The sequence below is a fragment of the Schistocerca americana genome, chromosome 1 (assembly GCF_021461395.2).
Source record: "Schistocerca americana isolate TAMUIC-IGC-003095 chromosome 1, iqSchAmer2.1, whole genome shotgun sequence".
In the NCBI taxonomy this organism is placed as follows: Eukaryota; Metazoa; Arthropoda; class Insecta; order Orthoptera; family Acrididae; genus Schistocerca; species Schistocerca americana.
The window spans coordinates 146,030,381-146,102,469 of NC_060119.1; positions in this window are offsets into that span (position 1 = coordinate 146,030,381).

The following is a 72,089-nucleotide window of genomic DNA, read 5'->3' on the forward strand; positions in this document are numbered from 1 at the left end:
TCGCGCTATCTGAAAAATACACCGGGATTGGCATCCAAAAAAGTACTCTTTCGACAGGATAACGTAACATCGCACACATCAGAGATAACACTGGCGAAAGTGCATAAAGTGGGCCTTGAATTAGTTTCTCATTCGCTGGATATAGCCCAAAGTAGCTTCTTTCTGTTCCTTAACTTGAAACTTTGGCTTGCTGTGAAGCAATTTTCATCAAATGAGGAAGTGATGGTTCCAGTCAACAAGTATTTCGCAAGGTCTGACAGAACCTATTTTCCTGATGGGATGAAAAAGCTGGAGGATCGCTGGACCAAGTGTATAACCTTAAATGGACTATATCGAGAAGTAAGGTGAGTTTTTTTTTTTTTTTTTTGCAGACCTCGGGGAAGATCAGTTTGGATTCCGTAGAAATGTCGGAACACGTGAGGCAATACTGACCCTACGACTTATCTTAGAAAATAGATTAAGGAAAGGCAAACCTACGTTTCTAGCATTTGTAGACTTAGAGAAAGCTTTTGACAATGTTGACTGGAATACTCTCTTTCAAATTCTAAAGGTGACAGGGGTAAAATACAGGGAGCGAAAGGCTATTTACAATTTGTACAGAAACCAGATGGCAGTTATAAGAGTCGAGGGGCATGAAAGGGAAGCAGCGGTTGGAAATTGACTGAGACAGGGTTGTAGCCTCTCCCCGATGTTATTCAATCTGTATATTGAGCAAGCAGTAAAGAAAACAAACGACAATATCGAAGTAGGAATTAAAATCCATGGAGAAGAAATAAAAAGTTTAAGGTTCGCCGATGACATTGTAATTCTGTCGGCGGAGACAGCAAAGGACTTGGAAGAACAGTTGAACGGAATGGACAGTGTCTTGAAAGGAGGATATAAGATGAACATCAACAAAAGCAAAACGAGGATAATGGAATGTAGTCCAATCAAGTCGGGTGATGCTGAGGGAATTAGATTACGAAATGAGACACTTAAAGTAGTAAATGAGTTTTGCTATTTGGGGAGCAAAATAACTGATGATGGTCGAAGTAGAGAGGATATAAAATGTAGACTGGCAATGGCAAGGAAAGCGTTTCTGAAGAAGAGAAATTTATTAACATCGAGTATAGATTTAAGTGTCAGGAAGTCGTTTCTGAAAGTATTTATATGGAGTGTAGCCATGTATGGAAGTGAAACATGGACGATAACTAGTTTGGACAAGAAGAGAATAGAAGCTTTCGAAATGTGGTGCTACAGAAAATGCTGAAGATTAGATGGGTAGATCACATAACAAATGACGAGGTATTGAATAGAATTGGGGAGAAGAGGAGTTTGTGGCACAACTTGACAAGAAGAAGGGACCGTTCGGCAGGACATGTTCTGAAGCATCAAGGGATCACAAATTTAGCATTGGAGGGCAGCGTGGAGGGTAAAAATCGTAGAGGGAGACCAAGAGATGAATACACTAAGCAGATTCAGAAGGATGTAGGTTACAATAAGTACTGGGAGATAAAGAAGCTTGCACAGGATAGAGTAGCATGGAGAGCTGCATCAAACCAGTCTCAGGACTGAAGACCACAACAACAACCAGATTTATCAAACCACCCTTTACCTCAATTGGTAATTACGATAATAAACCTGATTGGTACAGTGACCGCTTGTTTCTGTTAGATAAACGATACCTCCTGTCATTAATATGTCCATGTTTGGTACGGTACCCATATTTTCATGCTTTTTTTGGGCCAGCCCTGTTAAACGTCATTCAATAAGACATTTTCTTCGTGCGACAGTGTCATTTGCTTAAAATTCGAATGATCTTGTGGGAAGCTTCCCTTCTGTGTAGCCGGCCGCGGTGGCCGAGTGGTTCTAGGCGCTTCAGTCCGGAAGCGCGCGACTGCTACGGTGGCAGGTTCGAATCCTGCCTCTGGCATGGATGTGTGTGATATCCTTAGGTTAGTTAGCTTTAAGTAGTTCTAAGTTCTAGGGGAATGATGAGCCCTGATGTTGTCCCATAGTGCTCAGAGCCATTTGAATTAATTTGAACCTTCTGTGTAAGTCACCAGATTCACCAGGTTATAGCTTCTTGGGGGTATGCTAACAGGTGAACTGGCTCCACACATAACGTGCAAAAAGGACTGCGCACCGTTTTAGCCATTTAGTAACATGGATTACAATGCGGGCTGGTTCGCCTTATTCCGTCTCAGTTACACTATGTCGGCGATTGCTGCGCAAACACTTTCTCCACGTACGCGTACACCATAATTCATAATTACTCTACCACACAAACATTGGCGCTACACTCGTCTGGTGTGAGACGTTCCACTGGGGCCCGAACCGCACAATAACCCTGGGTTCGGAGTGGGGCGGCGGTGCGGTGCGTGGACTGCTGTAGCCTGTTGGGGTTGTGAACCGTTGAGGGCTACGGCAGGGACGAAGCCTCTCCATCGTTTCTAGGTCCAAAGTTCCATACAATACAATACAATATAGATTACAAAGTGAGTTCCTCATTCAGAAATTGCATTTGAATTTTTGTTACTTGTGTGTTGGACCTCATGTTAAAAAGAGAAAAGTCCACTATCACGTGTCCGAATCTGACAGTAACAGGACGTTCGTATATCGAGGCTGCCGTTAATTCTTTAGCAATATTGCTGCTCGCCTCGGTCTGTCTCCCAAGACTGTCTTGCTATTGAGCCACACTCAGCGCTATGTCGGATCCCAGCAGCCCCACGCGATTAGCGTCCAATGGAAAAGGCAGTGCTCTTTCGACCGCGCAGTATCTAGCCATATGCTTACGTTTAATTACGAACTGGGAAAGATAAGTATCCATGGAAAACTATGTATCCTCATGATGGCGTCTGGAGCGAATGGAGTTCGGTTATGGGACAATTCCTCTGGAGCAAAAAAGAAGACGAAAAATCCTATTTTGCCATATAAAAGAGAAAGTTATACTATATTTGTGGAGCCCAAGGTAAGCAGTCTTGTAGACCAGTAACCAAATGGGACTGTTCGACCTAATTTCAATAATTACGCAAGTTCTGAAATACGCTTACTATGTTTAGAATGCTGCTGTCTGAATAGGTTATTCAAAACTAATCAAATTCCATTGTAAAATACCAAAAAGTATAATTAATTTACTGTCCAATTTATAGATGTTTAAACAATCTTATTCAAACTGACAGAACAGCTCGTCACCCAGCCAAATATAGAAGAAAATGGTTCTGAAATTCTTATTCGGCGCCACTAAATTTAGTTACCCAAGATATATTTAATGCTGACGCGAGTACAATTTCTCCTTTCCCCCAAGTGCGTTGGTTTGGAAAACACTATGTAAACCTAAATAATTAGCGTAAAACGCATAGACCATATATAACATAGACCGTGCATGTCCCTATCTCTGCCGCGTTAACGCTTGAAACCGATATCTAGGTAACTCGGGGCAGATAGCCGTGTTCCAGTCACTACACGCTGTGTGGAGCTGACAGTTACAGTTTCTCCCATTTATAATTGAAATCAAGCACCGATTTTGAAAATTTAATGAACTGCAGTACTACTCTTACATATGTAGTAATGCAGTTAACCTAGTTTCTCCGAAATTCTTGATTAGAAAGCAGTGGTTATCCTTCTTTACATGTGGTCAGGTTGAAACGTATTGATATTTCTTTTAACAAGCGACAGAATGGCTGGTCTTTAGTGCATAATTGTTCGCTGCTTCCGCAGGAGTGGAAGAAAAAATAACAATTTCGAACGGAGTATTAGTTTTCTGACGATTTCACAAGAATATGTTTGAAATGCTTTAGTAAGCTTTTCTAAGAAAGGAAACTCGTTTATGTGTATAATGTCACGTATTTACACAAAATAAGCACATATGATTTTCGACTTTTGCTTAATCCAGTACAGATTTTCAACGATATCAATATAGGGAGCGTAATGAATTACAAAATCTTGATGATACTGGTATAGTGAGCTAGACATTAACGATATTTCTTCTCAAAATCTTTGTCATTTTCCAAGTTTTACATCCAAGGACCAACTTCCATCTTAATTTTCAACTTACGGAAATTCCTCTGCAAGTATTTTAAAGTAATTCACTTCCACAAATGAGATTTTCGTCACTTTATCTAATCTGTAGGATATCAAAAAAGACTGATCTCTTCGTATGTGAAGGTCTTTACTGCATCTAGTAAAAAGTACATTTGATCTGTAAAAAAAAGTCATAAATTGTGCACTATAAATGTCTAAAGACATACTCGGCTTCATGCCCCGAGTCACGTGACTTAGATGTTGGTTTCAGTAATATGACTCATGCGCTGTCTGTGTTACCTATAGTCTATGGGAAAACGTATACAAAACTGTAAAACAGATGTCTACTGCGCTTGCTGCTGCTCCCAGCCAATGACAACAAGCCACAGATTATTATGTTACTCTAGCGCCCACTCCATATAATGGCGGACAGCAAATTTCACCACTTAAAATTTCGAAATATTTACTACTTGAAAAATTTTAGCCTAGCCGTTTTTGAAATCGGCACCGAATGAATTTCATAAAAATTACCATTGAAATTATGGGAAAGTAAACGAGAGAATAATTTAAGCTTCTCGTGGGTTTTGTTGGTGCAGTACGTAATTTTTTTATCAACAATATTTACTGACTCCATTTTTGATTTATTACAAAAGATATATATATCTTTCATTTTTAAACAGAGACCAATGAATGTACAATTTCCGAGTATGAGAACTTGCTTCCCATGACTGTCTGTCACAGAAGTCCTGTTGATAGTGTAGATGGCTGGCTGTTCTGGAATGAAAAAAAGCGAGGTGTACTGCCTGTCAGCGTTGCCCTGCCATCAGATTAAAATGACCTCACCTGATAGTTTGCATCTCCTTGTAGCTTGGAGAAGCGGACATCTTCTCTTACAGCAGGGAAATCCATTGCCGAATTAAAATAATTGATGATGAAGGGAACAGAGGGAGACCGCAGGCCAACAACAGACAGCTACAGTTAAGCCGGTTGTAAGACGTCGTGGTCTACTGACCTTCATTGCTTACATATTCCGCCCTCACAATCATATTCCGCACACCAAGACGCTTCATTCGAACCCAAACTCGATAAGATAAAGTCAATGTTGTATGAATTCATGTAAACGACATGCAAATAACTAATAAATCGCCAATGCGCACCGAGATTGAAATACGTGAGGCTGGCGTACACACACAAGTTCAAGACACGACAGTCACAGGGGCTTTTAGTTCGGGAGACGCAAACCGCACGCCAGGGGGCCGGTACCTTCAGAGGACGACTCAGCCTATCTATGTCGGCCGGTGACCGCCCATAGAGCAGACAGCGTTTTCCCGAGTGAAAGGAAGAACGACCCCGTGCTTGGCATAAAAGCAAATTCCGCTACATTGTGTGGGAGCGCCAAGCCTACGCATTCTTTACAAAAATAGCACGCAGTTTCAGAGATTTTCACAGGGAGACAGCAAACGCCAAACGCTGATGCCACAGACTTCTGGATTGGTAGCCTTAAACGAAACGTCATTCTCCCGTTTTAGAAGAGCAATGCTGATTGGCAGACAATATTTCTGACGCCTTGAGCTGAAGGAGTAGTGGAAGAGACCGAAAGATATACCCCTTCACGTCTGCCGTGGAGCGAGAACACGTAACGAGAGCTCGTACGTGTACTCAAAGAGCGAGAAACAAGTCTCTCCTCAGTACTTCACTGGGAGTGCACCTCTGCCGAGAGCGAATCGGAATGCGACTCTATATTGAGTCCTTGCGATTAAGCGTTGTTCACTGTGTTGGCCGCCACACCTATTGTGCGGTGTGAACGGACAGAGTTATAGTTACCACCTGCGAGCGAATTTTTGAGTGGTATCGCAGTGGACTGGTTATCTGACCAGTGTACCACGCCAATAGACTAGGGGCGAATAGGAGTCCTTGACTTCATCAAGGCATAGGGAGAGTTTGATTGTCGAAGGTCAATCCAGATAGAACGAGAGTTATCATATTTGTCAGCAGCGAGCAGCACAGACAGCAGTCTTCGCAGCTCACGGTGTTGTGCGCTACAGCTCTTGCAAGCCCCATATTTCCTCCATAACAGTGCACTTCACTGCATTTCACATGCGACAGCCTCGACCGTACCTAGCAACATTCTAAAGGATAATTATTCAAGTTGAGTAGGCGTGGCTCTCAGCCATTCTGCCAAGTCAATAACAATCTTAAACTTTGTATAGAAATTTCATTAGCTAAACCTATCCTTGAGAGGTAACTTCACATTCCGAAAAGAACCGAGAAATAATTTGTTCAGTTCATAACTAAAGGTGCCACTGTGATTTCTCAGAAATTTTGCAAAATAAATAATTTTCGTTAGTTTCATGTTTTTCAGGCATTTCTCTTTAGAACGTTAGGAGCGTCTGTCTGACTTCTGTAGTAGTTTGGGGGTGGAAACTGCATCTTGCAGGAGCCACAGCGTAAAGGGTACATTTCAGATTAATCCGTTGCGCAGAATGACAGAATAGCACCCACACGCTCACATAGTTATATTCTCGATAACACACAGAAATGCAACAGTCCCGTTACGCAAAATGTAGAGAATTACCTAGTCCACAAATTTAGACTACATTGCAGTTCGCAAGCTTGCTGTTGACTGAGACAAAGTAGATGAAAAGAAACGCTTGAGAATAATTACAACTAGTGTAGTTCCTAGAGAGAGTATTGAGCAGGAAATCAGAGATGAATCTCAGCAGTTGAGAATCACGAACGAATGTAATGAGCCATAAGTAGATACGTGATGCGAACACGCCGAAGGTGAGCGCGACAAGGCTTACCATAATGTTGGTTTCTCGAAGGGCAGATCGAGCATTTGCATTTTAATCATAGTTGGGTTTTCTACAAGTGTTATACCGCGAATGGTTGGGTTGTTTTTGGGGAGGAGACCAAACAGCGAGGTCATCGCATTAGGGAAGGACGTGGGAGGAAGTCGGCCGTGCCTTTTCGAAGAAACCATCCCAGTATTTGCGTGGAGCCATTTAGGGAAATGACAGAGAAACTCAATCAGGATGGCCGAATGCGGGATTGAACCGTCGTCCTCCCGAATGCGAGTCCAGTGTGTACCGCGAATGTCTAGACGAAAGCCGAATGCAACAGTGCATGGCTGCTTCTTAGGTGATGAAAACACAAGTGCAATCGCGGAAATGGCAGCAATTACCGCGCTAGCAAGAACCGCAACGGAGTGAGACCTACAGGAGTCCGCAGCTCGTAGTCGTGCGGTAGCGTTCTCGCTTCCCACGTCCGGGTTCCCGGGTTCGATTCCTGGCAGGGTCAGGGATTTTCTCTGCCTTGTGATGACAGGGTGTTGTGTGCTGCCCTTAGGTTATTTAGGTTTAAGTAGTTCTAAGTTCTAGGGGACTGATGACCATCGATGTTAAGTCCCATAGTGCTCAGAGCCATTTGAACCATTTGAGACCTACGGGGCGTCTCTCAGTGGTTTTGTTACCTCAGACGCCGCCCAACTTTATGCTTCTCTCGGTAGAGAACTGTTCCCGTAGCCAGGTAGAAATGTTGATTTTGTTACGGCTTTATGCCGAGGGGCAGTGTGTCAACCCAATCCGCAGGTCGGTGGTTCTGGGGTAGCGCCAGCGCGAGGGGTGTGTCACCAATGTCGTCAGTGCCTTGGCTTGAATTTGTAAATAACGGCCACAGGAATTTCTCCTGATTTATGCTATCTGGTGTATTTTACGAATTAAATGACTATTGATAATGAGAATTGCTCGGCCTCCATATTCAATAGTCCTTTGGTTAGGCAATCTACCTGAGGTTTAAGCTGGCTTCGCAAAATTACTTTTAATGTGTAAAATTTTGTATTCTTGACATCGACCGCTGTGTCATAAGGGGAAAAAACGCCTCATCTGCATGACAAATATTTATTTACGAACCAAACAGTTTAATGGCGTTAGAGCAACATTTCCGGGATACTTAAGTTTTTAAACAAGAACAAAACATACGTAGAAAGCTCAGCACCTGACTTGAACTTGGCTACAGATGCATGTTGCTGATACGAAACCAGTGACTTATTTCGCAGCCACTTCAGTCTCTACCTGCAGATTAACATGAGGCGAATTAGCTGCAACAGCGAGATGATGCGTCATCATCATCATAACCCAAAGACTATGACTTGTCGATTTAGCCACGTCCTTCTCTCCATTGTCATCCTCTTCAATTCTTCATACGATTTTATCCCCATATCTTCATACGATTTTATCCCCATATCTTCTTTGATGTCATTAAAATACGAGGGTTATTCCAAAAGTAAGGTCCGGTTATAAAAAAAAAAATCAAAACTAAAATGTTTTTTCAAAACAATTCTTTTATTTACATTCCTTACATCTTTATCTATTTTTCTACATAACTTCCATACTTATTTAAACATTTGTCACATCGTTCAACAAGCTTTTGAATGCCCATGTTATAGAAATCGGCCGCCTGTGACGATAACCAGTCCTTAACTGCTTCTTTCACTTCATCATCTGTGTCGAAGCGTTTGCCGCCGAGAAACTCCTTTAAGTAACGGAACAGGTGGAAATCACTTGGCGCCAGGTCCGGACTGTAAGGAGGATGGTCCATCTGTTCCCATCCAAATTTCTTGATCAGAGCTTGCGTTTCATTTGCAGTGTGGGGTCTGGCATTGTCATGCAACAACAAGATTCCAGACGACAAAAGACCACGTCGCTTATTCTGGATTGCACGTCGAAGTTTAGTCAGGGTAGCGCAGTAGGCGGCTTTATTAATCGTTGTTCCTCTCTCCATAAAGTCGACTAACAATACTCCACGTCTATCCCAGAACACAGTCGCCATAACCTTACGTGTTGAGATTGTCTGCTTTGCCTTGACCTTGACTGGCGATGACGTGTGACGCCATTGCATTGACTGACGTTTAGACTCTGGAGTGATGTGAGAAACCCATGTATCATCCCCTGTGACAACATTGTCTAAAAGACTGTCACCTTCCTTATGATATCGCTCCAAAAAATCAAGAGCAAAAGCCATTCTTTTCATTCGTTGGGGCTCAGTAAGCAGCCTGGGAACCCAACGGGCACACAATTTGTGAAACTTCAAATGTTCAGACACAATTCTGTACAAAGTTGTTCTACTCACATTCGGAAAATGCATGTCTACGTCTGTAATAGTGAATCGGCGATCTTCACGAATTTTTTTGTCAACCGCATTGACCAAATCGTCTGAAATCACTGATGGTCGGCCACACCGTGGTTCATCGTGCACATTATCCCGTCCTTCATTAAAAGCTCGCACCCACTTGCGCACTTTACTGTCGCTCATTATGTTAGGACCGTACACTTCAGTAATCTGCCGATGGATTTCCGCCGCTGAATTGTTTCTTGCAGACAAAAACCGTATCACTGCCCTTACTTCACAATCGGCGGGCTGATCAATTGTCTTAAACATTGTAAAGTGACACTGTGAACTACACTCAGCAACAGTAACAAAGCGAATGGCGGCGTTTGACGCGCAAGGCTTGCCGGGAGTCGGCGCGCATCCGTGTTTTGTCATTGGCGCCAAATTTCAATAGTTACGGCGAATCGGACCTTACTTTTGGAATAACCCTCGTACATTGCTCTTGGGCTGCCTCTTTGTTTTTTCCCTAAAACTTTTCCTTCAAATACATTCTTTAGGAACTGCTTGTGTCTCATCATATGCCCTATCATTTTTTATTTTCTTCTTCCTATATAATTTAACAGCGTTCTGTTCTCATTCACTTCTCTTAAGACCTGTTCATTAGTTTTTCTCCCTACCCAGCTTGTTTTCGCCATTCTTCTCCATATCAGCATTTCCATTGCTTCCATTCTCTGCCTTTCCCAGAGTCCGCATTTCACATACGTATGATAAGACACTTCAGACAAAAGTTTTGACAAACTTTTTACTATTTTCTAGGCTTATATGATTGTCTGTTAGGAAATACCTTTTCTTTTGGAAAGCTTCCTTTGACAAGGCTATTCTTCTCTTTGTATCTGTGATACATTTATTGTCGTCAGTAATTGTGCTCCCGAAATAACAGATGTTCTCAACCTGCTCTAGAATATCATCTTCTAGTTTAATATTAACTTTACCATTTTCTGTTGTCTTCCCTACTACCATAGTTTTTGTTTTCTTCTTATTTATTTTTAGATTAAATTCTCTTATGATTTTGGTAAATTTTTGCAACATAAGCTGCATTTCCTTTACTGAGTCATCAAGTACAACTATATCGTCTGCAAAACGGATACAGTGTATTCGTTCCCCGTTAATTTCAATTCCTTTGGTTATTCTTTTCCGTTTTTCAATGATTTTTTCAATATATAAGTTGAACAAATATGGTGATAATGGGCAATCTTGCCTTACTCTCCTCCTTATTTTTGCTTTCTTCTTCACACCATTCACTTCTATCTCTGCTTCCTGCCTTTTATACAGATTCCAAATTAATCTTCTATCCATCCAATCAAGATTTATTTCCTTCGTTGTTCGGAATAACAATTTCGAATAAACCATGTCAAATGCTTTTTGTAAATCTATAAAAGTCAAGTAGATTTTCCTGTTAACTCCAATTCGTCTTCCTAATACCATCCTTAGAGTTAGTATTGCATCTCTAGTTCCTTTTCCGGATCTGAAACCAAATTGGTCTTCTCCTATGTTTACCACAATTTTCTTTTTTATTCGATTTTTATTATGTTTAACATTATTTTGGAAGTGTGGGATAGTAAGGAGATAGATGATGCGTAGAGACAGTCAGACGTTTTTACTGAGTTTCAGTAATTTCAAGCTTCATTATGAAGACTTTATGAGTTTATGATCAGTACGCTTCCACTCCAGCCACAGATGCAAACTTATAACCTTCTATAGCGCTATCTGCATCCTTATAATACTAACATTTAGGCAATGGCGAAACGACTTTGCAAATATAATTGTTTTGTACCGATATGTGTTTGTGAGAATCAGGCTCCAGGTCCCTTAATAAGTCTTGCCAGGATATTTGTTTCTGTTTGTCAATGGATTTTTGGATGATTTATCATGCACTTTTAATGTAGCAAACTGAGTTAATTATCATTCTTGTTTAATTTCACTGATAACGAATTCCTTGTTCATTATTTCGGAGGGCAACGATTAACTATGTCAGATTAAGAGGGCCGCTTTGCATACCTCTAGCCACCATCCCAACTCATATACTTTACTGTCAAATGAAATCCTGCAAACCTTTCGAGTGCAACGCTCTATCCATAGGTAGTGCTGAAAGGTGGTAAGCCACTCTCTCACTTTAATTAATCTGTCGGTCAGATTAATATTCATATTTTAGATCATGATTTCCGTGTACGCCAATACTACATTCGGTATGCGTGGCTTATAACTTTTTTACATGAGGAAATTTTGAGTAGAATGTTCTTATACCTGCATGTGTAGCCTGTAGAGAACCATAGTGAAGGCGACGGAGAACAGGGAGAAAGATGGATTGTGGGCCATAAATGTTGTGTCCAGCGATCGGGCTGTGCGATTGATTCGGGGAAGCAGCGCTCTGTGAATTATACCTGCAGAGGGACCTCGGACCGTTGGCACCACTCTTCCCACTTAGGGTCGGAGCAGGAGGGCGCCAGCTCGCAAAACATTTTACCTGGGCCAGACGGAAGTCCGTCGCCAAGGCAGCCAGATGTTGGAAAGTGGGTGGAGGAAAAGATTTGAGAGACTGCTGTAATCTGAGCTTTTGTGCAAACGGCGGGATGTTCATAATACTCATATCAGAGGCTGGGGCGATACGATCAGAGCGGCTGGTGCACGTGTTTAGCGGAGGCAAGAATGTAGCTCCTCTGACGCCAAGAAGTTGTCAGGTTCTTTTAGTGAGCGAAAAGAAACATATATTTTGTTGTGACTTGGCAAGACAGCCAAGCCACTAGGAGCGGAAGCCGAAAGGCACGCATTTAAGCTCACGCAGGCTGGCGTGAGGTCTGGAACAGGTAAAGTAATTATACTAGCAAAAAAGGTACGTAGCTTCTGGAATACTTAACTTTCATCCATAATTGGTGAACATCGGTCTGACGGTACATGCATCACAAGATAAATAGCAAATGATAATGGCGCCTTGCTAGGTCGTAGCAAATGACGTAGCTGAAGGCTATGCTAACTATCGTCTCGGCAAATGAGAGCGTAATTTGTCAGTGAACCATCGCTAGCAAAGTCGGCTGTACAACTGGGGCGAGTGCTAGGAAGTCTCTCTAGACCTGCCGTGTGGCGGCGCTCGGTCTGCAATCACTGACATTGGCGACACGCGGGTCCGACGTATACTAACGGACCGCGGCCGATTTAAAGGCTACCACCTAGCAAGTGTGGTGTCTGGCGTTGACACCACATATTTCGTAGGCACGACTGTCTGGAAAGCTTAACAGCCTTCTTTCAGAAATTGAAAATGGTCGGCCTGGTAGATATCTTCGTAAATGAGGGACTGTGGCCCCGTCTAGGTAGACTTTTTTGCCAAAATACAGCCATGCTTACCCTAGTCTAAAATAATCTTTTTTCAGACAAGAGAGATTCTGATATGCAAAGCAGAGGCTTGCTCTCCCAGTCTGGGAACGCCAGTTTTGTGTCTGGATTGGCTACCAGGACAGCAGAACAGTCAAGACGGGAGATTCAATGAGTGTAGGACAGTTCGATTGGTTTGTACAACGTGGAGGCTGTTTCTTTTTCTGCTCATTCGGCTCCTGTGCGAGGCTTGGTGGAAGGTGTTTCTGATTCTTTGGCTTCTTCGTCTTCTGGACCTCCCCTGGTGGAGAACTTGAGATCTTTCGCTAGTGGGTGAGACTTGTGAAATGCAAATTGTGGTGTACTAAGAGCCAGTGGCAGTTTCCAGCTATACCAACAGTGGAACTGCATATCTCGGACATGGCGTGTGTCACGAAGGTGAACTTATTCGTTCTGAGTCGGCCGTCTGACGTTCGAAAATTCCGGCACGCGGCGTCGTGCCTGTGTCAAACTTGTTGACTAGACCAGAGAACGGGTCCATCTCACACTGAAATATGCCAGGATTACAGGGATCTGATGGGAAAGTTTCCCGCGTTCTAATAATCAGGACGCCAGTTCACGTAGTTTGCAAGTTTTTGTGGACGCGTCAGAACATTACAGCCGCCACCACGTTCTGCCCTCGCCCACAGGCTGCCGTTTTCTGCTGCCACCTGAATCAAGGTAAAAGGGTAAAGTATTGCCACATGAGCGTAGGGTTGTTAAATGATATTCACGGCTCCCTGTTCTCCGTGAACCATAGTTGGCGGTCTACCTGGTCGTAGTTCGTTCCGTTTGAATAGAATTTGGCCTCACAGTGGCTTCACGTAAACGAAATCTGATCGCGTTGTAAAAGGGATTAAATCAGGGTAGAACTTGTATAGTTTCCACGCCAATGAATGCTTTGCCAATCAATCACCATTCCTTTCCTGATTTATGTTTGTAATCTTCTTCCCCTTTTTTTTTTTTTTTTTTTTTTTTTTTTTTTTTTATCACCTCGATTGTAGTTACAAAAGGATGAATAGAAACTAGTCATTATTTTTGTAAACTTAAATACGCCACTGTTCTCATTCATACTCCCACAGCCATTCACTATTTTTATTTCACTGTGGTGATACATGGATACACCAGCAATCCAGAATGGAATCGTACTATTTTAATTAACTTAATGATTAATTTGAGTTCTGAAAGCGACCACAGACTAAGACAAAAAAAGTGCCCGTTAGTAAATTCACTAACTTCATATATAAAAATTAAGGGTGTTGCTCAAGATTTGAAGATTGTTAAGAGGATAATACGCTACTGGCCATTAAAATTGCTACACCAAGAAGAAATGCAGATGATAAACGGGTATTCATTGGACAGGTATACTATATTAGAACTGACATGTGATTACATTTTCACGCAATTTGGGTGCTTAGATCCTGAGAAATCAGTACCCATAACAACCACCTCGGCCGTAATAACGGCCTTGATACGCCTGGGCATTGAATCAGACAGAGCTTGCATGGCGTGTACAGGTACAGCTGCCCATGCAGCTTCAACACGATACCACAGTTCATCAAGAGTAGTGACTGGCGTATTGTAAGGAGCCAGTTGCTCGGTCACCATTGACCAGACGTTTTCAGTTGGTGAGAGATCTGGAGAATGTGCTGGCCAGGGCAGCAGTCGGAAATTTTCTGTATCCAGAAAGGCCCGTACAGGACCTGCAACATGCAGTCGCGCATTATCCTGCTGAAATGTAGGGTTTCGCAGGGATCGAATGAACGGTAGAGCCACGGTTCGTAACACATCTGAAATGTAACGCCCACATATCAAAGGGCCGTCAATGCGAACAAGAGGTGACCGAGACGTGTAACCAATCGCTCCCCATACCATCACGCCGGGTGATACGCCGGTATGGCGATGACGAATACACGCTTCCAATGTGCGTTCACCGAGATGTCGCCAAACACGGATGCGACCATCATGATGCTGTAAACAGAACCTGGATTCATCCGAAAAAATGACGTTTTGCCATTCGTGCACCCAGGTTCGTCGTTGAGTACACCATCAAATGGTTCAAATGGCTCTGAGCACTATGGGACTCAACTGCTGTGGTCATAAGTCCCCTAGAACTTAGAACTACTTAAACCTAACTAACCTAAGGACATCACACACATCCATGCCCGAGGCAGGATTCGAACCTGCGACCGTCGCGGTCGTGCGGTTCCAGACTGTAGCGCCTTTAACCGCTCGGCCACTTGAGTACACCATCGCAGGCGCTCCTGTCTGTGATGCAGCGTCAAGGGTAACCGGAGCCGTGGTTTCCGAGCCGATAGTCCATGCTGCTGCAAACGTCGTCGAACTGTTCGTGCAGATGGTTGTTGTCTTGCAAACGTCCCCATCTGTTGACTCAGGGTTCGAGACGTGGCTGCAGATCCCCGTTACAGGCATGCGGATAAGATGCCCGTCATCTCGACTGCTAGTGATACGAGGCCGTTGGGATCCAGCACGGCGTCCCGTATTACCCACCTGAACCCACCGATTCCATATTCTGCTAACAGTCATTGGATCTCGACCAACGCGAGCAGCAATGTCGCGATACAATAAACCGCAATCGCGGTAGGCTACAATCCGACCTTTATCAAAGTCGGAAATGTGATGGTACGCATTTCTTCCTCCTTACAGAGGCATTGCAACAATGTTCCACCAGGCAACGCCGGTCAAGTGCTGTTTGTGTATGAGAAATCGGTTGGAAACTTTCCTCATGTCAGCACATTGTAGGTGTCGCCACCGGCGCCAACTTTGTGTGAATGCTCTGAAAAGCTAATCATTTGCGTATCACAGCATCTTCTTCATGTCGGTTAAATTTCGCGTCTGTAGCACGTCATATTCGTGTTGTAGCAATTTTAATGGCCAGTAGTGTACTTTTCTATATGTAAAGATAAAACATTTTGCATCACTTGGACATATATTCATTAAAAGCAAGTCACCGCTTCCAGTGCTCGTGGTAACCGTGAGTACGTCTGCAAGCGACGTCAGAGGTGATCCAGTCGGTACAATAGTAGCCACGGTAGCAACACACCGGCACGATGTTATCAGGGTGATGCAAAACTTCCTTTCCTGTATGTAGATGAGGACGTGAAGCAGACACTCGGAGTGAGAGCCCTGGCAGTTAGCGGCGCGCAGCTGGCTCCGGCGTGCTGCCGGCTTTGCCTTTAAGCGGGTCAGCCTTGTAAGGACGCCCGAGACGCAGAGCGGCGCCCGGGATCGCTTCCAGCCGGCGCTGCCGGGCGGCCTCGCCACTTTGCGGTCGGCAGCCGCTCTCCACCACCCGTATCAGGCGCAGCGCATTTGCATACCGGCTGCTACCCCACACACTGTGCCACTGCATTCCCTTACTTGAGGCGCACTCACTGCGAAAGAGACTTCAGCGTTCGAGGTTGATGAAGCTTATGAAAACCCCAGCGTGTTTCAGGCCATGACTTTCGAGGCACAATTACAAGAAAATGGTTCAAATGGCTCTGAGCACTATGGGCACTATGGTCATCAGTCCCCTAGAACTTAGAACTACTTAAACCTAACTAACCTAAGGACATCACACAACACCCAGTCATCACGAGGCAGAGAAAATCTCTGACCCCGCCGGGAATCGCACCCGGGAACCCGGGCGCGGGAAGCGAGAACGCTACCGCACGACCACGAGCTGCGGACAGCACAATTACATCAAAATACAGGGTGACAGTTATCGAAATGTTGTTGTTGTTGTGGTCTTCAGTCCTGAGACTGGTTTGATGCAGCTCTCCATGCTACTCTATCCTGTGCATGCTTCTTCATCTCCCAGTACTTACTGCAACCTACATCCTTCTCAACTGCTTAGTGTATTCATCTCTTGGTCTCCCTCTACGACTTTTACCCTCAACGCTGCCCTCCACTACTAAATTGGTGATCCCTTGATGCCTCAGAACATGTCCTACCAACCGATCCCTTCTTCTAGTCAAGTTGTGCCACAAGTTCCTCTTCTCCCCAATTCTGTTCAATACCTCGTCATTTGTTATCTGATCTACCCATCTAATCTTCAGCATTCTTCTGTAGCACCACATTTCGAAAGCTTCTATTCTCTTCTTGCTAAACTATTTACTGTCCATGTTTCACTTCCATACATGGCTACACTCCATACAAATACTTTCAGAAACTACCTCCTGACACTTAAATCTATACTCGATGTTAACAAATTCTTCTTCTCAGTAACGCTTTCCTTGCCATTGCCAGTCTACATTTTATATCCTCTCTACTTCGACCACCATCAGTTATTTTGCTCCCCAAATAGCAAAACTCCTTTACTACTTTAAGTGTCTCATTTCCTAATCTAACTCCCTCAGCATCACCCGACTTAATTCGACTACATTCCATTATCCTCCTTTTCCTTTTGTTGATGTTCATCTTATATCCTCCTTTCAAGATACTGTCCATAGTGTTCAACTGCTCTTCCAAGTCCTTTGCTGTCTCTGACTGAATTACAATGTCATTGGAGAACTTCAAACTTTTTGTTTCTTCTCCATGGATTTTAATACCTACTCCGAACTTTTCTTTTGTTTCCTTTACAGCTTGCTCAATATACAGATTGAATAACATCGGGGACAGGCTACAACCCTTTCTCACTCCCTTCCCAACCACAGCTTCCCTTTCATACCCCTCGACTCTTATAACTGCCATCTGGTTTCTGTACATATTGTAAATAGCCTTTCGCTCCCTGTATTTTGCCCCTGCAACCTTCAGAATTTGAAAGAGAGTATTCCAATCAACATTGTCAAAAGCTTTCTCTAAGTCTACAAATGCTAGAAACGTAGGTTTACCTTTCCTTAATCTATTTTCTAAGATGAATCGAAGGGTCAGTATTGCCTCACGTGTTCCAACATTTCTACGGAATCCAAACTGATCTTCCCCGAGGTCGACTTCTACTAGTTTTTCCATTCGCGTTAGTATTTTGCAGCCGTGACTTATTAAACTGATAGCTCGGTGATTTTGCACATCTGTCAACGCCTGCTTTCTTTGGGATTGGAATTATTACATTCTTCTTGAAGTCTGAGGGTATTTCGCCTGTCTCATACGTCTTGCTCACCAGATGGTAGAATTTTGTCAGGACTGGCTCTCCCAAGGCTGTCAGTAGTTCTAATGGAATGTTGTCTACTCCCAGGGCCTTGTTTCAACTCAGGTCTTTCAGTGCTCTATCAAACTCTTCACGCAGTATCATATCTCCCATTTCATCTTCATCTACATCCCCTTCCATTTCCATAATATTGTCCTCAAGTACATCGCCCTTGTATAGACTCTCTATATACTCCTACCACCTTTCTGCTTTCCCTTCTTTGCTTAGAACTGGGTTTCCTTCTGAGCTCTTGATATTCATACAAGTGGCTCTCTTCTCTCCAAAGGTCTCTTTGATTTTCCTGTACGCAGTATCTATCTTGCCCCTAGTGAGATAAGCCTCTACATCCTTACATTTATCCTCTAGCCATACCTGATTAGCCATTTTGCACTTCCTGTTGATCTCATTTTTGAGACGTTTGTATTCCCTTTTTGCCTGCATCATTTACTGCATTATTATATTTTCTCCTTTCATCAATTAAATTCAATATCTCTTATGTCACCCAAGGATTTCTACTAGCCCTCGTCTTTTTACGTACTTGATCCTCTGCTGCCTTCACTACTTCATCCCTCAAAGCTACGCCGGCCGGGGTGGCTTAGCGGTTCTAGGCGCTACAGTCTGGAGCCGCGCGAACGCTACTGTCGCAGGTTCGAATCCTGCCTCGGGCATGGATGTGTGTGATGTCCTTAGGTTGGTTAGGTTTAAGTACGAGGCCTGTTCAGAAAGTAAGCTCCGATTGATTGCCAAATTGAAACCACAGTGAACATCAGAAATGTTTTACTTGTAACAATTAGCTACACCTTTCAGCTACTTCTCTACGTAGTCGCCGTTCTGACTTAGACTTTTGTCATAGCGTTGTACCAACTTTTCAATAGCCTCATCATAGAAGGCAGCCGCCAGTGCTTTCCACCAATTCTCCACGCTGGCCTACACCTCGTTGTCTGTGTCAAAATGTTGTCTTCAAAGACAGCGGTTCATGTGACCAGAGATGAAACTCAGGGGGAGACAATTGCGGACTGTATTGTGGGTAATCTAATATTTCCATCTGAAAACGATGCAGGAGCATCTTCATTGCCCCTGCAGAATGCGGCTGAGAATTGTCGTGAAGACGAAACAGCACGACAGTTATGTAATGTTAGCTGCATAGCTTCACTCGAAATTTCTCACCAGGCCCTCGTACTTGGCGGCAGACACTATTTTCTAGACATCTTTACGCACTCACTGCGAGCTCAGAAATGAGAAGAGCGATGTGATGCTAACTGGGGTTATACTAGAGACACTACCCAACACATCTGTGCAAAGCTTTATCGGATTTTCATAGTCGTTTCCATTTCGCGACCGATCGGAGCTTACTTTCTGAACGCCCCTCGTAGTTCTAAGTCTAGGGGACTGATGACCTCAGAAGTTAAGTTCCATAGTGCTCAGAGCCATTTGAACCTCAAAGCTACCCATCCTTCTTCTACTGTATTTCTTTCCCCCATTTGTGACAATTATTCCCTTATGCTCTCCCTGAAACTCTGTACAACCTCTGGTTTAGTCAGTTTATCCAGGTACCATCTCCTTAAATTCCCACCTTTTTGCAGTTTCTTCGGTTTTAATCTACAGTTCATAACCTGTAGATTGTGGTCAGAGTCCACATCTGCCCCTGGAAATGTGTTACAATTTGAAATCTAGTTCCTAAATCTCTGTCTTACCATTATATAATCTATCTGAAACCTGTCAGTATCTGCAGGCTTCTTCCATGTATACAACCTTCTTTTATGATTCTTGAACCAAGTGTTAGCTATGATTAAGTTATGCTCTGTGCAAAATTCTAACAGACGGCTTCCTCTTTCATTTCTTAGCCCCAATCCATACTTAGTTTCCTCCTTTCATTTTTCCTACTACCGAATTCCAGTCACCCATGACTATTAAATTTTCGTCTCCCTTCACTATCTGAATAATTTCTTTTATTTCATCAATTTCTTCGTCATCTGCAGAGCTAGTTGGTATATAAACTTGTATTACTGTAGTAGGCGTGAGCTTTATGTCTATCTTGGCCACAATAATGCGTTCACTATGCTGTTTGTAGTAGCTTACCCGCACTCCTATTTTTTTATGCAGTATTAAGCCTACTTCTGCATTACCCCTATTTGATTTTGCGTTTATAACCCTGTATTCACCTGACCAAAAGTCTTGTTCCTCCTGCCACCGAACTTCACCAATTCCCACTATATCTAACTTTAACCTATCCATTTCCCTTTTTAAATTTTCGAACCTACCCACCCGATAATGGGATCTGACATTCCACGCTCCGATCCGTAGGACGCCAGTTTTCTTTCTCCTGATAACGACGTCCTCCTGAGTAGTCCCCGCCCGGTGATCTGAATGGGGGACTATTTTACTTTTGGAATATTTTACCCAAGAGGACGCCATCATCATTTAGCCATACAGTAAAGCTGCATGCCCTCGGGAAAAATTACGGCTGTAGTTTCCCCTTGCTTTCAGCCGTTCGCAGTACCAGAACAGCAAGGCCATTTTGGTTAGTGTTACAAGGCCAGATCAGCCAATCATCCAGAATGTTACCCCTGCAACTACTGAAAAGGCTGCTGCCCCTCTTCAGGAACCACACGCTTGTCTGGCCTCTCAACAGATACCCCTCTGTTGTGGTTGCATCTACGGTATGGCTATCTGTATCGCTGAGGTACGCAAGCCTCCCCACCAACGGCAAGGTCGATGGTTCATGGGGAGGGTTATCGAAATATATGAAATAAAATCGTCGTAACTTCTGAACGGTATGCATTAGGACGTCCAAACGGCACAGTTTGCCGCGGGGTGTGATGGGAATTAGTATGCGCATATATGGTTTGCTTCAGTTGCGGTTTGTGGCGTCTGTGTGTGTGTGTGTGTGTGTGTGTGTGTGTGTGTGTGTGTGTGTGTGTCTGTGTGTCTGTGTGTGTGTGTGTGTGTGTGTGTGTGTATGCATGACAATAACGGCCAATTTAGTGATTTCTTAGCGGTCAGTAGCTAGCAGAAACCTGCAGTACGCACTTCGAGAGCGAGTTTTTATTGTGAAAGCATACTGAAGACAAACTCGTTGGTTACAACGCAACGGACGTTCCGAAGATATTGCACGTGTGCGATGTTCGAACAAACGTAGCAATTTTATCGATTGTAAATAAGCTGAAGACAAGTGGTGTACTAAATAGTGGTAGTGGTAAACTTAGACCGTCATTGATAATAGTCGAAGACTCTTAGAGAGCTTTCCAAGGAAATCGTTGCGTCGATTGACCCAGGAGACAGGCGTTTCATATGCCACTTGTCGGAGTGCTGTGACGAAATCGGCATTGCGACCATACAGAGTGCACATAACGCAAGCGTTGCAAGAAACAGAACATGACTAAAGGACGTGTTGTTGTCCATGGTTTCAAGTGTTTCACACTTAACGTCCAGACATTTTCTTCATAACTTCGTTTACAGATGAGGTATGGTTCCGTTAGACAATATCATACAAAATAGCAGATACTGTTCTGGTGTAAGTCCCCATACCACCCACGAAACATCACTGCACGATGAAAAGGTTGGAGTGTGGTGTCTGGTGTCAGCTTCCAGAATCGTTGGTCCCACTTTATTTGATACGACAGTTTATACGGCCGTCTTCAACATATTTGTGGGTTCTAATTTACTGAAGGCTATTTCTAAGAGGCTGGAGCAACGGGTCACACGTGTAACGCTTCCGTGCAACTTGTAACCAGTTTCTTTTGGACTGAATAACCTAAAAGAAATCGTGCCCCCTTCCCCGAATCACCTGACAAAATACGCCTTTGTTTTAATGATTGCCACTTCAATCCACGTACCATGTCTGTGGCACTATCGCCCCTATTAATACAAAATGAGCTGCACTTCTTTCTGCGTTTTCGATGTCATCCGTCAGTCCCACCTGATGCGAACCCCACACCGCAAAAAAAATACTTCGGAATAGGGCCGACATACGTGGTATAAGCAATCTCTTTAGTAGACCTGTTGCACATTCTAAGTGTACTGCCAACGAATTGCAGTCTTTGGTTTGCTCTACCCACAATCTATGTGAGCGTTCCAATTTAGGTTATTTGTAATTGTAATCCCTAAGTATCTAGTTGAATTTACAGCCTTCAGATTTGTGTGACTTATCGCGTAATCGAAACTTAGCGTATTTCTTTTAGTACTCATGTGAATAACTTGACACTTTTCTTTATTCAGGGTCAATTGCCACTTTTCGCACCGTACAGATATTTTATCTAAATCATTTTGCAAGTCGTTTTGATCGCCTGTTGACTTTACAAGATGGTAAATCACAGCATCATCTGCAAAAATCTAAGACGGCTATTCAGATTGTCTCCTATGTCGTTAATATAGATCAGGCAGGAACAATAGAGGGAAAGTCGAATATTACTTCCGTTTAACTCGATGACTTTCCGTCTATTACTACGAACTCTGACCTTTCTGACAGGAAATCACGCATCCAGTCGCACAACTGAGGCGACATTCCATAGTCACGCAGTTTGGTTAGAAGACGCTTGTGAGGAACGGTGTCGAAAGCCATCCGGAAATCTTAAAATATGGGATAAATTTGACATCCCCTGTCGATAGCACTTATTACTTCATGAGTATAAAGAGTTAGTTGTGTTTCGCGAGAACGATATTTTCTGAATCCGTGCTGACTATGTGTCAATAAATCGTTTTCTTCGTGCTACTTCATAATGTTTGAATACAGTGACTTCACCGCTGATATCGCGCAGTGAAGGTATTGATTCCATCTTGCCACCGGTGTGCTTTACGAATGACCAGAATCTCTTTGGGTTTTCTAGAAGATTTCGAGACAGTTTCGTTGTGGAAATTATTAAAAGCATCTCTCATTGAAGTACGAGCTATATTTCGAACTTCTGCAGAACTTTGCCGGTCTTGGGAATTGTGCGTTCTTTTAAATTTGGCATGCTTTTTTCGCTGCTTCTGCAACCGCGATCTGACCCGTTTTGTGTAGGATGGAGGATCAGTACCATCACTTATTGACTTATATCTCTCAATTGCTGTCGATACTATCTCTTTGAAATTCCTACTACGCTTAAACTTCCATCAATCCATGTTCCGCTAGCAGGACGTTATCCCGTCGTTGACTATTGTTTTTGTCACGGGCACTTCCCCGTTGACAGTCCCCTCCCGGAGATCCGAGTGGGGGACTAGTCCGGAGTGTTTTAATATTTCGCCAATGGAGAGATCAATTACATGCCACATGTCCTGTGGAGACACATTATGTGTCTTTAATGCAATGGTTGTCATTGTTCAATCTTCCTCCAATTAGGGCCACTTTCCAGGCCTGGAAGCAAGAGAGCGCCCTGAACATCTGTTCGTTCCCCCCTCCTTTTTGACTAGGCGGTCGGCAGAACGAGGGTGACTTCGGTCGCCATTTCTGGTGATTTTTAATCAGAGTTTAGGGAAGGACTGGGTTTGAAGCCTGGACCTCGGATTTTTTTTCATAGTCAGATGACATCCATTGAAGTTCATCGTTGCATCCGTCACTGTTTTTTTATTTCAGAGGGCAGCCAGCCCTATGACAGAACACGGTGAGCGACCGCGCCGGTACCCACTGGACCATGGCTGTCCTCCAGCTACAGAGCATATACTCGGAACGACGAAACTCGCTTGATTGGAATAACAACAAAATCAATATGTTATTAAATATAAAAAATACCCTCAACCTGTCTTCTCCCAATAGAGTCCATAATTCAAAGGCGAACATTGCGGAATTGGAATAATAATACACTACTGGCCATTAAAATTGCTATACCACGAATATGACGTGCTACAGACGTGAAATTTAACCGACAGGAAGAAGATGCTGTGATATGCAAGTGATTAGCTTTTCAGAGCATTCACACGAGGTTGGCGCCGGTGGCGACACCTACAACGTGCTCACATGAGGAAAATTTCCAACCGATTTCTCATACACAAACAGCACTTGACCGGCGTTGCCTGGTGAACCGTTGTTGTGATGCCTCGTGTAAGGAGGAGAAATGATTACCATCACGTTTCCGACTTTGATAAAGGTCGGATTGTAGCCTATCGCGATTGCGGTTTATCGTATCGTGACGTTGCTGCTCACGTTGGTCGAGATCCAAACACTGTTAGTAGAATATGGAATCGATGGGTTCAGGAGGGTAATACGGAACGCCATGCTGGATCCCAAAGACCTCGTATCACTAACAATCGAGATGACAGGCGTCTTATCCGCATGGCTGTAACGGATCGTGCAGCCACGTATCGATCCCTGAGTCAACAGATGGGGACGTTTACAAGACAACAACCATCTGCACGAACAGTTCGACGACGTTTGCGGCAACATGGACTATGAGGTCGGAGACCATGGCTCCGGTTACCCTTGACGCTGCATCACAGACAGGAGCGCCTACGATGGTGTACTCAACGACGAACCTGGGCGCACGAACGGCAAAACGTCATTTTTTCGAATGAATCCAGGTTCTGTTTACAGCATCATGATGGTCGCATCCGTGTTTGGCGACATCACGGTGAACGCACATTGGAAGCGTGTATTCGTCATCGCCATACTGCCATATCACTGGCGTGATGGTATGGGGTGCCATTGGTTAGACGTCTTTGTCACCTCTTGCTCGCATTGACGGCACTTTGAACAGTGGACGTTACATTTCAGATGTGTTACGACCTGTGGCTGTGCCCTTCATTCGATCCATGCGAAACCCTACATTTCAGCAGGATAATGCATGACCGCATGTTGTAGGTCCTGTACGGGCCTCTCTGGATACAGAAAATATTCGACTGCTGCCCTGGCCAGCACATTCTCCAGAGCTCTCACCAACTGAAAACGTCTGTTCAATGGTGACCGAGCAACTGGCTCGTCACACTACGCCAGTCACTACTCTTGATGAACTGTGGTATCGTGTTGAAGCTGCATGGGCAGCTGTACCTGTACACGCCATACAAGCTCTGTTTGACTCAATGCCCAGGCCTATCAAGACCGCTATTACCGTCAGAGGTGGTTGTTCTGGGTACTGATTTCTCAGGATCTATGCACCCAAATTGCGTGAAAATGTAATCACATGTCAGTTCTAGTATAATATATTTGTACAATGAATACCCGTTTACCATCTGTATTTCTTCTTGGTGCAGCAATTTTAATGGCCAGTAGTGCAAATTTAATGTTTTTATTACTTATAACAGATACTGACGTCCTGCCCCTATGGAGGCCAGACCTAAAACGGCGAAAGTCGCATCATTCGAACAATAATATAATCAATTTTTTATAACAAACAAACTGGAACCTCTCTGTATGGTGCACAAACCTCGAATGAAGAGCCCACCACAACTGAAGTAGTTATAAAGGATGAGGAGTGGTAGAGGGAGCTGAAATATTATTGTTCTAGGGGGACGGGAAGGGGTTTCCACTCATTTTAGGGTCTTCCCATAGGTCGAGAGATATAGTGACATGGGAAGGATTTCCCGCCAATTTTATGCCACGTAAGTGTCCGACAACCACGTGACCAGTTGTCTCGTTTTGTTCAAGATGGCTCTGAGCTCTATGGGACCCAACTTCTGAGCACATCAGTCCCCTATAACTTAGAACTAATTAAACCTAACTAACCTAAGGACATCACACCAGAGGTGTACAAATTCCCCTTGCAGCCTGCTTGCCCCTAGCTCCTCTGCAACCATTCATGCAGGTCAGCCTGCCGCGACGTAAACACAAGAGTGCGCGTGTACTGAGGCATAGTGGGTAATGCGACCGACTTGGGCTCCCGCAAGCCTAGGCTACCTGGGTTCCCGCAGGCCTGCCAAGCTACACGGGACCCGCTCAGCTTGCTGCGCCTGACAACAGGTTGCGCTGTCAAGCTACCGTGAGTAGGGTAGCCAGGTAGTTAGCCCGCAGTTCATTTATCGCAAAGGTGGGGGCGGCACAATGAATAGGTCGAACTTTAGTGAAATTGAGAAAAAATTGACAACTGGCGAATACATGCTGGTAACGAAACAGAGCACAAGTGCCGCATGGGAAACGTTTTCGTGTGTTTATGATGCCGCTTCAAATAAATCGGTAGGTGTGTCTCAATGCAAACTATGTAAAAAGCTCTTAAGTACTTATTCGGGAACCTCGAGTATGTTACGACATGTGCGCAAATTTGACAAGCAGTTCCCTCACTCCGTAAAGATCTTGAAAGAGGACAAAGATTTAGTGGCCGAAAAGTGCGTCGAAATGTGTGTGAAGGACCTGAGACCATTTAGTAGTATAGAGGGAGAAGGATTTCTTAATTTAGGGCAGACACTGATCGACATAGGTAAAAAATATGGCTCAGTTGATATTAAAAATATTATGCCTTCCCCAGTGACAGTAGCTAGAAAAGTTCAAACCTTAGCTGATAAAGTGCACAGCAAAATGCTCCCAGATATAGTGCGTGCGATTCGTTCTGGTATATGTGCCAGTAAAATTGATCTATGGACAGACAATTACAAGGGGGTGCATTACATGTCCGTGACAATGCATTACATAAATTCAGACTGGCGTTTGAATAAATATGTACTGATGTGCTCTGCGTTTCCTGACTGCCCAAAAACTGGCTCGAATATTCGAAACGAATTGGAAGATCGCTTAGAAACTATGGGTGTTTCTCGTGAAGACATTGCCAAAATTACATTTGTCACAGACAAGGCCAGTAACATTGTCAAAGCTCTCGAAATATATCAGCATCTACCATGCATGGCTCATAGTATAAACACAGTCTTGAAACATGTTCTGAGCGAACAGTTTTTGAAAGAAAATGTTCCAAATATATTAGCCATTCTTAATACAGTGCGGGCTACGGTTTCCTACTTCAAGAGAAGAGGTCTGTGTGTGAGACTGAACTCATCTTTAAAGCAGTGGGTTTCAACTCGTTGGAATAGTTATTTTGACATGCTTGTATCAGTCCATTCTCAGATTGATTCAGTGAAGGCTGTCTTACATAACGAAGGTGCCTCTGATAAGATGCTGGGTTATGACCACCATATAACTGGCCAGCTTATAGCATTTCTTAAGCCGTTCAAAGAAGCCACAGTTGATCTAGAGGGTGACAAGGAGCCAATCCTACATTTAGTTCTACCGTGGTTTTATGCCTTAAAAGCTCACTGTACTGTACGGGATAACGATGAAGAGGTTTGTAATTTTATTCCGTCTGAATATTATAGAACCACTTGTGAAATATGTATGTTGATAAAATGTATTTTCAGGACATGAAACCTTTGAAACAAGCCGCCGGTGCCTTCCTAGAACAGAAAATGTGCGTTAGTATGGTGCATAAAATTGCAACGTTTATGGTGCCTAACTACCGGACATTGAGAAAGTTAACCGAGGACAAAAAGTTGATGTTTACCAAGCAGCACGACAGATGTGTGCTGAAGGTGATAAGATAATGCATATATTCTTCATCTACATGTACATGGGTACTCTCCAAGTCACACGCAAGTGCTGGGTTGAGGGTTCATCGAACCACTTTCAATTTATTTGTCTCCTATTCTCGAATTTCGCGCGGGATAAAACACCTACATCTCTCCGTTTGAGCGGTGCTTTTTTGTATTTTATTCTCATGATCATTTCTTCCAATGTATATGGGACTCAACAATATATCTTCGAATTCGGAGGTGTAAGTTGGCTATCGAAATTTCATATATACACTCCTGGAAATGGAAAAAAGAACACATTGACACCGGTGTGTCAGACCCACCATACTTGCTCCGGACACTGCGAGAGGGCTGTACAAGCAATGATCACACGCACGGCACTGCGGACACACCAGGAACCGCGGTGTTGGCGCTAGCTGCGCAGCATTTGTGCACCGCCGCCGTCAATGTCAGCCAGTTTGCCGTGGCATACGGAGCTCCATCGCAGTCTTTAACACTGGTAGCATGCCGCGACAGCGTGGACGTGAACCGTATGTGCAGTTGACGGACTTTGAGCGAGGGCGTATAGTGGGCATGCGGGAGGCCGGGTGGACGTACCGCCGAATTGCTCAACACGTGGGGCGTGAGGTCTCCACAGTACATCGATGTTGTCGCCAGTGGTCGGCGGAAGGTGCACGTGCCCGTCGACCTGGGACCGGACCGCAGCGACGCACGGATGCACGCCAAGACCGTAGGATCCTACGCAGTGCCGTAGGGGACCGCACCGCCACTTCCCAGCAAATTAGGGACACTGTTGCTCCTTGGGTATCGGCGAGGACCATTCGCAACCGTCTCCATGAAGCTGGGCTACGGTCCCGCACACCGTTAGGCCGTCTTCCGCTCACGCCCCAACATCGTGCAGCCCGCCTCCAGTGGTGCCGCGACAGGCGTGAATGGAGGGACGAATGGAGACGTGTCGTCTTCAGCGATGAGAGTCGCTTCTGCCTTGGTGCCAATGATGGTCGTATGCGTGTTTGGCGCCGTGCAGGTGAGCGCCACAATCAGGACTGCATACGACCGAGGCACACAGGGCCAACACCCGGCATCATGGTGTGGGGAGCGATCTCCTACACTGGCCATACACCACTGGTGATCGTCGAGGGGACACTGAATAGTGCACGGTACATCCAAACCGTCATCGAACCCATCGTTCTACCATTCCTAGACCGGCAAGGGAACTTGCTGTTCCAACAGGACAATGCACGTCCACATGTATCCCGTGCCACCCAACGTGCTCTAGAAGGTGTAAGTCAACTACCCTGGCCAGCAAGATCTCCGGATCTGTCCCCCATTGAGCATGTTTGGGACTGGATGAAGCGTCGTCTCACGCGGTCTGCACGTCCAGCACGAACGCTGGTCCAACTGAGGCGCCAGGTGGAAATGGCATGGCAAGCCGTTCCACAGGACTACATCCAGCATCTCTACGATCGTCTCCATGGGAGAATAGCAGCCTGCGTTGCTGCGAAAGGTGGATATACACTGTACTAGTGCCGACATTGTGCATGCTCTGTTGCCTGTGTCTATGTGCCTGTGGTTCTGTCAGTGTGATCATGTGATGTATCTGACCCCAGGAATGTGTCAATAAAGTTTCCCCTTCCTGGGACAATGAATTCACGGTGTTCTTATTTCAATTTCCAGGAGTGTAGATCGCGCCACGTCAAAAAACGCCATTGTTGTAATGATTCCCACCCCAACTCCTGTATAATTTCCGCGGCACTCTTTCCCCTGTTTCACGATAATACCAAACGAGCTGCCCTTCTTTGGACTCTTTCGACCTCCTCCATCAATCGTACCAGAAAAGGCTCTCCAACTGCGTAGCAATGCTCCAAAAGAGTGTTTTGTCATTAAAACGCCTACAACATTTTCTGTGCGTCCATTCCTAATTAAGTACGTCGTAATTGTAATCAGAGGTATTAAGTAGAATCTACAGCCTTTAGATTTGACTGGTTGATCTTGTAAACGAAGTTTAACGGACTTAGTTTAGTACACACACGGATAACCTCGCTCTTTTCATTATTAATTGCCAGCTGCCAATTTTCACACCAAAAATATATATATTATTTAAATTGTCCTGCAGTTAGTATTGATCTTCTGGTGACTATACTGGACGATAAATGATAGCATCATCTAAAAACTATTATAATTTCAACTATGTGTAGTACGATCTTCACATTATTCTGCAAATATTAATTGGAACCTGTACAGTGTCAGTACAAGTGCCCAATCACAGCACCAAAGAAACAAATCCAGGACCGTACAAAATGGCGAAATTTGAGGACTGGGCAGAAGAGTCTCCTCTCCTACATGATAAAGTCAGCAGATACTTGTAAGAACACTGTGTGAACGAGGGAGATATTCTACAGTGGTGGAAAAATAACTCCCAACGACTTCCTCGACTTGTGTGTGTGGCAAGAAAAATATTAAATATACCAGCCACTAGTGCCTCTAGTGAGAGAATTTTTAGTTGCGCTGGAAACCTAATTAGCGAAAAACGATCACGTCTTAATACAGACAGACTTAACGATCTCGTCATAATTAATTCAAACACTAATCAGCATACACATTAAGAATACAGTATAACATTAAACAGGAAACTATGAGCTTGAGTGCAAATTTACTAATTAAGAGTGCACTTTTCTAATTGTGCTTTCTGGGCGTCAATTTCTGAGATAGAAATTTTGTAATGCATAGAGTTCATTTTTATTGTAGACTAAACTTTTTGATTTCAATCCTCCCAAGTGACATTTATTATTGTTCGTAAACCATTTTCTGTTACTTGTGTTTGCAAGAGCAGCCAAATATTTTTAGGAGTATCTGGTATGGACTAAATAATACTTTCAGGGGAACTGAAGGAAAATTTGTAAATATTTTATGTTGAAAAGTGTTCTGCAAAATAAAATATTCATTTGTGGATTAAGGCAATACACATTATGAGTTTAAATTACAATTTATTTTGTTGAGTTCCACACACATTGCGATATGTAATTTTATTCCTGTAATCTATATTAAAGGGAATCCCACAAGCAGGGTCAAGATGCTGAAGACCTAGACACTACAAATGCTTTTAAAATGAAGAGCGTCATTTTCCACGAATGTGTTGTAGTAGGAATATAATGGAAACTCGGAGCCACTCTCCACAGCGTCTACGTCTGCGTCATGAGGATTCAGACTCGTCGTTTAGGTCTGTGTAATGAGGGTCTACAGTCGTCGTTTAGATTCGCATCATGCAAGTAAACACTCGTCCTCTAAGTCTGCATCATGAGGGGCCGAACTATGGTCCCTATGACGCAGACCTAGACTACAAGTGTGGTCTCTCATGACGCAAACGTAGACGCCGCGAAAAATGGCTCAGAGTTGCCATGGTATTCCCAGTACTATAGTTTTTAGACGAACTGGATACGTAACAAGTGCTTCGATTTTGTTAAAATGCATTTTGGCAATTTAGAATGATTTTGACAACTTTGAATGAATTCACAGAACCAGTAAAATACATCCTGGAAAAGTAGTTAAATATTTGTATAACTGGTGTAATACTTCACTGAAACATACTGAAGTTAAAGATTCTAGACTTCCAAAACCTTAATTTTGTTCTCATTGCAGTACAATAGTTATCAAGGGCGTAGATAATTTATTCTTCTGGGGAGGGGACCAATCTTCTTTATGTTTTTGGGGGGTGGAGGTTCGCTTCTTTAGTACAAATATCCAAAACCTGCAACACAGACTGCATTGCGTTCCACTAAAACAAAAAACACTATGTTCATGGGCTCGGTGGGGGGGGGGGGGGGGGGGGAGAGATTGTGAAGTCTCGAAGAAATCCTTTTATATCTGACAACTAGCTGAAAACCGGGCGTTGCCTGGGCATTTATTTATTCCATACTCTCGTAGTCCATCTTCCCTCCCCTATTTTCTCTCTATCCATTTATTCCTCTCCCACTGTCTCTATGTTCACCTCCCGCCCTCCCTCCCCATGCCTTGGCCCATCTCCCCCCATCCTCTATCCTTCTCCTCGTCCTCTCTCTGTTGGACTCCGCCACTTCAGTTCATCTCTTCTTCACCTATCTATGAAAACTCATATATATCTGTCAACTTTTGTGGTGATCAGTGAAGCAGTGTCAAAGTTTATTGCTAGGCAGCATTTATTGTAATACTTTTGATACGCAGCATTGATAGTTTTGTTTTCTGGTGCGTAAACAAATGATGTTGAAGGTGTCCTGACAGGGAATATGCGACATACAATTGGCCATGTGAAAAACATGATTCTCAAGATTGATGCCTCAAACATATAACGACTGCTCTTGCGATTTATCTATCAACATGGCAAATGCAAGCTGCACTGGAAATTATAACCGTTTAAAGTCGAGTGGCATGTCGGTTTAATCATAGTGACACATGGAATCAAACTGTCTTAACCTTTGTACTTTCCTTTTAAAATTGTGGCTTCGATTACGTTGTTCTTTAATTTCTTCACCGCAAGTCGGGTGTCATTACAAAGACGTGGCTGGTTTACCTTTCGCAACATAATGATTGCCGATCCGACTTAATTGCAGATTGGGAGGCGGTAATCCGGGCAGATCCAGCGAATTTAAAAATTCCGTAGGATAGTTGACTACATCATCTTGGTTAGTAACGGAATAAACCGACTTGTATGTCATCAATTTGCCAGGTATCATATTTTGAATCTGAAAATTCATTTCGTTAACATCAAGGTTTTTTGCATCCAATATAACACATTTGCTCAACCAAAACTGGTTTGCAACTGTTAAGCGATATTTGCTGTGCGCGAATTGTTAAACACGATGACAGTGAATATGTCAGACATCTCTCAAATTTCAAAAAGATCATAGACATTTGGTTTAAAAACTGTATGTATATATACATATATACACACACGCACCCACATATATATATATGTACACATACACATACATACATACATATATATACGTATATATACACATACACATACATACATATATACGTATATATACATACACACACACATACATACATATATATACATACATACATATACGAATATATACACACATACATTTACGTCTACACACACACACACACACACACACACACACACATATATATATATATATATATATATATATATATATATATATATATATATATATAAAGATGCACATGAAATATTCAAAAACCTTCTACATGGAAACATGGAGCCAACTTTCATGGTAACCCACAAACGATGTCAAAACCTTTTGTAAGGTACTCTATTCCATGGACTGTCCGAAATACTATGTAGACAGTGATGTTCCTCTTGATGGTCAAGTCCGCAAAGTTTCTTCAAGATCGGACTAAAACTGTAGGTTGGTGTAGAAGTGTGTAAAGTGCCCTGCGCCATGCACCATTGAGAATTTTAAGCAGACAGCGCCCTTCATCCTGCTTTGAATATCAAGTGCGCCAAATTTCATCAAGGTCGGAATAAAACGTACAATTTGTCGATTTCCGTTAGGTAAAGTAACCTCTGCCATGTACCCTACGAAATTTTATATAGACTGTGACCTTCCTCTTGGTTTCAGGGTATAGTGTGCAAAATTTTATCAAGATTGTATGCAATACAAACACACGGACACAATGAAAACGCACTTTCAGTTTTTCTCAAATTTTCGAATTTTTCGGTCGATTTTCCAAAAATTTTATTTCATAAAAACCTTGTCCTGAGAATTACGAACACAACAAAAAAAATTGCCGAATTGGTCCAGCCGTTCTCGAGTTTTATCCTTATCAACATATTTGGCAATTCATTTTTATTTATATAGATAATAAGCCCGAAATATACGCGTAAAGGAAGAATGTACAAATAAAACGCAATATTTTTTGACCTGAAATTAATATATATATATATATATATATATATATATATATATATATATATATATATATATATATATAATGTTGGGGTTTGTCTTTTGGTGCTCAGGTAAAATAAAAACTTTTAATTAACGTTCATAATACGACAATGACTCGCGCAGACTAAACGGCTGCGTAGCGCAGCTCAGCAGTAATATGGGCAGGCAAGCAAGTTTCCCGCAGCCTGCCTGGGTTGGGTTGTGCTTGGCTTGGCTGGGAGTGAAGCAGCCTGCCCGTTCTGTTGACAACGCGCAGCGGCCTGCCCGCCTGGCCACCGGGCAAGCATGGGCGGGTTAAAAGCGGGACATGTACACCACTACATCACACACATCCATGCCCGGGGCAGGATTCGAACCTGCGACCGTACCGGTCTCGCGGTTCCAGACTGCAGCGCCTAGAACCGCACGGCCACTTCGGCCGGCTCTCGTTTTGTCTCGGCTCGATGGTGATGGTTGTCCCAGTCGAGATCACGTGGAACGGCGTCCGTCCATCACCACAACGCCAGTCTGTAACTATTATAAAAACAAACTCCTCCCGCGGTTTGGTTATTTTTCAGATACTGTCAAGGTCGGCCGTTGTGGCCGGGCGGTTGTAGGCGCTTCAGTCCGAAATCGCGCTGCTGCTACGGTCGCCGGTTCGAATCCTGCCTGGGGCCTGGATGTGTGTGGTGTAGGGCACTGATGAGCTCAGAAGTTAAGTCCCATAGTGCTTAGAGCCCTTTGGACCATCTGCCTCTCAAAACTGATGTCAACGTCTCGATGGAGCAGCACGCTGGAGTGTGTGCGCCGCCCTTGCTTGTAATTAAAGCAATGGTGTTCGATGTCTATCGATCTTCTCCGCTTACAAATATAGCGACTGCACCACTCGATAACGCGATGACTCCCTTGATCTGAAATGATAACCAAAAGTCCTTTGGGTGTTCGCGACAGACTTTTCAGTTTACGCGAACTTGCTGATTGTATTTCTCATGCCCAGTTTGAGAATGGGTATTCGGACGCTGAAAATATAATGTCTTGAATGATCAACCCATCACCCAAGCCGATGCCACATTATGTTGATGCGAGGATATTGAGTTGTTAATTATTATTCCGTCGACAAGGCGTCTCTACGTCACGTATTCAACAACTACACAACGTAATTCCAGAGAGAAGATACCCTTGAGCAATGTTCAGAGTGCGTCGTATTTCGGTGTAAACTTATTGCTGTTTACAGTCATATTGCCACTAAATCACTTATCACTTCTATGTTATCGGAAGTATCAGTTAATTCCACAAATACGCTTTGAATGTCCATTAAATGATGTATGCGACACGAAGAATTAAAGTTGAATTAAAGTTTATTGTTCTTCGTAATTATTTGTCCCTGCACTGAGCACACACACCGGTTTTTCATTCAGGGAATTGCGTCTGTTAGCATCAGCAATTCTGACTTTGACGACTGCTTCTGACAAGACGGCGCAATTGTAAGTTCTTCGTGATTGCGTTTATCTGTTGCCTACTCAAGTCTAATAATTGAGTTGATGTCGGCGATCAGTCTCTTTCTGTGTCCTTTGATGTTCGTGACTATTAAGTATCACGAAGGCTAAGTCCCATCACAAATCAGCAATCACACGAGTTATTTTTCTGTCACATATATCAACTATCCCGTTATCTGTCCAAACGGTAAAGATGATTTTACTTCAGTCCGACTTCTGGCTAATACTTCCAACCGTAAAACTTTTTAAACTTCAGATCGGTTTTTAAGCAATCTAGCACGATTAACTTGCGTACTGCTATTGCAAGACTACAAGAGAGAAGTGAAGTTAACATCTCCATTGCCGAGTTACATTGTAGCCACGGCGAACTTACAGCTCGATGCGCCTACAACTCTCTTCTAGGATAAATGTTATCTTTGGTCAATTTCTGGTCTGGGGTTTAACCTTCGTAAATGATAATTTTTTGAATTCTTTCTTTAACGTTTCTGTTTCGTATCGTATGGTATTCTTCAGTCCTTTCTTGATGATAAGCATTAATATTTACATAATATTCTTGTTAATCGAAACAGTGTAAATTTTCTTGTCAGTAACTGTCATCACTGCCAGGATGACTATTTTTTCTATTTCGTTTTGCAACAAAATGGTGTTCATTCTGGGTTCTATAATTGGGATGCTACACAGTATCGAATTACCTCATGTGCTTGAGTATAACTAGTCCAACTGCCTCAGGTGCGTGGGTAGGGTGGCGGATCCCCAGGGTGACTTTGAATGTAAATCGTAGAATTGCCTGATGTCAGGTTATCCACAGGGATGGGTTGGTCTTGAATATTGTTGCTGTTGTTGTGGTCTTCAGTCGTGAGACTGGTTTGATGCAGCTCTCCACGCTACTCTATGCTGTGCAAGCTTCTTCATCTCCCAGTACCTACTGCAGCCTACCTCCTTCTGAATCTGCTTAATGTATTTATCTCTTGGTCTCCCTCTACGATTTTTACCCTCCACACTGTCCTCCAATACTAAATTGGTGATCCCTTGATGCCTCAGAACATGTCCTACCAACAGATCCCTTCTTCTAGTCAAGTTGTGCCACAAAGTCCTCTTCTCCCCAATGCTATTCAGTACCTCATCATTAGTTATGTGATCTACCCATCTAATCTTCAGCATTCTTCTGTAGCACCACATTTCGAAAGCTTCTATTCTCTTCTTGTCCAAACTATTTATCGTCCACGTTTCACTTCCATACATGGCTACACTCCACACGTATACTTTCAGAAACGACTTCCTGACACTTAAATCTATACTCGATGTTAACAAATTTCTCTTCTTCAGAAACGCTTTCCTTGCCATTGCTAGTCTACATTTTATATCCTCTCTACTTCGACCATCATCAGTTATTTTGCTCCCCAAATAGCAAAACTCCTTTACTACTTTAAGTGTCTCATTTCGTAATCTAATTCCCGCAGAATCACCCGACGTAATTTGACTACATTCCATTATCCTCGTTTTGCTTTTGTTGATGTTCATCCTATATCCTCCTTTCAAGACACTGTCCATGCCGTTCAGCTGTTCTTCCAAGTCCTTTACTGTCTCTGACAGAATTATAATGTCATCGGCGAACCTCAAAGTTTTTATTTCTTCTCCATGGATTTTAATACCTACTCCGAATTTTTCTTTTGTTTCCTTTACTGCTTGCTCAATATACAGATTGAACAACATCTCTCTTGAATATAACTAGTGCAAATGTGTAAACTGATACCGGAAGTCCTTTTGAATGAACTTGAGGTAAGATAGTTATCTTGGTTTGATCTTGCCCTGCATTTCTGCTAATCATCAGTTATAGCATTATCTCATCAGTCACCATTTCTTGAATACCGGTGGCGTGTTTTGTGATCCAGAGCATACACTACCCAACTACTGTCACAGTTTATTAATGTGACAAATTCTTAATTTGATTTTGGCCCAGAGTCCACACTATGCCGTGTGCCCTCAGTAACTGGCTCGATAAAATATAATTGTCATGTGACTACGGTCTCCTGCCGGGTAGACCGATCGCCAGGTGCAAGTCTTTCGATTTGACGCGACTTTGGCGACTTGCTCGTCGATGGGGATGAAATGGTAATGATTAGGACAACACAACACCCGGTCCCTGAGCGGAGAAAAATCTCCATTCCAGTCGGGAATCGAACCCGGGCCCTTAGGATTGACGTTCTGCCGCTCTGACCTTTTTTTTTTTTTTTCTCGTTGTTGATCGTTGGGTTTGGTCGTCACATGACATCCATTGAAGTTCGTTTGTTGATCCTTCCACTCATTTTTTTTTATTACAGTGGCCTACCTGCTCTCTGTCCAAACACGCTGAGCTATCGTGCCGGCACCACTCAGCTACCGGGGACGGACACTGGCTCAGATGTCGGAGGAAAGCGCCGGCAGACCCCTTCCACCCTTCCAACAGGAAGAAACCTAGGAATGCTCTGTGGTGATGAAGCCAATCTGCGACCTGAGGACAGTTTTGTAGTTGGCCCCTTATCGCAAAGTGCATAGATTAGGGTACACTACCGTCTGTATAATGCTGATCCTAAAGCTTTGAGAAAAGATGTTTGTAAATGAGTTACGAGGCTTATCCTATTACAGCAGTTGTTCACCACACTGGACCTGTTAAGAAAAGTGCACCACAAGTCACCTATGTCGGTTTGCTCGGTTCGACTCAAGGAATTCTTTGTCGATGGTGAATCTACCTAGCTGCGGGAGGGCGGCAGCTGTCAGAAGATGTCCGCTAGTGTTCGGCCAAACCTGTCAGGAATGGAAGGCCAACCTGTTGGGGCCGTGTCACGCTTTCTGCCGCATCGCGGCCACCTCCAGCGGCACGCAGCCGAACATTCTTCCAGCGAAAGACAAACGGCCGGCGCAGGAATCCCGCTGGAAGTGACCTTGAGGCGCTCCGAGAACGCGATCCACTTCCAGTGAAGCCGCTGTTAATATAACAGTTCCGTTTTCTTTTCCAGGGAACGTGAGGTGATGCCGCCGCACTACCGCCGTGTGCTGATTTCGTAACAGCAATCCGGGAAAAAAAAAGGTCAAGTGCAGGCAGCGTACTGAGAACGTGAACATACTCGAAGATTAATGGATGTATTAATTACTGTGGAATTCTAGTGGTTCTAAGATCGCAAAAGCAACTGAGTTATAGATTCTACAAGGGTGAACAGCTCTCTGTGGTACTGTAAGATTGCTTTGTTATAAGGATCGTGCATAGCTGCTTGAAGGATAACGTAACTTAGCAAGTGATGAAGCTATATGGACCACCCGTCATTACCAGCGAACAAAGGATTCAAATCTAAAGAGAGTCGTAACTATTAGTTCTGAAGTGTATCCAGCGCTTCTCCGATTCAGCGCTGAAGAAGTGCGACATGCACTTCCCATTAAATTTGTAGCGCTGATGTTTACGTCTTGATCTTGTATTCTGTCACCATCTCTATTCCATCTTCATTCTCTTGTGACTGGACCAGTCCGATGTCAGAGACTAGCCGCCCACCACTGTAATAACGGATCGACCAAGAGTTTAATTTGTTCAGTGCTGGGGCTGCCTCCAAACATTGTTTCAATTTGTTGTTGTTGTGATCTTCAGTCCGGACTCGTTTGACACAGCTCTCCATGCTAGTCTATCCTTCATCTCCGAATAACTAATGCAACTTACATCCTTCTCACTCTGCTTACTATATTCATTTCTTGGTCTCCCTCTACAACTTTTATCCCCAACACTTTCCTCTAATATTTTTTTTCATAACGTGGGGCCACAGTCATAATATATTTCTTTAAAGTCAGTAGCGCCATTAGACTGTTTTTTATTTGCGGTGTTACATTTACACGATCATGATTTCGGCTTTACAGTGCCATTATCAAGTGCTTTAATGTAATACGGTGCCTAAGATGGCATACTGTATACCATTAAAACACTTGATAAAGGCACTGTAAAGCCGAAATCATGATGTGTAAATGTAACACTGCAAATAAAAAACAGTCTAATGGCGGTACTGACTTTAAAGAAACTTTCCTCTAATGCTAAATTAGTGATCCCTTGACCTCTCAGAATGTGTCCTATCAACTGATCCCCTCTTCTAGTCAGATTGTGCCAATGTACCACAAATTTTTCTCCACACTTCTGTTCACTACCTACTCATGTATTACCTGATCTACCCACCTAATCTTCAGCATTGTTCTGTAGCACTCTATTTCAAAAACTTCTCTTCTTGTCTAAATTGTTTATCAGCCATGTTTCACTTCCACACTAGGCTACACTCAATACGAATACTTTCAGAAAAGACATCCTAACACTGGAATCTATATCTGTTGACAAATTTATTTTCTTCAGAAACGCTTTTCTTGTCATCACCAGTTATTCTGCTGCCAAAATAAGAGAACTCCTCTACTACTTCAAGTGTCTCGTTTCCTAATCCAGTTCTCTCAGCATCACCTGATTTAATACGTCTACATTTCATTATCCTTACTTTGCTTTTGTTGCTGTTCATCTTATATCCTCTTTTCAGCACACTGTCCATTCAGTTCGAGGAGGAGGAGGAGGAGGAGATTAGTGTTTAACGTCCCGTCGACAACGAGGTCATTGGAGCGCAAGCTCGGGTTAGGGAAGGATGGGGAATGAAATCGGCCGTGCCCTTTCAAAGGAACCGTCCCGGCATTTGCCTGAAGCGATTTAGGGAAATCACGGAAAACCTAAATCAGGATGGCCGGAGACGGGATTGAACCGTCGTCCTCCCGAATGCGAGTCCAGTGTGCTAACCACTGCGATTCAGTTCGAACTGCCCTACCAAGTCCTTTGCTGTTTCTGAGAGAATTACAATGTAATTGGCAAACGACACAGCTTTTATTTATCCTCGCTGAACTTTAACCCCTACTCCAAATTTTTCTATGGGTTCCTTTACGATTTGCGCTGTGTACAGATTGAATAGTATTCGCGATAGGCTACAATCCTGTGACATTCCCTTCTTAATCACAGCTTGTCTTTCTTGCCCCTCGACCCTTATAACTGCCGTCCAGTTACGTACAAGTTGTAAATAGTCTTTCGCTCCCTGTATTTTACCCCTGCTACCCTCAGAATTTCAAAGAGAGTATTCCAGTCGGCACTGTCAAAAGCTTTCTCTAAGTCTACAAATGCTGTAAACGGTTTACCTTTTCTTAACCTCCTCTAAGACAAGCTGTAGGGTCATTGTTGCCTCGCGTGTTCATACATTTCTCCGGAATCCAAACTGATCTTCCCCGAGGTCGGCTTCTACCAGTTTTTCCGTTCGTCTGTAAAGAATTCGTGTTAGTTTTTCGCAACCTTACCTTATTAAAACGATTTTCTTTGTAATTGGAATATTACATTCTTCTTGAAGTCTAGGGTAATTCACCTGTCTGGAAGAGTTCTATCGTGACTGTCTCTCCCAAGGCTGTCAATAGTTCTGACGGAATGTCATTTACTCCCAGAGCCTTATTTCGACAAGTGTTTCACAGTGCAGTGTCAGATTCTTTCCGCAGTATCATATCTCTCATCTCATCTTCATCTACGTCCTCCTCCATTTCTATGATACTGCCTTCATCTCCCTGATACAGACCCTCTATATACTCCTTCGACTTTCCCTTCTTTGCTTACGGCGTGTTTGCCATCTGAGCTCTTGAAATTCGTCTCTCTGCATCCCTTTTCTCCAAAAGACTCTTTAATTTTCCTGTAGGCGGTATGTATCTTTCCCCTAGTGAAGTATTGTTCTAAATCCTTACATTTGTCCTGCTTAGTCATGTCGCACTTCCTGTGAATCTCATTTTTAAGACGTTTGTATCGCCCTTCTCTTGCTTCAAATTTTTATATTTTCTCTTTTCACCAATTAAATTCAATATGTCTTCTACTGTATTTCTTTCCCCTGTTTCAGTCAGTTGTTACCTAATAGTCCCTTTGAAAAACCTCTGGTTCTTTCAACCTATCCACGTCCCATCTTCTTAATTTCCTACCTTTTTGCAATTTCTTTAGTTTTAATCTACAGTTCATAACTAACAAATCGTGATCAGAGTCCACATCTGCCCCTGGAAACGTCTTACAATTTAAAACCTGCTTCCGAAATCACTGTCTTACCATCATAGAATGAATCTGAAACCTTTCGGTGTCTCAGAACCCTTCCACGTATGATACTTAAACCAAGTATTAGCTATGTTTAAATTACGCTCTGTGCAAAACTGTACCAGACGACTTCCTCTTTCATTCCCTTCCCCCAGTCCATATTCATTTACAATATTTCTTTCTCTTCCTTTTTTCTTTTATCTAATGCCATCCCCCACCACAGTTAAATTTTCGTCTCCTTTAACTATCTGAATAATTTCTTTTGCCTCATCATATATTTCTTCAATCTCTTCATAACCTGCAGAGCTAGATAGCATATAAACTTGTACTACTATCGTGGGGATTAGCTTTGTATCTGTCTTGGCTGCAAATAATGCGTTCAATGTGCTGTTCGTGGTAACTTACACGCACTCCTATTTTCTTATTAATTATTAAACCTACTCCTGCATTACCCCTATCTGCTTTTGTATGTGTGACCCTGTATTCACCTGACCAGAAGTCCTGTTCCTCCTGCCACCGATCTTCATTAATTCTCACTATGTTTAACTTCAACCTATCATATTTCCCTTCTTAAATTTTCTAACCTACATGCGTGATTAAGGGATCCAACATTCCACCCTCCGATCCGTAGAACGCCAGTTTTGTTTTTCCTGTTGATGACAGCCTCCTGTGTAATCCCCGTCCGGATATCCGAATGTGGGACTACTTTACCTCCGGAATACTTTACCCGGAGAATTACTAAACGATATTTTACACATATGCTTCCAGCTTAACTTTGATCTCCTGAAAATGATTCAACAAAATGTGTGATTGTTACTGCGTGTTAGATAATCTTTGCACAATACTTAACATTTCTTAAGAAAGTCTTTAACATTTTGGGTCTCTTATTTTCTTTAATTTATAGAAATTCTTCCAATGCACCTGTAGCATACAGCAAACCAGTGCTTATCAGTATTGGTTAAAAACCGTCTTGGTTCCAATTTTATTTCTTTATTTTTCAACATTTTTTTAATTTATCACTACTTTCCAAGTTTCTTGTTGTGAGTACTGTGGCTGGTCCATAAACAAGATATTAGAAAAAGTTTTCCATGTTTGGATACGTGGCAGTATGGACCAAAACGAGATAAAAATATCCTGTAATGATGTGCTCTAAAATGCATACATTAAGAGCTATGAGAATTAGTATATATTCGCTGCTGTGAAACACATCTGTTCTACTACAAGCTCTTTGCTGTTACGAATGCGGTAAGCAGATGAGTACATGTTCTTCAGTTATTGTCTATGGATCAGCATGCTGTAAACATCTGCTGGAGGGAATCATCTTGCTTGAGTTGAAAGCATCTGCTGACTCCGTTTCCCGTGTTTGCGAATTAATTTTTTTAAAACTCCTAATTATGAAAACAATACGTATTTGTCTTTTACCTACCATGACATGTTTTAACAACGATGTGTCATCTTCCGTGAGCCTCAATTCATTTCTGTGCAAAACACATACACATTTTACAAAAATAAATCGAGAGCCAAAGAAGATGATGCACAGGTGTTGAAACATGTCTGAGGAAGTAAAAAAAAAACCAAATAGATCGGCTTTTGTATAAAGTGGAGTTTGAAAAAGCCCGTATTTGTTAGAGTTGTTACTGCAAACGTTATTCACAGTTCTGGGTAACTAGAGTACACACATTGGCTCTAATGGAATCAGTTTTTTGATAATTCTGTGAAATACTTTTACATTGCAGTTTTATCTCTGCACTTACCAGGTTAACTGAAGCCCGTCATTCCACTGAGGGAATGGTAGACAAGACCTGTTATGGTCTGGCTAATGGCCCGTGGGCTATATGCCGAAAAATATCCAGAACGCAGGATACCTTCCGCGTAATTATTCAGCTGTCTTTTCCAGCGACCTGAGGACTTCAGTTCCATTGCTCCACCAACGGCGGGTCCTGGTGTACTTGATACCATTCGTATTCAAACTTTCATATAATTTTATACACAATATGTAATATTTCAAGCTAAAATTTATGAAAAGGAATTACTTTATTTTCGATGTTACAATCGATAAATACTAGCTCTGAATGTACAGTTAAAATTATTTTTTTCTTAGAATCATTTGAAATTACGGATTGTTTGGCACACTTAAAGTTTCTATTGTTAATTACGCAATCTAGTACTGTTTACTATGTTTATTTCTGAACTCATTTATGAAATAATAATCAAAATTAATAGAAATTCATTTGTCAAGAAAAATTATAAACCCTTTGGAATATGGTTATTACCGCAGAGTGAAGCAGTAGCAAGCATGCCTCTGAGGTGATCGGACGTATTTTTGTATTTTGGGCCAACAATGTAATTTCGGATTTGCTAATGTGAAAATTCAAAAGACTGTATGATATAGTAAAATGTGACAAAATATGTTGACGTAACAACAAAAATTCTGCAACAACAATCTTCAAACCTATTTAGATAAATTCAATCATGAGGACCTAAAATGCGAGAATTTCAGCTTCAAGAACCAGACCCCTAGACAAGAAGAACTGGAACCAATTCTGCACGAAAGTTTAAGTAAACTAGAAAGTTTATTGTAATCTTCGCTCCTCTCAATTTTTTCATAAAAGACTTTGCGTATTGTGGACAATAACTGGAATTAGGAAGGAGGGGGGAGATTACACAATCTACCAGTCCACTCACGATTTGATGTGGTCCTTTCCACGTCTGTGCCACGATGGAATTATGTTTGGCGGTACTATGGAGGCTAGGTTGTCCTTTTCATGCGTGCACGTTACATAGTTATAATTTGCGATTGTTACGACGACGACCTTAAAATGTCTATTTATTCCGCGTCTCGTATTATCTGTATTGCCGACTTCGCAGTGCCGGCCGCGGTGGTCTAGCGGTTCTAGGCGCTCAGTCCGGAACCGCGCGACTGCTACGGTCGCAGGTTTGAATCCTGCCTCGGGCATGGATGTGTGTGATGTCCTTAGGTTAGTTAGGTTTAAGTAGTTCTAAGTTCTAGGGGACTGATGACCACAGATGTTAAGTCCCATAGTGCTCAGAGCCATTTGACTTCGCAGTCCGTTTTCTATAGTCTTTTGTTCGTGTTGTGGTGGCTGTATTTGTTTACTTGCTGTTGTTATTGATTTGTATGGTTTTTGTGTGTGTGTGTGTGTGTGTATGTGTGTGTGTGTGTGTGTGTGTGTGTGTGTGTGTGCGTCACTCTTATCAGTTTGACTGAGTACTTAATTACATTGATCAATTAATTAAACCCTCCCCATCTGGTAAATCCCCCAACCCTCCCCCACCTGGGAACTGGCGGCTCTGTGATGGAGAGGAAGGATCTCATGACAGTAAATTCAAGGGTATATTGTTTGTTTATAAAAATTTCAGTTTGCAGGGGCTGTATTTCTCTTGCCCATCATTCTCTGCTGTTTGGGAAGATGAAGGCTTTTTGTTTTTTATTCTGATCGCACAAGAAATGTCTTCATAAAACACCCATCACACGTAATTACGCTGTTAAAAATCTTTCGATCGCGAAATTCGCACCGCCCGCCATCCACTGTCCACCGGACCACACAGAACGCCACCCCTCCAGTGCTACAGGCGGCATTCAGTGCAGCAGTAGTCAGTGGTCATAATACAGGGTGGCACACGGAAGATGGACGGTTTTTAATGAAATAATACTCAGCCAACTTTCAAATTAATGCATGTTTATTTACAGAAAATCAAAGCTCATTATTTGCCACTTTAGTTAACAAAGTTATCTGTGAAAAATAATGTCGTCAAGTTGTTGTCCATCATTTCGAATGCAGGACTCAAGTCTCTTCTCAAAATCCTCCATCACATGGAATAAAACCTCTGCAGGGATGGCAGCAATTTCTTGAAAGATTGCATTCTTCAACTCGTCCAAATTTCGTGGTTTGTGGTAATAGACACAGTTCTTAAGGTACCCCCACGGAAAAAAGTCCCATACTGACAAGTCGAGAGACCTGGGAGAACAAGGAACATTGCCAAAACGTGAGATAATCCGGCCAGGAAACATGCATCTAACAACTGTCTTTGAAGCGTTTGCAGTGTGCGATGTTTCCCCATCCTGTTGGAACCAAACGCGTTTAAAGCGATTCGTCGTCTTCTTAGTCCCGGTTTCAAGAATGTTTCAAGCATAGGAATGTAACGAACCGAATTAACAGTAACTGTGGCCCCGTTCTCTTCAAAAAAATAAGGTCCAATAATTCCAACAGAGCCAAGAGCACATCAGACTGTTACTTTTTCTGAGTGTAGAGGACGCTGGTGGACAAGGTGTGGATGCTCTGGAGCCCAGTAACGTAGGTTTTGCTTATTCACGGTCCCGCTTAAATGAAAATGCGCTTCATCGCTCATCAATAAAAGTTCATTTTCGTTCGATCCCAAAATCACTTGCATTCTGTAAGCGAAGTCTTCTCGTACAGCAAAATCAGTTTCCTTAAGTTGTTGGGCAATGAGCATTTTGTAGGGATGGAATTTTAATTCTTTATGCAAAATTCGTGTAACCGATTCACGACTGACTCGTAACTCACTAGCATGACGTCTAGATGACCGTCCTGGGCTTCCGACTGCCGCTTGTCTGACCCTTTCAGCATTTTCTGGTGTCGTTACTCTGCGTCTCGGGCCAGGATGCTTCTTATCCAGTATGTTTCCAGTTGATATGAGGATTGTGTTACGGCTCGGAACAGCTCCATGTCGACCGACATTAAACCGCGCACGAAACAATCGCTGCGTTGTTGTTGTTGTAGTCTTTAGTCCTGAGACTGTTTTGATGCAGCTCTCCATGCTACCCTGTCCTGTGCAAGTTTCTTCATCTCCCAGTACCTACTGCAACCTACAGCCTTCTGAATCTGCTTAGTGTATTCATCTCTTGGTCTCCCTCTACGATTTTTATTCTCCACGCTGCCCTCCAATGCTAAATTTGTGATCCCTTGATGCCTCAGAACATGTCCTACCAACCGGTCCCTTCTTCTAGTCAAGTTGTGCCACAAACTCCTCCCCAATTCTATTCAGTACCTCCACATTAGTTATGCGCTCTACCCATTGAATTTTCAGCATTCTTCTGTAGCACCACATTTCGAAAGCTTCTATTCTCTTCTTCTCCAAATTATTTGTCGTCCATGTTTCACTTCCATACATGGCTACACTCCATACAAATACTTTCAGAAACGACTTCCTGACACTTAAATCTATACTCGATGTTAACAAATTTCTCTTCTTCAGAAACGCTTTCCTTACCATTGCCAGTCTACATTTTATATCCTCTCTACTTCGACCATAATCAGTTATTTTGCTCCCCAAATAGCAAAATTCCTTTACTACTTTAAGTGTCTCATTTCGTAATCTAATTCCCTCAGCATCAGCCGAGTTAATTCGACTACATTCCATTATCCTCGTTTTGCTTTTGTTGATGTTCATCTTACATCCTCCTTTCAAGAGACTGTCCATTCCGTTCAACTGCTCTTCCAAGTCCTTTGCTGTCTCTGACTGAATTACAATGTCATCGACGAACCTCAAAGTTTTTATTTCTTCTCCATGGATTTTAATACCTACTCCGAATTTTTCTTTTGTTTCCTTCACTGCTTGCTCAATATACAGATTGAATAACATCGGGGAGAGGCTACAGCCCTGTCATACTCCCTTCCCAACCACTCTTTCCCTTCCATGTCCCTCGACTCTTATAATTGCCATCTCATTTCTGTACAAGTTGTAAATAGCCTTTCGCTATGCGTAGCGATAACAAACTCACCACCTTTCTCGAAACTGTCAAAGACTAACGCTCGACGTTGCAAGTACCACTGCTCCATAGTGACTGAGTAAATGAAATGGCGTCTTGTGTGGATCAGAACTATCCCCACCACGACCACCTCCCACCGCAGCGCCCTCAGTACTACACAGTTCACAACCGTCCGTCTCCTGTGTGTCACCCTGTATTTTGGCTGGTCAGTGTAAGTAGGCTTGTCAGCGCGGGCAGTCAGCGGCTTCCCTTGTGTTCCCACGCCGCCCAAAGCGACCAGCTGGTGGACCGGAGTGTATTGGCCCCTGGCCGTCGTGCAGTCTCTGGCTGTGGTCCAGCGCTTGCGCCTCGCCGTGTTGCCGAGTGCAGCCAGTTGGCGGACGCGAGACGCGGTCGACCTTGCGAGTACGCGCATCTGCAGTGGCGGCCGGGCCTTGCCCCCAAACGCCACCTCCTGCCGGCCGCTTTTTGCGCCTGCGCAGTCGATGCGTTGCGGAGCCGGTGTTCGGCGAAGAGGGGAAGCGACCCGTGAAGGTATGGGCTGCTCCCTCCCCTCGCCGCTGCCGCTGCTGCTGGCTTCGGCTTTCCGCTCTGCTCGCCACGGCACGGCGGTCTCCACAGATGTATCTCTGAGGCCCGAGAACCGCCCGATTTAGACGCCGCCGCTCCGTATTTCTTATGCCGCGTCCACGTTCTGAGAAGCCGCCTGCAGAGAGGACGGCGCCAGCTACAGGTGCCGGCGTTTCCTAGGAACACGAGCCTCAGCAATTCATTGTTCTTCCGCCTACTTCCCGGCCCTCTTCCGATCTGCCCTCTGGCGCACACTTCGCAGTCAACAGCAGTTACCTCAGTTACGCGACGTGCATTCAGGAAATACTGGAACTCGTGTTTCTCGTAGGTGCACAACGTTAAAGGACTAAAGCCGTCGGCACACGGGCCGTGCTGTCGAAAGTTAACGTTGAGCGTGCCAAGTTCAACGTGCTGCTGAACGTTCAGGAACGATGCGACTTGTGCATACGGTACGTGGGCCCCAACGTGGTATACGCGATCGTAACGCACTCCAGCTGCAGTTTGAGGGATGGTTCAAGTTCGTAAATCTCACTGTTTACTCAGCGGGCGCGCGTAAAATTCCCACGTTCGCTATATTAAAACGCACATTTCCTCTATCGTCCACGAAAAGGAAAGCACCATGTCCAATCAATAACGACATAGGCTTATAAAAGTTCCATTACAAACAGTGCGGTACAAATTTGAAATACTCCTCCGCATAAGATAAACATTATTTCATCATTCCCACACTTTAGTAAAACCCCAAGGTCAGTCTTACTTGATCACTGTTCCTACCCATTAGCAGAACCTTTGCAGCATGTGAATTACGAAGCGTAAAAGAAAAGGAATAAAATGTCTTTAGACAAGTAGCGCAAGCTGTTCTGTAGATTCAGCCAATCGAACAAAGTCACCACTCAAGAAAAGGTGAACTTATATTTACATAACATCAAATATTATAGCGTATACTTATATTAAACTAATAATAAAGTATCATAACCTAATAAAAACTTTGTTAGGAAAAAAAAATTGGATGTGATAATACGCGAACCACCGCCTGAACGCAAACATATTGGTGGATAGAGACGCTGCTCATTACGCTGAAACAAAAACCTGGTCAATTTATATAATCATTTTCTATTAGCGCTTCCTTAAAACGTTAATCGTAGATAATTATGTTACTAATTGAAATTTAATTATAGCAAACTGTACCAAGAACAATGCATTTTGGGTGGATCTTCAGTGTGTCGCTGCCTTCAAATAGCCTACTCTCATAATACGCAAGTTACAATAATTCTTTTGCCACGAATATGATGTTTCTCATTATTTTATTGGAACGAATCACAAGACTAAGAACAGGTTTTCCTGTGATTCTCAATTTTCTGGTGCTCAGAAACGGCATACATACATATAGGCTTGAAATGAATGCCAATATGGCGCCTCATAACTCTGTACTGAAGGGAGACGGCGTGCGTGTGACGTAGTGGCGTTATGCCATCTCATTGGTCAACGCTCAGACGGACGCTCAGAATATCTGACATGCCAGATATTGCTCTGCACGTTCGGAAAGACTCCCGAGCGTGCTATTCCACGCTACGACGCCAGAAAGTCGGCACGCTCAACGCTCAACGTTCGGATGCACATAGAGGATATCTGCACGTAGAGGATGTTTCAATAGTAATAGCAAATACCTTAGCACTTATTAAAATTATCCCTTTCAATGCCGAGAGAAAATTTTTAGACCTTTATTTGAAATGTATCAATTTCCATACATTATGATCTGTAGAATCAGGCAAAAATACTGAAGAATTCTCAAGGAGATAGTTTGCTCAAACAGTCACTAGCAAGGTCATGCTTCTCGAAACACAAACATGCATAATATCCAACTGTCACTTCATGCAGTTGTTTAGACACTTTATATACTTCAAACGAAATATTTCCAGTCTAAAATAATGCAGTAACTGCTTTAGAAATGTAGGAAAATCTATTGTGTTTACTTCGGGAACGCATGCCTCTCTCTTCTCGTTAAAGTTTCAAATGATCTGTCTCATTCTGGTGGGCACAATATGAAACAAAACAGCTGCCAAACAGAAGCCGCAAACTCGCACAGTCGTTGCCGTTCGGAATGACGCAGATAAGCGATGTAGTTGAACTACGACAAAATTAAAGACAAGCCCGCACAATTGTTACTACCAGGGTGGAAAGGGATAATCTAGACAAGTTCTCATAGGATACACAAAACACACACAAACATTGTCAACATACGGCAAGTTGAAAAAGAGAGAGTTAGAGGGAGAAATAGATTATGTAATCGTAGACTTATGTATTTTGTGAGGAAAAAAACTAATTGTTACCCTCAATAAATTCGTGTATAGCCTTATTTCCCAGAATCATTAATCATTAGTTACATTTTCTATACTTATTACATTATTCTTCATATATCTTCAAAGAATCATTATTCTGCGCCTTTATGTTGTTAGTAGTTTTCCAATTTACAATCTATCATTTCTGCTAGAATACCCTATAACTGTCCACTGTCTCCAACCCAATTTCAATCACAAAATTTTATTCTTTTGTTAAACTACTATCGGCGCATTGGCGTCCAAAAATTCAACAAAATATTTCTCCTGAAGAATTTACATTGTTGCTCACTTTTGACACATTGCCGTTCTTTATACTGACCAACTATACGTTACACTGTTATATAACTACTATCGGGGCATTGCCGTCCTTTCGGTTCGATGAAAAATTCTTTACACTTTACACTTTTCCTTACTATTACACAAATACGTGGAGACGGAAGAACTTTACACACACTCTTTTACCAGAACATACGGAAGTAGCCCACGGCAGCAACCCATACTGATGATTCTGTTGTCCATGGTGTGTTCTTGCGTTGTGAAACTGTAGACTAGTGTTGAGTTCAACAACTGTCAGTCTATTCTCCTATCTCCAACCTCAGCATACAGCTCCAGTACATTTCCATGAAACAATACAAATGCCTAAAATTAATTTCCTAATAATTTTAAATAAACATGTTTCCATACATTATTACAATATAAATACATAATACATAATGTTTTGTTCTGATTTAGTGTGTTTATAAACGAAGCCAATGTTTACGTAGTACTACGAAAGTGAAGTGATTCATCAATGTTTTTGTCTTGGTCACAGCTGTAGCTACATATAGCTGGGTCACTGCCCTTCGCATTCTTCAAGAGCTCTGTGCTTTCTCGCACCATCTGTTACTTCGGTAATGACACACGCCGCTAACCGGCATCACCCGCTCTGCTGTTTAAATCTATATGGAGGTTTACAATTGCGATTCCCAGATACATCGAGAAACCCTTTTAGAATCTTGCTTCGAATACAATGTTCAAACACTCATTTACCAACTCGTTGCTTCATTCCGCAGTATGAGCTATCATTCCTTCTACATTTGAGTGTCACTCGTGCTATGAAAAGTACTAGTGGAAATTTGTTCATGTAATAACTATGTATTTTCTGCTAACTTTCATACGAGCATTATGTAACTTTGTAATATGTAGGGGCAAATTAACTTATTCTTAGCTTGACCTTTACTCTACCTTCCTATCTAAAACCAGTGTGTGTTTGACTCTCTGCCCTTCATTTTACTTCTCCTATTTAAACCTTATTTGCTACGTTTATGTCTTTTATGAGATTTCTATGTCAGTGTTGTGTCCTATGTCGACAATATATCTACTACAGTGTAGTTCATAAAACAGTTGGCGGAAACCACTTCGCCTACAAATACTACTTAAAACAGCCGACTTACGCCTTTCCTCTCTCACTCTGCTTAAATGATTGGGCAGCTTTCATGTCGCGTAATAACCACACTTCTCGTTTCTCTTACTATGTAAATAATTGACTGACTTTTCAGTCGCCTAATCTATAACTCTTCATTTACCTCTTTTCTCTCTTCGTAAATAATTGGCCGACTTGCTGTCGCCTATTTGGCAGGAGTATTCCTAGCCTATCAATGTATAATTCATTACAACGGAAACCACTTCGCCGTTTCAGTTAATACCAAAGATTAACGATATGTCTATTTTGATACAATCTGCACATCATCTCAAGGCTACATTTAATTATTTCCACAATTTGCGCCATCAGAATTGCCTCTATTGTACATTGTCGTATTCACTTACCTGGTTTACCGTCGTCCACTTCTTCTGCAGCCTTCAGCTTATTTTTATGCGTTATTTTATCTGTGTTGTGCATAATAGCCCTCGTCTCACTTCGCTATTCTTGAAGTATTTTCAAACATAAAGTTTTGTTTGTAGTTGTTGTAAATATTAAAAAGTTGTTCCACTACATACTTTATAATATGTTTTTTGTTATGTGCAGTAATATAGTACCGGTGTCTTGTTGTAACTATACACTGTGTTCTCTTTCTGGTGTATCTGTAATCCTATACTTCATATATTCCGTCAAAGGTCTGTTTTTCACCCGTGCTATGCAGATGTTTATTCTGTTGGGTTACTTCGTTTTTATCATGAACTGTTCCTTTGTTGTCACATTCAGTGTAAGAAAATGTGCTAATCTTAAACTTGGTAGTGAAGCACGTTAAAGAAGATAGATATAGCTGTGAATGAAAGAAGGGGAAGAACTAACAGCAGGGAAAGAAAATGAAGTATGCTGTCAGTTAACTCGGGCACTTGGTAAGCGTCAGTTACCAAGCAATACAAAGAACGTTAATCCCCCTGAGGTTCAGTAATCATAATATTTTTTTATGTCTCTGATCTTGTAGATGCCTTTGCTCGTTTCTGTTTTAATGTTAGATCCTCCACTGCATTGGGGTGCGCTATGCTAATGATTCTGTACGGTCTTTCGTATGTCTCATAGAATTTTTTTGATCGCTGAGTTTATTCTGGAAGACTTGTGCCTTGACCTTATCAGTACCAATTCGTCAGTATGATATGTCCTTTTCTTAACCTGTTTGTTGTATTTATCCTTTCTTTTAGCCGCTTTTTCTTTGATCCTAGTTAAGGCTAGGTCTCTCGTTTCATTAACTGAGATACCATCTCTCTGTGGGAAACTTACTATCTGTTCGATTACACTAGGTACCTTTTCCCCTCTTAATAGTTCTTGTGGCGGTATTTCCGTGGTAGAATGCGGCAATTCATTCATATTCTCTCGAACTCTTCCGCATAATCGACCCACTCGTGATGTTTTCTGTAGCACAGCCAATTTAGTTCTCTCATAACTCTTACACTCATATTTGATTGAGGGTGGTATTAAGATATGTATATAGGTTTTATGTCAAGGTCCCTCACCATATTTTTCCAATACTCTTACCTGTAGCCTTTCTTAGTGCATGTAGTTTTACGTGTTCAGAACATGCCCAACACGACGAACAAATATTTGTACCCTCTCTGTAAAGTGGGAACTGAGCCACAGAGGTCAAGACATACCTTTTCCAGTATTGTTATTGGTCTCATACTATGCATTTCCACTTTGGTGCTAGAATTTAAAGCTTTTGTTTTCTGACATACGTCACATTATTTTAGAATTTTCTGTACCCTCCTTTCTAAATTATTAAAATAGCAACTTTCCTTAATTTTGTCCGCATATTTATTGGCATCAGAATGAGCATATGTAAAATGTATGAACCACACTCGCCTATCTGTTTCGTGTTCTGGCCAATAGACCTTCCATTGCTGTTTGTCTGGCTCTTTTCTACGATACATGTATGACACAGTACTTTCTTACCTTGTCATTTGCTTTCCTACTCCAGTCAGCTTTTATCAGTATAATAGTGTCATCCCTATTCTGCTCCCTTCTCATATTTTTTAACGTGCTCTTTATTTTTTCTTCGTGCTTTGCTTTTATTATGTACAACATGGGGACTTCTTTCTGCCCTGAATCATTAAAGTTGGCTTTAGCCATACCCACAAGCAATATGGATAGAGCGCCAACCACTGTATTCCTTCCCCTGGCAAGTATTCTGTTGTGAAATCATACTCCTGAAGCGCTAGAGCGTATCTTGTTAATCTGTTATGACTTAGCCTACAACCCATCAGAAATGAAAGTGTCTTGTGGTCTGTAAGCACTTTTACTTTCCTCCACATAACATAGTATCTGAATGTCTTAAAAGCCCACACAACTGCTAATGTTTCCTTTTCTGTTACTGAATATTTTCTCTCCCATTTGTTTAGTGCTCGACTGACAAAAGCAATGGATTTTATTTCCACTGTATCTTCATTTTCTATGAATTGGCAAAGATGAGCTCCCAACCCGTATTCTGAACTGTCAGTAAAAATGCAAAAAGTTACATTTAAGTCTGGATGTGACAAACAATATGAGATGCCCTGCTAAACCCGCAGTACAGGACAAGTAGTAGGAATTGTGGAAGGGGGCCATAATGAGCGGCTGTCCGTTACACTCCAAAAATAACACATTATTCAGTTGTTCAAACATTACAGTGTAATTTCTAACTTGACTATCGACGGAAGACGTCTTTAATTCTAAAATGGCTGAAGGTCCATGAATTAAATACAACTCATATATATATATATATATATATATATATATATATATATATATATATATATATATTTTAGACAGAAGGCTCTAGGCTTTAAACTTAGATAGAATTTAAGGCCAGGCGATGTAAAACTTGACTAGTCAGATAGATTAAGTTTTTAAAATCTGCTGAAGGCCCATAAATTTAAAACAACGTAACTACAATTACCTTTCAATAGGCAGAATGCCCAATCTTTATGACCAATAAGAAACCTTACTTTAAACAGCTGAAAGCCTTTGTTTAAGAAAAAACTGCAACCAATTTTCCAAGGCAGAAGGCCCAATGCTTTTAACCTTAAATAGTATTTAAGCCCAAGTAATGTAAAACCTGATAAGTAAGAATCCAAAATTTTAAAGCGGCTGAAGGCCCATGCCTTTTAAAACAATACAACGACAATAAATTTTCAATAGGCAGGAAGCCCGCAGCTTTATGCTGAAATGTGTAATACTTGATAAGCAGGATCCTTAAAACTTAAAGTGGCTTAAGGCTGATGCTTCTAAAAACAATACACTACAGTAAATTTTCAACAGGCAGAAAGCCCACAGCTTTATCTTCCAAAAGGTAATACTTGATAAGTGCGATCCTTAAAACTTAAAGCGGCTGAAGGCTGAAGCCCTTAAAAACAATACAATAAATTTTCAACAGGCAGAAGGCCCAAGCTTTATCTTCAGACAATGTAAGACTTGCCCAATTTAGAAAAATTTAATTTTAAAACATCTGAAGGCCTTCTTTAAAAAAAACACAATTACAAGCATAGAAATTCTAACCATCGACTATGAGCCATTAAAAATGCACAATTAAAGCCTAATAAGAAAGGCAGTATAGGCAACGGCGCTCAGAAGTTTCCAGGGCCTCGGTCTGCCCTTGAAATCAGAACGTTCGCTTGGGTGAGAAAAGAAGTCAGCCCAACTATGCTCGATCTGCCAGCAAACCACCAAGAGACGGCCAGGGTCCCACCGACAAGACGACTTGCTAACAGCCGACCAGTATACGAGAATTCCAAAGCCAAAACGTTACAGACATAGCCGCCAACGACCAAAAAATACATTAAGCTGTCAAACACTACACACCATGTTGGACAGCGACAACAGGTGAGGAAAGGACACTGACTGAATTTACGTCAGCGACCAGAGCAAGTAACCAGAACACTAATGGCCACAAGGCAGAAAATACCGCTGGTGTACTTGAATTTCAAACCGACAAATATAGTTAATTCCACCACAAGGCGGCTAAATCTTCACCAACTCGAACACTCGCTGTTGCTCCCAGGAATACCGCCAACAGCGAACCACCAAGCAAGGGGACAACGTGAACAGACGTGGCTTCGGTAATAAAAACGCCACTCAACTTTCATGTCCTGGGTTAGTGAGCCACGAACCTCGTATCACTCGGAACAGCCCCCACATGCTCCATCACTGCGTAGAGACCACCAGCAGGCCTGGCCGATTGCGCCGGGCGGAGACTTGCTTGCTGATCCGCTCCAACCGACGACTCACTGCCAGTACGCCAACAATATTTAAAACAAGTTGTCAGTGGAAATGACGCCAACTACACGCACAGTTCGACAGACTCTTGCACGAAGACATGAACATCACTCAGCAGTGGCTGTGCAATCACGAAGACGAGTCGATACACACACACAAAGCCAACCCATAAGCGATCGGCGAGCTTTACTTCTGCCAGTACCTCGTCTCCTACCTTCCAAACTTTACAGAAGCTCTCCTGCCTTCCTGGCACATTTCACCTGACTCCACGACAAACGACAACCGGGAAGTAATAGCAGTGCAGCAAAGACACACGTGAGGGCTATATGGATAGGCGCTGCTACTGCCGCTGATGGGCAGACAAAGCAGCAATTCAGTGAAACAGAAATTGAAACTAACATAACGAGGTGGTAACACGAAAAAACCAGGATGTAAAATAAGAGATGGCTCGAGTGCGAACCTTACACGACTCACAATACTGTTACTTAATTCATCGTTTATTTTTTGAAATCCTTGGTCGCATTCCTGGGTCCAGATCCACGTGGCATTCTTCTTCGTTAATTGAAGTAGGGCTTTCGCATTAAGTGCCTGATTATTCGCAATTTGCGACATAATCCATGTAAACTGAAGAAGGGCTTCATTTGCTTTTGTCTCAGGTCTTGGAACGTTTCTTATAGCATTTAACTTTTCTGGGTCTGCCTCAATACCTTCAGCCGATATGATATGCCCTAGGAATTTAATTTCACCTTTTCCATATTCGGATTTGTCTGATTTACACTAATACTGTTCTTCTCAAAGTTACATAACACTTGGCTCAATATGTCATTATGTTCCTTTCATGTTTTGGCAACAATGAAAATATCGTCAATATTGTAAGTAGGCTGTTTAGGTTTTTATATTGGTAACGCCACGTAGCGCTCTGTATGAAAATCACTGGCTGCGCTGTGTGCAGTCTGTGGCTGGTTTGCATTGTTGTTGGCTATTGTAGTGTTGGGCAGTTGGCTGTTAACAGCGCGTAGCGTTGCGCAGTTGGAGGTGAGCCACCAACAGTGGTGGATGTGGGGAGAGAGATGGCAGAATTTTGAGAGCGGATGATCTGCACAGAGACAGTAAATTTGTAAGACTGGATATCATGAACTGATATATATATATAATATGACTTTTGAACACTATTAAGTTAAATACATTGTTTGTTCTCTATCAAAATCTTTCATTTACTAACTATGCCTATCAGTAGTTAGTGCCTTCAGTAGTTAGAATCTTTTATTTAGCTGGCAGTAGTGGCGCTCGCTGTATTGCAGTAGTTCGAGTAACGAAGATTTTTGTGAGGTAAGTGATTTGTGAAAGGTATAGGTTAATGTTAGTCAGGGCCATTCTTTTGTAGGGATTTTTGAAAGTCAGATTGCGTTGCGCAAAAAATATTGTGTGCCAGTTCAAGCACAGTCATGCATAATTTTTCTAAGGGGACGTTTCATATGTCGACTCGACTCTTAGCCGAGGATACCTCACTGGAATCTTCTGATTTTTTTGTAATTTGTGTAATTAGTGTAGCTATTGTTTTTGCTAGCGCGTAATTATAGAGAGAATTTCCTTAGCAGTTGTAGTTTTTCATTGTTGTACAGTACAGCAGATGTGGCATGCATGTAGATCTGCACCAAGTATTTCGCAGCTGCGCTTGCAATTAACTAGATATTATTTTCAGATCTATGTTAATGTGTTTTATTATTTTGCTCTTAAAATTATGCTTTTCTGTGTTATCATGTGAAATATTGTGACAATAATGGCGTGTGAAAAATGTAATACTAGGCTCCAAAGTAAACTGAGAAATGACAGTGAAGACGAAAGCAGTGGTTAGCGCCACCGTGTAGTGAATTAACTGATGTTCAAAGTAGTAATTTGGTAATTGTGCATAGGGAAATGGAGAGGGCTGAAAATAATGGTGTAGACAGTGAAACAATTAGTGAACAGGGAAGCATTATCGATCGATCGGTCGGCAACAGCTCGCCTCAGGAATCCGAAATGACAGGACACAATCTTGCAAATACTGTAGATTCAGGTTTTGCGTCCTCACCATTTTCTCAAATAAGTCAAGACACATTTTCTCCTTTTCAGAATGCGAATATTGCCGATTCAAATGCACTGCTGAATAGCACTGAGGAACATGTTTCAGACAACAGTGCATTGTTATTACAGCTAATGCAACAAATGGGACAAAGGCTACAAAAGTTAAGACACAATGGAACAAAATCTTCAAAAGTTAGACACAATGGAACAACACCAGAGACAAGTACAGCAACAGTTAGACGCAATGGGACGAAATCTTCAAAAGTTAGACACCACGCTTGAACAAACACATGAAGATTTAACTACTGAGTTACATAAAATCGAATCGAATTGGCAAAAAGTCTGTAATGACGTAAAAACACAAATTTGTGAGAATTTCCAACCTATTTTTTCGCGGCATGAAAATACATTACAGAATCACGAGGCAGCCATAAAAGAACTGGAAACTATTGTTCATGAAAATCATGAGACCTTGCAAGCTAAAACTGACTCGTTACGCAACTTGCAAAAACTCAGGGAAACTTAAAGGACACAGTAGATACGATTTCAACACAAATGGACACTCTGAAACTTGGTTCAGAAAAACAAACTGAGGAAATAAGTTCACTATCGGAGAAAGTAGCCGAACTTTCGGATCAGTTCACTACCTTATCTACAAAGGTGGATGATGATCTGAATGACACAAGACCTGTAGCCTCCACTGACACAGAAGAGTACGAACAAATTAAGAAATTCAAACAAAATCAGAATCAAATTAATACGCAACACAAAAGAGAAATCCGGGAAGTACAAAATCAGTTGGCACAAGTAATACAAGAATTACATATTTCAGAGGACACTCGCGCTCCAACATGGGAAGAGGGACTTAGAAATATGGAAAAGCCACAAAATAATAACAGAGGGCATTTCGGAAAGTATGAAAGAAAATGACAAGGTGCACCGAATTTTGAGATGGAACCGCCGACACGACGTAACATTGACCGATATGCGACTCGCCGACACGATGATTTTGACTATAAGCTGTTCATTACTACACGTAAATTCAAAAAATTTCAGAATTCTGGCAACGACATTCATCCACAAGTGTGGCTTTATCAATTCTCTCATTGTTTTCCTCCCAACTGGTCATTAGAGCACAGATCAGAATTTATGTGTGGCTACTTAGAGAATGAACCAGCTGTAAGAATGCGATCTGTCATTCACGATTGCCACAGTGAAGGAGAATTTTATCATGCGTCAACATATTGGTCTCAAGCCACACAAGACCGAGTAAAACATAGCATCATAATGATGAAACATTTCGAACAATCTGAAGACATGTTGCACAAGAATCAGTACCTGTCAAACCCTTACAGCCCCTCAGAACTCATCCGCATTTGCTTAATCAAATTGCCTGAACATTTACGACATACTATTTTGGCAGGACATTGCAAAGACGACATTGAAGCTTTTCAGGGACTGTTACAAGAATTGGAAATTGCCACTGACAATCGCGGAACGCCAAAACAGGAACCCAACAATTACAGGTCACATCCGTCACAATTCCGCGATGACAGAAATAATAACTGGACACGACAAGGCTATTCTTACAACGTAAATCGTGACCAAAACAGACACCACCCGTATGACAACCGTTGGCAGAGTAGTAATAATTACGGGGGAAGATCACCTCTCCGCGGTAGTGACTATCACAGAGACAACCAGAGAAACAGACAATATGGGAACCAAACAATTATTATCAAGGGAGACAGAATAACGTCAGACACAATGGTCCACAACGCAGTTACAATTCAGGGAAAATTTCTCCACCACTTAACCGACAAGAAAGAAACTACAGGAACTACCGACATGACGACAGACGATGTAATCATAACGACAGACCTGAATTTCATCGGCGGGATTCAAGCAGGGCTGGGCCCTCTCGGCAAGGAGAATTTGTAGAAGTTAGGTCTCCTAATCCCAATAACGACGCACGCCAACAAAGAGATAGCAGACAATGACTCGCACCGCAAGCAGCCACGTGTGCCAGCTTGCTCAGAGAAAAATAACATAGACGCTAACCTTGAGAAAAATTTGAGCATTCTTTACCGATGTATCATATACCACATGATAATTCCGTTGAAGCTGCAGCTCTGCATAGTAGGAAGAGTAAAGGCTTGCACCACATTTCACATGTATAACCGTTTATAGACAGATAATTGCTTTTTAACTTTGTCTTTGCCATAAAACTTTTCACTTCACGCTACTAGTATGTGTTGTCATACTTAGAAACTGTTATCATGCAACAATGTTTTGAAGCTAACTATCCAATCTAGAACCTACGGAACCTATTTAGAGAGTAATTACCACTGCATTGTGATAGTGAACAGAGGACACAGTGTTACTGTGTGTGTACATTCTTGCTTGTTAGTTGCACGATTACGTAATGACTATAAGGCTTACATACTTAGAACATATACAGGTACTGCTAATGAGATTTTAATGCAACATTCTGGTTAACTTGAAAATACATTCTTTATTTGAAGTACTTTCTGTGGGATTAAAGATGACTTAGCATTTGATTTCTTTGACAGTTACACGATTATATCACGACGTTGCTAACGTGTGACACAATTTACATTGTTGCTTTTGCAGTGTATCTGTTTTTCTGAATTCTTCTGGAAAGTAAAACATGTTTTAGTAGTAACTTTTGTGGTATAGCTAAAATGTGACAGCCTTTTTCGTAGCACAACAATACGTTACAGTATAGTACTTTCTTGATCATGGTAATGTACGTAATAACTACGATATCTATCCGCATAGCATTTCACTTTTGTTTATCATGAGGTAAGTACGTTGACTTCTGCAGAACTTAGCTTTCGGAGGATGATAACTACGACACTTCCACAGAATTATCTTATAGCAAGACGCACAGTTTAGCGCTACAGGACACGCGTTTGAGTGATTAATTTTGTACTTAAAACATTTATTTTTAAAGATTTTTAAATTTGAATGATACAAAGGTTTTCCGTGATACATTTCATTCCATTGCTGTAATCTGTAACACCTGAGGATATAATTACATTAATCCTCAGGGGGGTACACGCTTACTTTGTGTACCATGTGTTTGGCAAGCACAAGGAGCCCTAGATAATATGGTATTTGTTTATACAACTTTACACATCGGTACCATATTTCTCTAACACTGAATTACACAGCTATCTGATTATTTAACAGAGAAACAAAATTTTTTTACTATGTCAGTGACACATGTTTACGCAATTACACAGTTGGATAATTTCACACTTATGAAATTGTATTTTGTCTGCACTGTGTGAACTGTTCATATTTTTTCGGAACCATTGTGATACTATGAGAGCTTTGAATGTCGTATTTGGTAAGGGAGCATGATTTTTAAAGTACGTTGGAGGTAGAAGACACTATCGAAATGAGCAGAGCATTTTTTTTTGGTTTTGACATTATTGCAGAAAGTTACGACGTTTTTGAGATTTGACTGAGGTTTTATGATGTTATTATTACGATGACAATATGTATTATGCTGTTGAGGTATGTTTATGATCAATAAGCTGATGCTATATGAGGAATTTGATTATGCTATGTATTTATTATGATGAAATATAGAAGTGTCGACGAATATGTATATAGGTAATAAGGTAAGAAATAATGAGTAGTGGTTAGGAACTCTGATGTGAGAAAAAGGAAGTTGGAAATCAAGAATCGTACTTTAAGAGTTATGAAATGTGTGTAAATGCGTGAATGTATCACAATGCCAGCGAAAATTTTTTGGACACTGTTATATTTATAGGATTTTGTTTCTACACATTTCTACTGTAATTTCTTGACTTGTGAAATTGTATTTGTATCAAACTGTCACTGTAGCAGAAACTTCTGTTGTAAATTTCGGTAAGAAAGCTAAGTGACCTCGACGTAATGCGTCGTTGACGGCCAGCTGTGCGTCGCCTGGAGAAAAAGTCATTAGATGGAGAAAAAAGAGGCCATTAACCTCGATATTGACAGTTCTTTGTAGAAAGCATCGCAAATACGACACGCTTAAACTTGAAAACATGATTACACTGTAGAGTTCTTCATTTATAATATTTACTGAAATGAAATGATGAGAAACATTTCACGTCTATTGTCTTGCTAGTTGAAAGATTGTTTACTGCATTATGAAATGCCATATGGCTAGTGAATGACGTTTCACGCCTTGCTTTGCCTATTTTGTTTAATATCTGGTTTCTAGCTGCACTACACCATTGGTTAAAATAAAATTTTATAGATGCACTAATATAAATATTTTATGCCTACAGATCCAGTAAATAATAACTTTATGATCTACTTAAAAAAAATATGAAGGAGCACAAAAAGACATTTCCCTTCACAGGAATTGCATACAGAATTTTCTTTTCAAGTACTTAGTAATTTCTTTTGTAGGATAGGTTGTGGTGCACCACTTTAATTACATAGACATTAAGATGTGAATATACATTTCCCTTACCTGCATTGTTGTCTTTAGTGAAATATTTTTTCTGCTTGAGCTTTGTCATGTTTAGGTATAAGTTATAGCATTTGCTGCTGCTGTTTGCCATGCATAGTGTTACTGAATTTGACTTTGTATTACTCTGTTAAGCCAGTTTTACTACGGATTTATTTTTCTTGTTTGCTGCACATTGCCTTATATTAGTTGTAATATTGCAATTGCGTTGCTAATTTATATATACTGCTGCTTGCTTTGCCAATTTCCATTTTTTTGTCATTGCTGTTTGTGTTAATTTGTTATGTGCTGCTGCATTGCCTCGTCCCTTGGTATATATATCTGAGCTCAGTAGATTTAAGTTAGCTCAAGAGGGGGTAGACTATATCAGAAACTAACTATGATGAATTGGAAGTAATGCATTGAGAAGCTATAAGAAAATGGTTTGGCCAAAAAAGTAGTGTACAGTGGAGAAAAACTATTTTTGAAAGAGGATGTGAACAGAATACAGGAAGCATGCTTGGATAGGATTTTTTTTTGGTAGAAACAAATGTTGAAATAAGAGGAAAGATCTACAGAATGAAGTTTTGGGTTGGACTGCAGTACCAAATGTCACATTGAAAACAAACCCTGTCCTGTACTTTTGTGTTATTACGCTATGTGAATTTGTGTTTTTCCTGTCTTTATGTGTTTAGCTAGTAAGATTTACGTTGTAGAATTTTTCTGATAATATGTTATTTACTTTGTAAAGATGTTTAGACATTATTTATTCGGTTTTGTTTTAATGCTCATGTGTGAAGTTGATGTTTCAAAAGTTATTCTGATTTTTTATGTATGTACTTATCTCATAATTCTTGTAACACTGATGTACATGTTTATTTCTATTCTTTTGTAAAGCCTGTGTTACTACAAATGTTATGTGTACTGCAATGTTCTTTAATTATGTATTTTGTACCTTTGTAATTCTATTCTTATGTTGTAAATTTATAATTGTATAGACACCAGTTCTTCAAATTAAGTATCATTTCACTGCACATGTTTCTGTTGGTCATAATATATGCACAGTATGTGAGAAGTTGGGACTGTTAGTGTTTGCACGTGTGTTAATAATTCAGCAAGGGACTGGTTAACAGCATTGCTGGTTCCAAGGACATTTCAGAAAAAAATTTGTGAGTGACAAGTGGTGGTTCAAGGACTTGCTATATTGCCCGCAAGACTCTTCGATGGTGATTGTGCACCTGCACAGTCGCAATAGATGGCTGCTGGCCGTCTCTACAAGGAGTACAGTGGATCTGCATCTTTGATGGCCCACCAGTACCATTATTTCTACAAGGACTACAGTGGGTCTGCATCTTTGATGGCCCACCAATACCAATATTTCTACAAGGACTGCAATGGGTCTGCACCTCTGGTGGCCCACCAATACCAAACTCTCTACGAAGACTATAGTTGGTCTGCCCTGTGATGACCTACCTACCAATATTCTTCAAAACTTCGACTGACTCTGCTGTGGGTTTCCTCTCTTGTGGCCCATTACCTGTCTGCATGTCAAGAGTCAGCACTGTCTTTCCGTTGGAAGGACAACACTATTTCTTCAAGATTGCATGAAAATCCACTACTTCCGGGTGCATTTTCTTTTACTGCTCCGACTTTGAGAAAAACACTGCAATTTTACTGTGATGAACGATCAGGACTGTCTTTATGGAGTGTGAGAAAATTTAGCTTTTGACCAACATTGTATCGATAAGTGTGTGCATTTGATTTCTTTGTTATTGTAATTATGAAAATTTTTAACAAATATGTATTGGCCAGTGCCGAAAACAATTTGTAAAATTTTTTGTGGGGAGCATGGGGGCTATGTAAGTAGGCTGTTTAGGTTTTTATATTGGTAACGCCACGTAGCGCTCTGTATGTAAATCACTGGCTGTGCTGTGTGCAGTCTGTGGCTGGTTTGCATTGTTGTTGGCTATTGTAGTGTTAGGCAGTTAGCTGTTAACAGCGCGTAGCGTTGCGCAGTTGGAGGTGAGCCGCCAACAGTGGTGGATGTGGGGAGAGAGATGGCGGAATTTTGGGACCGGATGATCTGGACAGAGACAGTAAATTTGTAAGACTGGATATCATGTACTGATATATATATATTATGACTTTTGAACACTATTAAGGTAAATACATTGTTTGTTCTCTATCAAAATCTTTCATTTGCTAACTATGCCTATCAGTAGTTAGTGCCTTCAGTAGTTTGAATCTTTTATTTAGCTGGCAGTAGTGGCGCTCGCTGTATTGCAGTAGTTCGAGTAACGAAGATTTTTGTGAGGTAAGTGATTTGTGAAAGGTATAGGTTAATGTTAGTCAGGGCCATTCTTTTGTAGGGATTTTTGTAAGTCAGATTGCGTTGCGCTAAAAATATTGTGTGTCAGTTTAAGCACAGTTATGTATAATTTTTCTAAGGGGACGTTTCAATATATACTACAATTTTGTTCAATAGGTGCTCTCCCAGCACCTTATCTAGCATACATATAAAAGCAGCTGTCGAGATCTTCAAGCCAAATGGCAATACTCTGAATTGGTAGCTCCGTCGCCTGTAAACAAATGCGGTAAACTTTCTGCAGTTTTCTGCTAGTGGAACCTGATAGAAGCTGGCAATCTGTACTTGTTGGTATCTTGACGCCATTGAACTTCTGCACAAGCTCCTCTAGTGGCTCAGGCCTATCCATCTGTGGCAAAATGACTTTGTTTAATGCTCTAGCGTCCAAAGTTATGCTTACTGAGTCGTCTTTCTTCGGCACTATTACAAGATAACTGTAATAAATACTCTGAGATAGCTCGATAATTCGCCATTCAATCATTTTCTTCATTTCTTTTCTTACTGCTTCTCTTTTCGCCAACGGAATGCAACACGGTTTAAACCTTAACGGATCGTGTGGTTTGACCTGGAAACCATACTCATAATCCTTCATACATCCTGGTTTCTTTGAAAATACTTTTTGATGTTGTAGTAGTGGTTTTTCCAATTCGTGTGCCTCTTCCTCACTTAGTCCATCAATACTTGCGATTTTTTCCTTGATTCCAGCCACTGCACTTACCTCTTCATCTTGGTCCACCCTCACGTACAAACATATGCTTTATTCTGGTTCATAGTTCCTGTACATCTATTCCCTTAGGATCTGTACTCTCGCATCATCACCTACATATTGTGTAGCCTCATTTTCACTAAATTTAAATACTTGTTGCTCCTGTTCACTATACCCTCTGAAAAATCTGGCATTGCCCTATTAGCAATTAACCAATCATCACCAAAATCAAATTGATTCACAGTCTGGGAACTATCATGGCATCACTGAAAATTACCTATTTCGCATTTTAAATTCTATTAGAATCTGCTTCTTTATCATTTTACTTCTTGATCCACATGCTCTAACCACTTTAACTTCTTGTACGGATAACTTGGGAATATCTGTATCCTTCTTTACTTCTTTTATAAATTACTAAAGTCACCACTAATTTCGCTACCTAAATTTAGGATCGCAATTGTTTTCATGTTTTGCATTTCAATTTCAATTGTTGGTTGGTAAATTTCCTTTAATTCCTGCGCATCTTCATCCATGAGTGAATTTTTTTACTCCATCCCGTTCGTGGTACCCTAAGAGTCTTACTAATACTTCATTACATTCGGCCATTCGCATCTGGACCAGATCCGAACCGCCTACTAATTTTCCGGTTCTTTATGATTCCTATCTGTTACCTGAGTATGTTCCCTATTTCGATTATTATGATATTCCATGTTTCCACCATAATTATCTCCTCAGTTAGTACCCCTTTGAAAAGTTCCTCTCCCTCTTCTGGACGAGCTGCGACTGTACTGCCGTTGTCTGTTTTCCTCCCAGTTACGCCGTTCGTCATTTAGGTTCATACCTCTGTTTTGGCTTTGCTCTCTGTCATTGCGGCGGTCTGCAGGCTACCTGTTCTTTCTCCGTATCTCCAGTAGTTGCTTGTTGCTGGACAACACGTCTAATTGCTTCAGCTTGTGTATTAGGTGACTGACATTACTTTTATTTACATTGATTAATCTCTCTTATGCTGATCCTCTTAATAGGTAGGTTAGGTATGGGTACTTTTCCCAGAAATGTTGGAAAAATTCCTTGCAGTTGTTACAAGCACTACTTGCGAAGCTCCTGCCCTCAAAAATTTCATTTCTAACCCTGTTTTGTGTGCTAGTAGACCAGTATAGATTTAAAAATTCTTGCACGTATTCTTTATATGTTTTAGATTGTTACTAACCACAATTCCGCACGATGTTGCTTCTCCTTCTAACCTACTGGCCAATAATTTAATATTATGCCATTATGTCATGTTTTCAGGAATGATGCCATCAAACTGACTAATGAAGGCTACTGGGTGTATAGTTGCCTTACTAGAGAAATGATGGAATTTGTGTGCATTAGCGTAATTTACTACATCATTTACTTAGACAACACCTTTCCTTCTTTCTTGTTCAAACCAAATTTCTACTTTTTGTTAAACTTCATTTTCTATTTTGTCTTGCATCTCAGGAAGCACTATTGCTCATTTATCTCAGTTTGCACTGAATCAAATTGTGTTGCCTTTACAAGAGGATTCTACATGTGTAAAATTATGATTAAGTATTTCATGGTCGTTTTTGATACTCTGTAAATTATTCCACTGTATTGAATGCTTATCGTGACATTCTCTGATAGCTTTGCTTTGTTCTTGTCTTACATTACTAATTTCATTAATTGTTGTTTGTATCACCCCATTTTGATCCTGCAAATTCTTATTTAATTTTTTGATTTCATTGGCAACTTTTTGATTTATTTCTGACTTACACACTTCTAATTTTTTACCCCATTCTTTTGTTTCATTATCTATTTTCTTACAACATCTCTCAGTTTTAGTTTCAAGATGTATGACCTTTTGTTCCAAAGCATTGAACTTTCCATTAGTTTGAACTATTCCTATCTTAACTTCTTTTAACTCCTCCTTATTTTCTTTTAACTTTTTATCTATTTTAATTCCTTATTTCCTCCTTATTTTCTTTTAATCCCTTATCTATATTATTACTTAATTCCTTATTTTCTTTTTGTACTTGCAAAATTAGTTCTAGCATACACCTAATATCCTGATCATCATCCTGAGTTGATAAAGAGTCAGCTGATGCTGTACCATGACTTAATGAATGTAACTCAGCTATTGGCTCATTAGTAATGTCAACTACAGAGTCATTTTCTCTGGCATCCTCGTTCCAATGAATCATTTCGTTTTGATTAGGTACTACAAGTCCTGGACATACATTATCATTGTTTACCACTGAATCAACATTTCCACCGCACTCATTATTAGTTAACTACATTTTCAGTGAAATCATCCATAGCTACTTCAGAATTCTCAATGTGATAAATGGTTATTGAATTTGCTGTTTCGGATTCATCACGAAAATTTGGATTTACATGCTCACTTTTGTTATTTGTGACTACATTCGTCATATCACTAAGCCCATATCTGACTTCACCACCGTTTATTTATATCTTCGCACCAGTTCGTCACTACTACTGTGAGACTGAACCTTCTCTTTTCCAGAGCATACCTTATTTCTTTTTCTCCAGACATACTAATACTGATGCCAAAAACGAGAAAAGATACGTAACATTCTTCACGGCAAGGCTGTATGTGAAAGGTAGTGCGAAAACGACACGACTTTTACAAAATCCCTACCTATTTATGATTTCCAATAAGGTGCATACAACCAAAATGTTCAGAGTTTGATGCAATCTCTCCAGTATGCGGGAAGTTGGTAGCCGGATTTGCCAATATAAAATAAACTGCACAAAACAGGAGTCCAGATCACTTCTACCCTAAGTGCTGCCCGTGAAGAGAGTGCTTAAACTTCACGAGGCGTCCAAATGAAAAATGTGCATCCAGCACTCTGATTGGCCAGAGCAAGTCAAAAGCTTTGGCGTCCCGGACAAGAGACATAGCTCGCGGGAGGTAACTTGGCTGGTGCCCAGAAATGCATTCTCGTTGTCAGCGCTGGGCGAATCCACCCACCTGTTCCAAAGAGGCGGCTGCCTCCTCTGCCTGTCACCTACACAGCTGTGAGCTGCATCCGGCGAGAAAGAAACATTCTCTGCCCACGTCGGCTACACTGCGTGAACGGAGGCGTGCACACGCCGGTTGTGCTGCATCTTTCCTCAAATGATTGTAAAGAAATTATTCGGTAAAAAAATTGATTCTCATGCATCTTATAGCCTGATGATGGACTGTCCATCATTTCGTTTACATCATAGTAACTGCCACATTTCTATATTTAGGAAGATACTGTACAAAATCAGAATAATTTGCGATGTAAAATAGGAGACACTATGAGTTTGCACTTGCTACATGTTAGATAAGATATTAATGTATACGAAAAGAAGCTAACACATTGAATTTTTTTTAAACTTTGGATGAGATATATCTCTACCGTCAATCTCGAAAAAATGGACTGTATCTGTACTTCCGATCGTGTCCGCAGATGAGAGGAGAAATATTCATAACATTCCTCTTATCTTACACCCGCCAGGTTAGCCGATGGCGCTAATGTGCTGCTTCCTGGACCCGGGTATTCTTCAGATAGAATCCGCCTGGCGGATTAATGAGGAGTGCCGCTGTGCTGGCCGGCCTGGATGTGGTTTTTAGGCGGTTTTCCACATCCCACTGGGTGAATACCGGGCTGGTCCCTACGTCCCGCCTCAGTTACACAACTCGCAGACATCTGAAAACGTTCGCATTATCTCATGATTACACAAGATGCAGACATCTGGGGTACACTAATTCCGTCCTGGAGGGTACGGGGCAGCGAGAGCAAGGGCATCTGGGCACACTCTAACACTAACATCGCCAAGTCCATAGCAACAAGGTCGACCCCGCGTTGAAATGGGACAAAAGCCGAATCAAATGTTGATGGTGGTTCCTCATAAATGGTTCGAGGTACCGAAACTAATTTTTGGCAAAAGATAGCATGCAAAGTAAAGAGTGTTTTGCTTCATAATTAACTTGAAAAACTTCCTTACTTACTGGACTATGCGAATGACTACTGATTTTTTTCAATGAAATAAAGCAATTCCTTAAACGGCCATCGGTAGTTGTTGAAATGATAATTAGTGCGCGTTTGTAACAGGATAAATGCACAAATCACAACTGTATTTTTATACCAAGCATAAGCTTTTCATAAGCTATTGATCTTCCTTGTCGTCAGTTGTTTGATTAATAGCAGACTGTTTCAGAATTGTGCCAGAACAGTAGCGGCATTAACATGTTAGGAAGATGACATTTTGTAAACTGCACCACTTTGGGGAAAAGAAACTAATTTTAACATGGCAACAAGAAGAAAATACGATGTACAGGATAGGCGAAAATAAAGGGCTCTCTTTGATTGAAATTTCTTGGTAATCCTGTATCCATTGTGTTTTCAAGAATACACGGTTGACTTGTCGAATCATTTGTCGTCCTGGCGTAGCTTGTTAATACGACCATTTGCAGACTCACTAGCTGTAGCTTACAAGTTCTGGAAGATACGGGTCTGTATGGAGCCAGATCACAATATAATAGCGATGAAGAGTAGGCCGAAGTTTAAGACATTAGCCAGGAAGAATCAATACGCAAAAAGTTGGGATACGAAAGTAGTAAGGAATGACAAGATACGCTTGAATTTCTCTAAGGCTATAGATACAGCAATAAGGAATAGCTCAGTAGGCAGTACAGTTGAAGAGGAATGGACATCTCTAAAAACGGCCATCACAGAAATTGGGAAGGAAAACATAGGTACAAAGAAGGTAACTGCGTAGAAACCATGGGTAACAGGAGTAATACTTGAGCTGACTGATGAAAAGAGGAAGTACAAAAGTGTTGGAAATACAGGGTTCCATCAAAAATGTGAAGACTGCAACGGGAACTCCACTGTTAAATGCAGAGGAGAGAGCGTACAGGTGGAAAGAATACATTGAAAGCCTCTATGAGGGGGAAGATTTGTCCGATGTGATAGAAGAAGAAACAGGAGTCGATTTAGAAGAGATAGGGGATCCAGTATTAGAGCTTTGGAGGACTTAAGGTCAAATAACGCAGTAGGGATAGATAACATTCCATCAGAATTTCTAAACTCATTGGGGGAAGAGGCAACAAAACGACTATTCACTTTGGTGTGTAGAATGTATGAGTCTGGCGACATACCATCTGACTTTCGGAAAAGCATCATGCACACAATTCCGAAGACGGGAAGAGCTGACAAGTGCGAGAATTATCGCACAATCAACTTAACAGCTCATGCATCTAAGTTGCTTACAAGAGTAATATACAGAAGAATGAAAAAGAAAATTGAGGATGCGCTAGATGACGATCAGTTTGGCTTTAGGAAAAGTAAAGGCACGAGAGGGGAAATTCTGACGTTGCGGTTAATAACGGAAGCAAGACTAAAGAAAAATCATAGGGTTTGTCGACCTGGAAAAAGCGTTCGACAATGTAAAATGGTGCAAGATGTTCGAAATTCTGAAAAAAGTAGAGGTAAGCTATAGGGAGAGACGGGTCATACACAATATGTACAACAGCCTAGAGGGAATAATAAGAGTGTACGACCAAGAACGAAGTGCTCGTATTAAAAAGGGTGTAAGACAGGGATGCAGTCTTTCACCGCTACTGTTCAATCTGTACTTTGAGGAAGCAAAGATGGAAATAAAAGAAAGGTTCAGGAGTGGAATTAAAATACAGGGTGAAAGGATATCAATGATACGATTCGCTGATGACATTGCTGTCCTGAGTGAAAGTGAAGAAGAATTAAATGATCTGCTGAACGGAGTATGGGCTGAGAGTAAATCGAAGAAAGAGGAAGGTAATGAGAAGTAGTGGAAATGAGAACAGCGAGAAACTTAACATCAGGATTGATGTTCACGAAGTAGATGAAGTTAAGGAACTCTGCTACCTAGCCAGTAAAATAACCAATGACGGACGGAGCAAGGATGACATGAAAAGCAGACTAACTGTGGCAAAAAAGGCATTTCTGGCCAAGAGAATACTAGTATAAAATATTGGCCTTAGTTTGAGGCAGAAATTTCTGAAAATGTACGTCTGGAGTACAGCCTTGTATGGTAGTGAAACATGGACTGTGGGAAAACCAAAACAGAAGAGAATCTAAGCATTTGAGATGCAGTGCTACAGACGAATGTTGAAAATTAGGTGGACTGTTAAGGTAAGGAATGAGAAGGTTCTAAGCAGAATCGGAGAGGAAAGGAGTATGTGGAAAACACTGATAAGGAGGACAGGATGATAGGACATCTGTTAAAACATGAGGGAATGACTGCCATGGTACTAGAGGGAGCTGTAGAGCGCAAAAACTGTTGAGAAGACAGAGATTGGAGTACATCCAGAAAATCATTGAGGACGTAGGTTGCAAGTGCTACGCCGGCCTGAGTGGCCGAGCGGTTCTAGGCGCTACAGTCAGGAACCACCGCGACCGCTACGGTCGCAGGTTCGAATCCTGCCTCGGGCATGGATGTGTGTGATGTCCTTAGGTTAGTTAGGTTTAAGTAGTTCTAAGTTTAGGGGACTGATGACCTCAGAATTTAAGTCCCATAGTGCTCAGAGCCATTTGAACCTTTATCTTTTTTTTTTTTTTTTTTCAATTGCTACTCTGATATGAAGAGGTTAGCACGGAGGAGGAATTCGTGGCGGGCCGCATCAAACCAGTCAGAAAACTTATGACAAAAAAAAAGAAAGAAACGGAACCTTAAGCTGTAGAACTACACCTCCATACCGCCCTGCCCTGTCCGAAAGAGACCCCGTTACAACTATCTTTGTCCCCACTTCCACCATGTCATCTGCGCAGCTAGGGGCCTGCATGCAGTCTATTGCCCGCCCTTGTTTTAGAGATGTACCACTCCAGCGGAGTTAGCTCGTCACGGACCCCCGAGATTTGACATGTGACATGCGTGTTGGCGTACGGGTTATCCGCTTATGGAACCCGCTCACGCAAAAGCGGCCGCCTTCCAGCCTAACTCCACGACGATGCCTCGAATTGTTTCGTTCAACTTTCAGGATTAAGACACAGTCAAATAACACACTTCATAGTTGGTTTTGCAGTGTTTCTTCGAGATGGTAATTCTGTCAGCGAAGGTCGACCATAATCGATTGTTATTCCAAGAAAGCGTCAGCGCGCTCGACAGTGGCGACATATCTGGTAGGCGAAATATTGTGCATGTTGGACGCCATGAAATGGCAGTACACACGTGGTCTATTCGATCATACGCCGAGAGAAACTAAAAAATATTTTTCCTTGATTGCCTGATACTGCTCTGCTTCATTCGCTAGAAGTATCAAGTCCAAAAATTTTCGAGACTGGATCTACACTCCTGGAGATTGAAATAAGAACACCGTGAATTCATTGTCCCAGGAAGGGGAAACTTTATTGACACATTCCTGGGGTCAGATACATCACATGATCACACTGACAGAACCACAGGCACATAGACACAGGCAACAGAGCATGCACAATGTCGGCACTAGTACAGTGTATATAAACCTTTCGCAGCAATGCAGGCTGCTATTCTCCCATGGAGACGATCGTAGAGATGCTGGATGTAGTCCTGTGGAACGGCTTGCCATGCCATTTCCACCTGGCGC